The 72,089-nt window shown below is 37.3% G+C and overlaps 1 long non-coding RNA gene across 1 annotated transcript; it reads right to left on the bottom strand.

Annotated features, from left to right (window-relative positions):
- Positions 1-42,932: 42,932 nt before the first annotated feature.
- On the bottom strand, positions 42,933-49,902 carry LOC150061544 (uncharacterized). The gene is made up of 3 exons (XR_016535829.1): positions 49,756-49,902; positions 44,536-44,953; positions 42,933-43,456 (listed from the first exon to the last, which is right to left on the bottom strand). It is a non-coding gene; the product is annotated as an uncharacterized LOC150061544 (long non-coding RNA).
- Between the last annotated feature and the right edge of the window lie 22,187 nt (positions 49,903-72,089).

Raw genomic sequence — 72,089 nt, 5'->3', positions numbered from 1 at the left:
GCTATTCTTGTGGATACACATAATGGACTCCTAAATATTTACATACATACACACACACACACACACACACACACACACACCTGTCAGCTTCTCCCATGTACTGGTATATATTCTATCAAAAACAGTCCTTCTTACATTCACCATATTGTTGTAGTGGCTGTTTCCTCATCACCCAGATACAGTCATGGTTAACATCTCAGATCCCCCACAGCTTTGCTCCAAAGTCCACTGATTATCAATTGAAGCTGACACAGAATATCCTCTTTGAAATTTCACCCAATAACAGCCTCTGTTGTCTATTGCATTACAGTTCTACATGTGTTTATAGTAATTAATACAATGAAATCTTCCATCTAACCTTACTTTTTCATCTATTATTTATTGTCTGCCTTCCCTAAGATTGCCAGCTTTATGAAGTCATTGATATATCTGCAGTAGCTGAAATGTAATGACACCCAACTATTTCTGGCATGAACATAGAAAATCCTCAAACATAAAGTGTAGCTTGCAGGACTTTCCAAGGTCACCTTTTTTGGGGGGGTGGTGCTAAAATACAATGTGTGACCAATGGAACAGACTAGAAGACCCAGAAATGAACCCATGAACTCATAGCTGTCTAATCTTTGATAAGGGAGCCAAAAGCACAAGATGAAAGAAAAACAACCTCTTCAACAAATGATGTTGGCAACATTGGCTATACACATGCAGAAAACTGAAGCTAGATCCTCATATAACCCTCTGTAACAGAATCTATTCGAAATGGATCAGAAAACTCAATACTAGGAAAATATACTTGATACTATGAAAATATTACAAGAAGGGGTAGGCAAACCCCTGGAACTCCTAAGAACAGGTCAAAACTTTTTTTTCTTTTTTTTTTATTGTAATTAGTAAAAGGGTTACATGATATTTGCCAGATAGAAGGTGCATTAATTTACATACATTGATACCCTTTCACATGTCTTGGTACCTGTTTCCCTCCCCCCCACACTCCCCACCCGTCTTGGTTTTCCCCCCTTCCCTATCAAATTTCAAATATCCAAATACAAATAAGTTCAATATATCAGATAACAAAGTGAGATACTATAGAACAGGTCAAAACTTTTTAAGTAAAGATCCAGAACCACAACAAATAAAAGAAAGACTGGATATACAATTGCATCACACCAAAGAGTTTCAGCATTGCAAAGGACATACCTAGCCTGATAAATAGAAACCCTATAGAATGGGAAAAGATCTTTAATAGCTTTGCATCAGACAAGGGCCTCATATTGAAAATATACACTGAGCTTGAAAAAAATCAATACTTCCAATAATAAACCCTCAAAGAAATAACAACCCGATTACTAACTGGGATAAAAATTTAAAGAGATGCTTCTCAGAAGAAGTAAAAACAGTAGACACAGGAAAAAAGGTTCAACCAGGAATTTGGCCTAGTGGTAGAGTGTTTGCCTAGCTTGCACAAAGACCCACATTCAATTCCTTGGTACCACATACATAGAAAAAAGCCAGAAATGGTGCTGTGGCTCAAGTGGTAGGGCTCTGGCCTTGAGAAAGCCCAAAGACAGTGCTCAGACTGTGAATTCAAGCCCCAGGACTGGCAAAATAAAATGCTCAACATCTCAGGCCAATGCTTTTCTCAGGAAATGGAATTCCAAACAACCTCACCTTTGTTAGAATGACCATTATCAAGAAAACTAGTAAGAGATTCTGGTGGGGATGTGACCAAGAGGCAATATTATTGTTGATGGGAATGTAAACTTGTTCAACAACTCTGGAAAGCACTATAGAGTTTCCTCAAAAAACTAACCATAGAATTTCTGTATGTCCCAGCAATTCCACTCCTAAACATTTATCCAATTAACCACAAATCAGGCCACACCAAAACTACCAATACAACCATATTCACTGAAGCACTGTTTACCATAGCCAAGTTATGGAAACAACCCAGACATCCCTCAGTGGATGAATGGATGAATGAAGAATGAATGGGGAAAATGTAATATATATATATATATATATATATATATATATATATATATATATATATATACCTAATGGAATTCTACACATCCATCATAAAAGATGGTACTGTACCATTTGTAAGGGAATGGAAAGACTTGAAAAAATTGTATTAAATGAAGTAATCAGATCCAAAGAAGCATAGGTTGCATGTTTTCCCCCATTTGTGGTAACTAGAATGTTTCTACAAGTATACACACTAGATGTTAAAAGACAAAAACATACATTTGGGCATGATAAATTATATGACACTCTAGACATTCACATCATGAGACCAAAGAAGGTTTTCTTAGGAAAGGATCACAAAGATTCAATTGCTATGGGCATATGATCATATAAAATGATGTTTATCAAAGTGAACTCCAAGAAAAGGAAATAAAAGGTCTTATGTTATTTTGCTTTGGGGGTATTTTTTTCTCTTTGTCACTGGTTTTTACTTCTGTACCGTTTGTCTTGCACATAAGTTTATCTGTTTGGGAGATAGCAGAAATGGTGGGACAAAAGGTAAACAAATGAAGCAGTGAAAACAGCCTATACAATTTATGGGGGATGGTAGATCAGGGGAAAACTGGGAGAAAACTAGAGAAGTGACACTGTTCAAAAGGAAATGCACTCATTACATGACTTATGCAGCTGTAAGCCCTCTGTATATCACCTTTACAATAAAAATAAAATAAAGTGGGTCACATCTGTCATACTAGCTACTCAAGAGGCTGAGATCTGAGGGTCACAGGTTAAAGCCAGCCCAGGTACTAACATCCGTGAGACTCTTATCTCTAATTAACCACCAGAAAACTGAAGTGGTGCTGTGGCTCAAGGGGGAGGGCGGTAGCCTTGAGCTGAAGAGCTCAGGGACAACACCCAGGCCCAGAGTTCCAGCCCCACAACCGACCAAAAAATAAAAATAAAATAAAATAACAGCTAGTGTGTGAAGGCAGTTTACAGAAAAATGTCATCTGTCATAATATCCAAAATATTTATTCTTTCCACAAAAAAGCCACCATTGTTATCAGTGGTATAACATTTTATGCGAATATAGTGTTGTTTTGTTGGAAATTTTTAAAACAATGAATAGAATCATAATACTAAAAATTGAACCCTTTGTGATATATAGAGTTCTGTCTGTGTCTAAGATTATTGCTTAGGAGTACGGATTAGGGGACTCTGAAAAGAAATGGCAAATAACACACTTTCCAGTGACCATGTGCCTTAACTCCAGAATGATCCTTGATCATTTCCTTTCTGAGAATGGAGTGCCCTATGAAAATATAAATAATGCAATTTTTGAGGCAAAGATTGGAAAGATAAATTCACTTTTCTAGGAAACAGTCTATTTGGTTTGCCATTTTCTGTGTGTTATGAGAGATTCTGTAGGGATTTGTATTCAATTTCTGAAAAAATGCTGAGAGTACTAGACTCAAAAACATCAAAAACAAGATATTTTCTCATTCTACTAGATGTCTAATTCTTATGTTTATTTCTAATTTCTGCCTTCAGAGTGACTCAAATCATCGTTTATCACTACATATTTCTGAAACATTTGACTATCATCAGATTAACTTCTGAATATTCCCTATTTATGTACGTATAATAACCATGTAATGCTAATTTCCAACATTTTCTAGTGCAAAAAGCACTAGTTGATTTTTGAAATGCCTTTCCCTATAGGTTTCCTCTTATTTACCTCAAAGCAGATTAGGCTACTTTCTCTTTTAAAGCTCTTGTTTTAGCATTTCTTTATGCATCATTGCCAATTCTTTACATTATTTTTATACTATATGGATATTTTTAAATTAATTATGCTTTCTAAAGTTAAAATAAGTCTATAATAAGCCCATTGTAGTTTAACCTAATAAATCTAGCAGGCAAAATTATTTTAAAAACTGAATCAAGAAAGCTATGCTGAGATATTATTGCCAGTTTAGCTATCAAATGTAATCCATTATGATTTGGTTTATTATCAAGTACATTTGGCACATTAATTATTAATCCATACTACATTGCTTTTACCAAAAGCTTGTCCTTGATTGCTATGTTTTCCAATGTTTAATCAGTTAGCTTCCACAGTTTTGTAATGTAAGATTAGTATCAGATGCCTTGATCAAATTCCCAAAGTTCTGGTAATGTCTCTTTTTATTGTCAGTAAATCCAGCTGGATTTAGATGAAAGTAGATTTTAGTGTGATTATTAAGTGTGAGTTTATTAATGTTATCTATTAAGCCCATAATACACATTGCCCATATAAAAGCTTTTAGAATCATACTTGATAAATATACTATACAAGTCCAAGAGGTTTAAGAACAGAAAAAGACTTCACTATATAAACTGAAATATTTTGTTGGTGCTTGGAAATCACCTTGGGTGTGGAGTTCTAACTCCTTAATTCCGTAGTAAATCAGAGCCTCTCATTAATATAGGCAGATAAATTGACTTTAACAAAAATTGAAAGAAAAGCAGCAAAAGGAAGCAGTTAGAAAAAATAATAGTTATTTCCTCACATGGGAATGGGAGACAGAGATGGATTGGGCTTCTGTGTCATGAGGAAAATGTAAGCAAACTACAGAGATCATCTGCTTTTAAAGCATTTTTCTACATGAGCAGTGTCTTGGTTTGCTTTCTTTTTTTTTTTTCTTGGTTTGCTTTCTATGACTATAGTGAAAATTGTGTAACCTATAAAGAAAAAGGATTTTTATTCACAGTTCTAGATATTGGGGAGTGTAAGATTGTGTACCTACATGTAGCCTCATTTTAACTCTTATCATGGCAGAAATCAAGAAGAGAAAGAAAGCATGTGAACTCGAGACAGCAGTCCAAGTCCTAAAATAACTTAGCTATTACATAAGAAAAAGCAAAAATATTCTCTTCCATGGCTCAAATGCCTAAGCCTCATCTTAAGTTCCTATATACATCTTTTGAGGCACATGTTCCAAAGCTATAGCAAAAAGACTACATAGTTGTCCCCAAAACACATTTCTGGGAAGTGGCACTGTGGCTCAAAGCGGTAGAGCGCTAGCCTTGAGCTGGAGCTCAGTGAGAGTACCCAGGTACAGAATTCAAGCCCTATGACAGACAAAAAAAAGTTCTGAAAGACAGACATTCCTTTCCAACTGATGCCCCTTATATTAAGGACTTCAACTGGTTTACATTCCTACAACTTAACCCATATGCTTCTAAAAACTGGTTATGTTTAAGTGGAGTCTCTTATTTTTTTAATTGTTCAGTGGCCCAAAACTTCTAATGTGATTACACTGAATATTTTTACATTAGTAGTGAAATTCATTTAAAACACTAAGAATAGTGACCACTGTTATTACAGAGGTCCTGGGATAAAGGCCTCCAGTAAGCACTGACTGAAATCATAGCTGAGTCTCGGTCTCATAGGCAGTAAATAGGAAATAGGCTTCCCCATTCTTTCCCCTATAAGCCCCATAAAAACTGCAAGCTTAATGAAAAAAATGGACCCCATTTCCTCCCTACCAGTATGAGAAGAGGGTCAGGGACACTTAGGGATCTGGCTACGTTCTGTCCTTAGACACAAGGGCTAGTGGAGATATATAATGCCTTATCTTCTCATTGAGGTCCAAAATCAAAGTCACATATGTAGGAAATACAGTTAAGAGTAGCTTGAAAAAAAAAGAGTAGCTTGAAATCTAGAAATCTAGTTAACAGAAAAAAGCTCTCTATTATTAAAGAATCTGTTACAAACAGTGAGCACAAGCCAGATGAATTTTAAAGCCTGATATTTGGACTTGATGCATGTGAGAAGAAGGTATACAGGCAATCTGATGGGGGTTGGAGAGTTTCATGCTGTGTGGATGTACAGCTGGGGCAATACCTATTATGATGATATTATCACAATCCCACCCATAGGAAGAAAAAAAATGTTACAGCATTGGATTATGCTATACCCTTACTCACACCCAAGGACTTTCTACAATAATAATAAAAGATTTGTGGCAAGAGTTCAAAGATTAAGCTGAAAATTTACTCTGACTCTTCTAGGTCCCTATTACAAACACATGACAGTGTATCAAGGACATTCACAATGCAGCTTCTCCTTCCTCTTCAGAAACTTGTTGCAAATTTTAGCCAGTGCTACAGCAACAGAGAACTCAACCAGAAATGTGGAATCTAAATCAAATCTCTATAAGTCAATAAGGTGCCCTCTACAGAACATGGAAAATTGTCTGGTGATGAAGGTAAGTTAGTCCCCTCGAATATCTCCCTACTTTGAATATAACTAATAGGTGAAAGCAAGACACGAAGACTTTTGTATTTTGTTGGTGTGTCTTTTTTGTTGTTGTTTATTGTCAGGGTAATAGGGGGTTGCAGTCACATTGGCCCTTTCCCCACCCCCTTCCAATCATCTTGTTTTTCCACTTCCCTTCCCTATTTCCAATAAACAAATAAATGTATATACAATATACCAGGTAACACGATCAGATACAATAATCATATGAAATTAGCCATTAGAGATAAAAAGAGAAATAAAATAACATAGTACATTAAGAACAACAATCACAAAGATAAAGCTCTTGTTTCCATATCATTTCATTTAGTCTCATCCTATATGACCTTAGGTGCAATGTTTTTGAGCTATTGTGATCCTCCTCTAGGAGAGTCCTAGATGTGCACTAATTATGACAAATGAAGGAAACCATTGAGCCTATGTTCCTTTGGGTCTGACTTATTTCACCTAATATGATTTTCTCCAAGTCTTTCCATTTCCTTACAAATGGGGCAACGTCATTCTTTCTGATGGCAGCATAGAATTCCATTGTGTATAAATACCACATCCTGTTGATCCAATCATCAAAGACTAAACATGGAGCTTCCCTATGACACAATAATACCACCCCTGGGTATTTACCCAAATGTCCAGAAACAAGGCCATAATAAAGCTCCCACCACAACCATGTTCATTACAGTATTATATATGATAGCTAAGATATGGAACAAATCCAGATGCCCCTCAGGAGATGAATGGATCAATAAAATGTGGCCACATTTAGACACAATAGAATTCTAGGTTGCCATCAAACAAAATGAAATTGCCTCATTCATAAGAGACTGGAAAGACTTGGAAAAACATCATATTAAGTATTAAAGTAAGCCAGACCCAAAGGAATACAGGCTCCATGGTTTCCCTTATTTGTAATAATTAGTATATGTCTACGATTTTCCTAGAAGAGGATCACAATAACTCACAAGCTATGTACATATGGTCATACAGGATGAGGCTTAGCAAAATGAAGTCCAGGATATGAGAACAAGAAGTTTATCTTTGTGGTTGTTGTTTTTAATGTACTATGTGAAGTTATTTCTTTTCACTTTTTTCCCCTTATGGTTTATCTTCTGTGGTTATGGCATCTGACTTTGGCATCTGGTGTATTGTATATGCATTTATTTGTTTATTTAGAATAGGAAAGAGAAGAGGAAAAATAAGATGATGAGACAAAGGACAAAGGGTGAACCAATGTAACAGTGATATTCACAAGACAATATATTAGAAATTAAGTTTACAACTTGGGAAGGGGTGGGGGAGGGAAAGTGGGATAAAAACATAGGAAGGGCTATCAATGTTCAAGAAGTAATGTACTCACTGTAATGTACCCAACAAATGGAACTGTAACCCCTCTATACAACATCCTTAGAGTCATGGACAAGTCTTGGAAGCAGATTATGTAACTTCAGCCTAGAAAGCTCTAAAACTACAATACTCTTTATTAGAATAACCCTTTACTCTTTATAAGTTCATTATCTAGCCATTTTATTTAGTGATAGAAGGTAACACACTACACTTAACTTGCATTCTGTCTGCATTATTCACTCCCCAATTTTTTAATCATGGAGCCCCAGCAACTGTAGGTGACCTCTCTGGCCATCACAAGAGTAAAAAGAGGCTTTCTCTTTTTGTTTTAAAGGGACTCAAGACATGACAGTTGAACCAATGCCTCACCATAAAGTGCAATGGAAGTGACAGAAAGAGTGGCAGACAAATTAAAGAGTAAGTTCTGTTTAGCAATTTGGGGTGACAGCACTTAAAATTTTTAGCTCTAAGATTGTTTAGGAATGACAGTTTGCAGCTGAGAAAGGCAGCTTACCCATTATGAAAGGGAATTTGTGTGTGAACTTAGAAAAAGCAGTCCTCAAAAGTGGAAAAAATGCTTTACATGTGTTATTTAAATAATAACCCATTAACTTTCTATAGATTTTTATTTGTGTGGTGCTACATTTCATCACTGGCTCAGTATTCGAATCAAGTCTTTCAGGCAGATTTTGTTTCATTTATCCTATAGAAATGCCATAGGAATTTGGATTTAGAATACACTTGTAATTGTTATTGCTGTCATTTTTCTAACCAATGTTAGAATTTAATTTTCTATTCAATAGAGACAAGCTTAATGAAAGGAGTAAAAATTAGTAAAATAGCTAATTAAATACTATTCACAATCACCTTGCTGCCATAAGCATCAATTTCTGCCTACAAAAATGCTTCAGTTTTTAGTCTCTCTTTTAGCAAGCAATTCTTCCATGTAATATCAATTGATTCCAAAATCCATCATGAAAAATAATCACTTGCCCAGAACTTATTATATACAGAAAGTTTATATAGAAATTTATTATATAGAGAAAGTATATCTACCTCCAATATACAATGGACATTGAGAGAATGTGTGTTGGCTAAATAGGAGGAAAGAAGTCAGATACTGGAAGCTCACTCTTGTAATACCAGTTACTCCGAAGCCTGTGATCTGAGGACTGCAGTTCAAAGGCAGCCTGGGAAAGGAAGTTCATGAGACTCGTATCTCCAGTAATCTACTTACAGTGCCCTGAAGTGGCACTGTGCCTCAAGTGATAGAGAGTTATCCTTGAGCCAAAGACCCAAAGGGGCAGCGCCTAGGCCCAGAGTTCAAGCCCTTGGACTGGTAAAAAGAGGGGGGGAGGGAAGAAGTTAAGGAAAGGCTCTTTTAGTAAGCACTTACTTTCTTCTACGCCTAAAAACTTGAAAAACAGTAGCTGATTATGTGGAAAAGTTTCTTTTCTCATTCAGATTTACTGAAGCAGGTTCCAAACCAGCATATATATATATATATATATATATATATATATATATATATACTTAACCTGCTCATTTTTGCATTTAGAGCCTTCAATCATGAATAATTCTGCTGCCAACGATTTAGACTAATAGCTCAGAAGTAGTTCCTTTTTAAAAGAAATGGAGTTTTTCTCACCTTAAAGAAACTCAGTTATAAATCCAGTTGTCACAGTCATCTTGTTTCTCCTTTGCTTTCTTTTATTACAAAGATTTGAAAGCCAGAGCAGTCCCTAAGGTTTAAACAACAAGAGATTACTTCCAGACAATGTAATCAAAAGATGTGTGCTAAGGTCTGGGCCAAGACCAGGTTGTCATGTAAAGAGACAGATCAGCCCCAATGCCTGTCCAAACATTCATTACAAACAAGCTTCAGAACGTTTTATATGGATTTGAGCCAAGTTTTTACCTTGCCTACATTCCCAAACATTGATCTATCTCAGTGCCATAAACTTTCAACTCACCTTAGAAATGATTTGATCATAAGAAGGATAGAGAAAAGAAAATGACCAGCCTTCCAATGATTCCGAGCCTGGGCAAATGAGAATAGGTGATCCTACTGGGGAATCTATACAATATTACAAATGTAATTTCAACAAGCTGCTTAGGATAATTTCATGATGTAAGTTGAAATGGGAATTACACTGTATTCAGGGTCAAAGCGCTGTCAGTACTTTACTTGTGTTGTTTCAGGCTTTTGTTGTTGTTTATTTTAGATCATGAAACAGATATTCTTTGTAAACGACAAAATGAAATGTATACCCCACTTTTCCTATTGTTTTGGAGGGATCTAAAGGTAAATGTGATTGTGTGAATGGTAATATTAACTCTTATTGGCCATGTTATTATTATTGCAAACTTTATGCTAGTCTTTCACATTCACATATTTTGCACTTGCAAAGCCATAAAAGCAAACAGCCAGATCAATGCTTTTTTTGTTTGTTTCCTCTGCTCCAAGCCCCATCTAGTTCCAAATGTGCTCCTACCTACTCCAAACTCACAGCTTAAATTTGCAATTGTGGCTCCATTTCTATTAGGAGGTTGTTTTACAATTGTTTTAACAGATTCAGAAAATCTAATGAACCCACAAATTTTAATTTAAAATTTCTCTGAAACTATAACTAGAAGTCTCAACAATCATCATATTTAATTATAAAAGTTATCAAATAATTTCCATTTCATATACAAATGAAACAATATATTTCTACTATCACTGTTTCTAGTCAATATTATAGTATCAACAATCATCATATTTAATTATAAAAGTTATCAAATAATTTCCATTTCATATACAAATGAAACAATATATTTCTACTATCACTGTTTCTAGTCAATATTATAGTATAGGCCTTACACTACTAAGATAAAAAAGTATCATTAAAATATGTAAAATTAGAAATTTAACAAAAAGGAGCACACAAAATACCAGCTCCTTTGGGACACGGCAAAGGCAGAACTCAGAGGAAAATTTATAGCTCTGTGTGCCTACAATAACAAATTGAAAAGATCGCAAACCAACAAGTTAATGTATCACCTTAAGCTCCTGGAAAAAGAGCAACAAACCAACCCTAATCCCAGTAGAAGGAAGCAAATTATTAAAATCAAAGCAGGATTAAATGATTTGGAATCCAAAAAAAATATAGAAAGAATCAACAAAACAAGGAGTTGGTTCTTTGAAAGAATTAACAAAATTGACAAACCTTTAGCAAATCTTACCAAAAACAGAAGGGAGCATACCAAAATAAACAAAATCACAGACGAAAATGGTAATATCACGACAGAAATTACCAAGATCCAGAGCATCATGAGGGAATACTTCTCAAACCTTTACACCAACAAATTGGAGAATCTAGAAGAAATGGATGAATTCCTAGCCAACATTAACATACCCACACTGAACCAAGAAGAACTAACCCAACTAAACAGGCCTATTTCAAGCACTGAATAGAAATGGCAATAAGAGACATTTCACCTAAGAAAAGCCCAAGGCCAGATGGATTCACAGCTGAATTCTATAAGGTCTTCAAAGCAGAGCTCACACCAATACTCAAGCTCTTCAACGAAATTGAAAATGAAGGCTCTTTACCAAACTCATTCTATGAAGCCAGTATAACCTTCATCCCCAAACCAGACAGATTCATCAAAGAAAGAGAGCTATAGACCTATTTCTTTGAAGAACATCGATGCAAAACTTCTCAACAAAATACTGGCCAACTGTCTACAACAACTAATCAAAAAAATTATACACTATGATCAAACTGGATTCATCACAGGGAGGCAAAGCTGGTTCAACATACGCAAATCAATTAATATAATTCAACACATCAACAGGAGCAAGGACAAAAATCATATGATTGTCTCAATAGATGCAGAAAAGGCATTTGACAAGATCCAACACCCCATGATGTTAAAAGCTCTGGAGAAACTAGGAATCCATGGAACATTCCTCAGTATAATAAAGGCTGTGTATGACAAACCCACAGCTAGTATCATACTTAATGGCGAAAAGCTAAAACCATTCCCTCTAAAATCAGGAACAAGTCAAGGATGCCCACTCTCTCCACTCCTCTTCAACATAGTATTAGAATTCCTAGCCAATGCAATACGGCAAGAAGCCAGCATAAAAGGGATCCAAATAGGGAAAGAGGAAGTAAAATTTTCCCTCTTTGCAGATGATATGATTCTGTATTTAAAGAATCCTATAGACTCCACTCCCAAGCTCCTTGAGCTGATTCAAAACATTGGAAGGGTAGCAGGGTATAAAATTAACCCTCAAAAATCAACTGCCTTCCTCTACGCCAACAGTGAGAGGAATGAGGCAACAATCAGGAAAGCAACTCCTTTTGCAATAGCCTCAAAGAAAATAAAGTACCTAGGAATTATCTTAGCTAAGAATGTTAAGGACCTTTTTGATGAAAACTTTAAAACCCTGAAAAAGGAAATTAAAGCAATATCATTCACACCACTGAAAACTTAGATTTAAAAAAAAATTAAAGTAGATACTATTTACAATCATATGTTTAGTAACAAATGTAAAATAACAAAATTAAATGTCCTGATAAATAATAAAAAACGATTCCTAAAAATGTTTAGGATATAGTCAATTCTCATTTATTTGTGGTAATTATGTTAAAGTTTTCACAGTGAAGTAGCAAATACTAAAATGTGGTTCCTATGGGTAAGACATGGATAGGTTCTTATGAGCCTCTGATCACAATTTTTCATGAATCAATACATAATCTTGTTTTATGCCTGCCTCTCTTTAAAGATGCATTCTTAATGCATGTTCTTAATTCATTAACATTGACCTTACGGCCAACAGTACATACCTCATGTCTGAATGAAGTTTAACTAGCTCATCTAGTACTCCTACAAGGCATATTTATGCCTTTTTGCTCTTCAAAACACGGCACAGTACTTCCATGCTAGTCTTAGAAGCTATTAAAGCACAAAAATATAGCATGAGAGCTGAAAACAGAAGGAATAAGGTGTCAGGCACTGGTGGCTCACATTTGTAACTTTAGTTTCTCGGGAAGCTGAGACCTGGAAGATGAAAGTTCAAAGCCAGCTTAAGGAGGAAAGTTTAAAAGATTCTAATTCACCAGCAAAATGCTATACTAGAAACATGGCTAAAATGGTTGAATGCCAATGCACTCAACCTGAGATCAAGGCCATGAGTTCAAGTTATACACATACAAAAGTTTCTAAGCAATAAGGCATATCACCTTTCTTCAACTTTCCTTTGCTCAGTTCACTCCTGGCAGATGCTCAACTGTGATTATGACTACAAATGAGCATGAACGCAATGAGTATTAATGTTGGGCTTCAAAATATAGTCCAGAAAGTTAGCGAATTGAAGTATAGAACCTCTGGATAATAAAGACCAATTGGATTGATGGAGAAAAGTACAAAATTGTAGAATGCTGTGAAAAAAAAATAATCAATGTACATAAGGACACAAATCTAAAGACAAGGATTCTATCACATATAATCTCATCAAAACTCTGTAGAGTATCAATGTTGATCCTAAAATGTACAGGGAAATATCATTAGTCAATTTTGAAAAATTAGGTATAGAAACTTTTTCTAAAGAAATTAAAAATTATAATAAAGCAATTTGGTAAAAGCTACATAAGTCTAAGGATAGCCCTTGCGGAAACTTTTTACACATACACAAGACATGTAAATAATGTACATTACAGAAAGAGACTTTTAGCAGCAAAATTTTTGAAATCATTCATAAACAGATGTAATTGATTATGGTTATAAAAATGGATAGATCCAAATAATAACACTAGAATGAAAAATATGGAAGAATTCTGATAGTGGGGATGGGGGCCAGGAGGAGGGAAAGTGAGAGAAAAACAGGGAGAGGATAACAGCTTTTGACAAGAAATGAACTCACTATTGTACATTTGTAACTGTTACTCCCCTGTACTTTACCCTGACAATAAAATTGAATTTTAAAAAAATGATGCCATGAAAAAGAAGTCTGATGAATTGTCTTTCTAAAATGTTTGCTTCAAATTTTCTTACCATTTTTAGCTTAAAAATGTAAAAATTTGTCTGATTAAAAATAGGAATTCTGGCTGGGAGTTTGGCCTAGTGATAAAATGCTTGCCTAGCATGCATGAAGACCCAGGTTCAATTCCTCAGTACCACGCACATAGAAAAAGCTGGAAGTGGCACTGAGGCTCAAGTGGTAGAGCTCTAGCCTTGAGAAAAGTCCAAGGACAGTGCTCAGGACCTGAGCTCAAGCCCAGGACTGGGCAAAAATAAAAATTAAAAAAAAATAGGAATTCTGTTTCATAGAAAGTTTGACACAAAGCAGTATTATGTTACTTATAAATATGTTCATACTTCAAAGTATAAGTATTTTTTATTTTATTCATTTATGATTGTCCTTAAGTAGTTGTACTAAAGGGATCCAATTCAACAAATCAGTTTATAATCTCTTTTTTATTTTAAGTAGTTATAAAAAGTTATAACAAGTCAGATTATGAGTACAATGCATTTTGATCAGCCCTTATATCATTCTCCTCCATCTTTCCCAATTCCACTCATATTCTCAAGCCACATGGTTCTGTTTTCACATATGTATTTTGAATATAATGACTATCCTGGTCCACCCTTCCTTTCTCCATTCATCTTTCTCTTCTACCCTTGACGACACTTCCAACAGATCATGTTTCGGCTTCCTGGTATTCATTTTGTTAAACTGTTAGTTGTTCAAAAGAGTATAAAATATTAATGAGAAAGCCAGGTGCAGTGACTCACGCCTGTAATCCTACCTACTCAGTAGGCTGAGATCTGAGGATCAAGGTTCAAAGCCAGTCCAGGCACAAAAGGACCTGAGACTCTTATCTCCAATTAACCTCTAGAAAATGTGAAGTGGGGCTTGGCTCAAGGGTAGTGTGGTAGCCTTGAACTGAAGAGCTCAGGGACAACACCCAGGCCAAGTTCAAGCCCCATGAGCCACCAAAAAAAAAAAAATTAAGTGATAAGGAATGAATTTAGGGTATTATTTTTCTGAAAGAGGCAATATTACAGAGATAGTCCTTTTTATATATAATATTTTCATTTTTATTTAATAGAAAATTTGATAAAATATGAGTTAAAACAGAAAACCTGGGTAGTTTGAAACTAAAGATGCTAGTCTTTCAAATAGCTTTGTAGTGAATAATTATAATATTTCATTTAAATAAGAAATGTTAAAATGAATTGGAATCAAAAGGAATGTTGGTTTAAATCCTAAATTCAGCACTTGCTGTTAAAATGTAGAGTCTGCCATCAAGTTTTATAAATAAGATAATAGAATGTAGGAATTATACTTAATCCTCTAATTACTCTCAGCTTTAATCAAGCCTTTATTAGCATAATGTGTCTAGCTTGGGGTCTTAAAACCTGAGAGGGGATTTAGGGAAGAGTAATCAAACAATAAAAAATAAGGCAATGTTATAAGGAAAGGCAATGGGACCAGGGATGATACAGATTAATGGAAGAAAACAAAGCTTCCAATCTATTAAGAAGGATGCAGCTTGCTCTTTCTATACTGATGTCAACGACTCCACTAAGGCCTTACTGAAGCGTTTTTTTGGCTATCTGTTGCTGGGTAAGAAATTATACCAACATATAGTAGGTTAAGGCAATTTGGAATCTGGGTAGGCCTTCATTTAGACAGCTTTTCATAATTCTAGGTGGCGTTACTTGCATCCCTTCATATGGACTAGATTGGGATTTTCTTGCAAACCTCAAGAAGTGGTGGATTTGAGTTAAAATCAGTCTAGAATGAAGCTTAACTGAAAACTCAAACTTCTTTTTGTTCCTGTACAAAGGTTTTGATATTAAAGTCAAAAAAGAAAACACAGAAAAGAAATGTGGCACTGCTGACTCTTCAGTGAACCAACGTATTGAGTCTATAGCTGAGAATTATCAATAGGAGAAAAGGAAAGAGGAAGTCTTTGTTACCACAACTATTTTTAAGTTGCTGTGTAAGTTAGTCAATAACCATATATGAGAGCCTTTAAAATAGGTTTGAAAGCCGGGCTAGGAGACTCACACCTGTAATCCTAGCTATTGAGGAGGCTGAAATCTGAGGATCAATGTTCAAAGCCAGCCCAGGCACTAAAGATTGTGAGACTCTTATCTCCAATTAATCACTAGAAAACCGGAAGTGGTGCTATGGCTTTAGGGGCAGGGAAGTAGCCTTGAGCTGAAGAGTTCAGAGACAGTACCCAGGCCGAGTCCAAGTCCAATGACTGATAAAAAACAAACAAAGAAAAACAGAATAAGTTTGAAGCCTTTTTAATAGGCCAAATTTAAGTGGAATAGTTAGAGACTTTTGTCTCCTAAACTGTGAATGGGGAAACAAATCTTGTTTTTCCCCCCAAAAGTTAAAAGTAATGAACATTTCCTTAAGTGATACTTTAAAAAAGTACTTAATATATAATTATAATTCAAAAAAGTACTTAATATATAATTATAATTCATAAAATACGTAGCCACAGAATGTATTAATAAAATGATTGGCAACTATGATTAGTATAAAAAAATAATAAGGCTGTGTCAGTTTAGAAATAATTTCCAATTCAATTGATAAAAGAAATACCATATGCTAAGGAAAATAAAAGGAAAGAGAAGGCTTTTTCTATGTATGTAATACAGAGATATCAAACCCAGGACTTCAGGCATACTAGACGAGCACTCTGCCACTAGGCTACACTCCGGGTCCCATCTATGGATTTCTTAGAGACAGATTTCCACTCTTGCCTTCTTGATCTCCCTCCAACTCTAATAACTTCTACATATTCCCTTGGGAGTTTACTTACTCAATAAATGATTTTCAAATTTCAACTCTAATCCTTTCAGTATGGTGGGTTTTAGAAACAGAAATAAACAAAAAATGCAGGGTCTCCTTATGGGATTTATATTCTAGTTAAAGGAAGTGTTGATTAAAATTTAACAGCTCCTGGGTGCTGGTGGCTCACACCTGCAATGCTGAGGATTCTGAGATCTGAGGATCAAGGTTCAAAGACAGCCTGGGCAGGGAAGTCCATAAGACTCTTATCTCCAATTAACCAGAGAATCAGAAGTGGTACTGAGACTCAAAGAGCACTATTTTTTAGCAGAAAGAGTTCAGGGACAACACCCAGCCCCACAATCACCACCCACAACAATAAAAAGTTAAACAGAAATAATTGCCAATGAAAGGAAATAGACAAATTGAAGAAAATGAATAAGAGAGTTTCTGGGAGGTGGGGAGAATGCAGCATTTGATATAGACCACCAACATTATTACCTCCTCAAGCAGTTACCATTTCTTTACAGTGAAAACTTTCAAAGTACTCTCTGGCTGTATAGTATAATTTTGTAATTTTGTAAGCGTCACCTTTGTGTACAGTGGTACACCAGAGCTTTTTGTTTCTAAGTAACCCCATCTCCCCACACCTCCCCAAACACCTACTTTCTTAGTCTCCACAACCTTTCTACTCTCAACTTGTAGATCAACTTTTTTAGATTCAATAGGTGAATGAGATTGTATACTGCTTCTCTTTCTGTCATAGTTTACTTCTCTTAATACAATTATTTCTAGTCCCAACCATAACAGGGCTTCATTTTCAGGCTGAATAGTACTCTATTCAACACATTTCCTTTACCTATTCATCAGTTGGTAGACATTTAGATTCTGTTTTAGTCCTTGAATAGTCAAAATAATTATGTAATGAATGTCTCTTTAATATACTGATCTCATTTCCTTTGAATATATAGAGAGACAGAGTAAAGATGGAGAGATAAAGATAGAGGACAGATATAGTATTACAATTGCTATATCATAGTAGTTCTACTTTTACTTCCTTGAAGAAATTCAATGTGGTTTCCCACTGCTAAGCTGTTTCATAATGCTATATCAGTGAGCCACAGTCCCAAGCCAGCTAGGCAATCACCAGAAAAAACAGTCAGTAATCTAGCATACTATGAAGTTAAGCTATGATGTTCAGTCCGGTAAATGTATTAAATTTAGATTTTACCCAGATTTTAAGCATACAATTGGTTTATTGGTACCTAACTTCATTGTAAACAGCATCTTATGTATGGTTATTTATTTCTCTTTGTCTAATTCTTTTTTCATACATTTTCTTAGAATTAATAGAAGGGTTACATTATATTCACCAGATAGAAGGTGCATTACTTCTCAAACATTGATACCCTTTCTCATGTCTTGGTCCCCATTTCCTTCCCCCAACCCCCACCCCTCATCTTGTTTTCCCCCCTTCCCTATCCTATTTCAAATAACCAAATATGCATATATACAATATATCAGATAATAAGGTGAAATACTATAACAATATGAGATAGCCAAAGGACAGCAAAAGAGATGAGAGATAACATAGTACATTAAGGAACTCTTTGTCTAATTCTTCTGTGTTCTCTTCAGTGAATAAACATTATCACTTTAACTTGACATTCTTGTCATGAGATTTTAATCCATTCAGTCTAATTTTTGTCCTTTTGTGATTCAAGATAGCTTCATAAGCTTCTAGCACAACGCCATACTGCAGCCTTTTCCATGGCCTCTTCATTCAGCTCCACTATTTCTTTTGTGGTTTATTTTTCTCTTTTGTAGACTTTACTCCTGTGGGTTTATTTTCCAAAATAAACCACAAAGAAAGAAATCTAAACAAGAATGGGTGCAAGTAAATGGTCTAAGTCTTACATGTTTGAAAATATTTGCTTTATTTCATACTTCAATCAAGCGTTACAGGTGTTTGGGGTTTTTTTTTAATGGCAATATTGAAATAAAACTTGACTTTGCACTTGGTAGACAGATGCTGTATCACTTGAGCCACATGTCCAGTCTTTTTTGCCTTGGTTATTTTTGAGGTTGTGCCTCACTTTTGTGTCTGGGTGAGCCTGGACTGTGCTCCTTGTGTCCTTGTGTCCTTGTGTCTCTGGGGTGACAAGTACATTCTCCTGCTCCCAGACATTCTGCTTCCTCTGTAGCTGGGACAAGTGACCAAACTTCCAGTCATCAAGTGAGAGGAGTCTTATAAACTTCTGTGCCAAAAACTCTGGAAGATTTCTTTTCAAAATCTGGGATTGTTCAATGTCTGCCTAATTCTTGTTTGCAACCTGTGTTTTCTTTCCTGGAGATTTCTCAAACAACCTGACCACTCTCGAAAATCTAAAAATTTCTGGTACCATATCTAAAATGTAGAGTGTTTTGCACTTAGTCATCTTAACACTTGATTGTATTTTTCCATCACAAAACCTGAATCTTTCTACTCATTTCTTCTATTGATTGATAGTTTCCTTCCCTGGGTTATCTTTCTGCTGCACCTAGTGATTAAGGTTAAATATGATGGATTCATTGAATCTGCCAACTCTGAGTTGAAGTTCCTCTAGAGATATTCCTGGCAGATCACTTTTTTTCCATTATTATATTCCATGTCCCAGTGTCCTGGGCTCACACAGTCTCAGCTAATAATAAGAAAAATGTTCATCAGTATGTTCAAATTCTTCTTTTGTTTTCCAGAAATTTGTTAAAAAATCCCCCATCAGCAGATGGCACCCTGACTATCTCTTGGATTATTCCTTTTTGCACAGTCTGTATTTCTTTTCAAACTCTGTGTGCTGTCTACCATTTTGCTAGGACACTCTAAGTTCACCTTGGGTGACACAGATGAAATCAAACTGTGGCACCAATTTCTCAACATTGGTATTTTTCAATATAATCATATGTTGCACAACTTTAGAAACAGCAAAACATTATTTTATCATTGTAAATATAGGGTGGTGAGAGCAAAACACATGCAGGGTTTTTTTTTCCTTGAAAAAAATAGTACTAGCTATTCTTTTGTTGTTATTTTTCATTTTCATGTAGAATGTAGTTCTTGAACTTGGATAGCTCTAAAAACATTCTTTTTCATTGAAGTGATATCTTAAAAGCTTCTCTGTACAAAAACCTGAATGATTTTCAGTAGAGATTTTTCCCTGTGTCCTTGGATCAATTTCTGATTCTTTTAAGACAAGTTACCCACTGTGATATTAACGTATTATTATAAGAATTGTAACAGCAGGAAACTGCTTTTCTCGTCCTCAGGAGAAGGAAAAAGGATATGTATCTACACTTAATATGAGAATTTCCTTGACATCCAACTTATACCCTTGGCAGTATAAGTGCTATAGTAACATCTCTTCATACAAGTAGACTTCTAATGATCTCAGGATATGGAAGCAAAATAGAAATTTATGTCTTTATAACTCTTGTAGATGGTTGTATATAGTTGTTTCCAATGACTGAAATGTACTTATTCAATAAGTCTTTGTGCTGAGCACTATATTTAACTTAGTATATACAGCAAATAATACATCATGTCCCCCAAGAAACTATTAGATATAATAAAGGTACACAAATGAATAAACAGCAAATTTACAGCAAACCTGATCTATTCTATTATAGAGTATGCATACGGGCCATAAAACCATATAAAGGGGGGTGGATTCCCCTAGAAGGAGTTAAAGACAGGAGGGCCAGCTACCTAAGGTAACTCCTAAACTGAGGCACATACTTAAATAAGGACAAAAAAACACAAATTAACCAAGGCGAGGAAGTTGAGGAGACAAGATAAAAGAAATGATCCAAGCATCCAATCGTAGTTTAAAGGCTAAAGTTAGAGGCAGTGGTGAGCCACAAGGTAGTAAAAAATGATACTGAAAAGGGAAGCAAGGGTTCAATTCAAAAGCATTCAGTGCATAGCAAGGGATAATTCTCTCACAAAGCATAAATAACTAGACTCAAATAGGGATTTCTTCACAGTGTTTTCAAGCAAGTTGTGTTTGAGGTAATAAGATAACTAATTCGTATTAATTGTGTGCAAAACTATACGTTGCAAGTGGGAAACAAAGACCACTGTCCAGAATCAGTATGAAAACAATATTCAGATACTATTTTCTAAAATGAAGGTAATGTATTGAGCAAGGTAAGTGGGGTGTAAAAGAGAAAATTGAGAAGTGATGCTAATGCCTAATGTCACAATAAACATTTGGACTTTATGTACTAAATATACTACCCCAAATTTGGGCTCTGGCTCTGAGTTCTTTTTGCTCAAGGCATGGAAGCAATAAAGTCATTATTTATTTCTATTTACCTTTCCACCTTCTTCTCTTAAAGGCATGAAGTTTACTCAGTTACAGAGGAAGCTGGTCTTGAAATAAGAATGTAAATGACACATGGAAATTTGTAACTTTCTTCCTTGGACTAGAAGAGCTGCTTTTAATAAAGGACTAAGCCTTATTAGTATCATGGCAAATAAATTCTCATAAACATCAAACATAATAAACACACAATGCATTTAGAGCTATATAAAAACTTAATTTATACTGGCCATTTTGGAATTTAAAATATACTAGAAATCTTGGGATTCTTTAAATGCCCTTGCTTTCTGTTCTAATCTCCTACATATGCCAAAAACTTGACTTGTCACAGTTCTCATCTGAATAGTTAATCAATGAGAAAATTCTTATAGCTGGCCTATCCTTCCTATCTTCCTTCCTGCTTTTTCATTATTTTACTGATCCTAGCTTCCAGCCCCCAACATTTTAGCAGTGAATGCTTGCTTCATATCTGCCCTTTCCACCAGTTCCACTCAGAGAACTAGGCCATTTTCAAATGCTGGCATCCATGAAGTTAGAATAATAAGGTCGACTAAATGTGTTCTATTAGGTAAGAAAAAAAAAAAAAACAGGGAAAAAAAAAAAAAGAATAAGGCTGATTAGGCAGTGTCCTTAAAAGTCTGCTCCTAAAGGCAATGTTGGCTGCTTACTTTGGTGGAAAGAGTCAAGTTGTACGACTGCAAAGCAAATGAAAGACTGAAGACCTCTGAGTACAAGCAAGTGGCACCTCATTATACAAATAGAAGCAACTCAACTATGCGTGCCCTCAAACTGAGTTCAGTGTTCTGCTGCATTTCAAAAATATCCATCTGTTCCAAGAGAAGAAACAGGAAGTTTTGTTAATTATCTCTCACAACCCACTAGTTAGTTTCCAGAATAATCACTAAAGCCATCTTCCCTGAATAAATTTAAAAAGTAAGTTACAAGATGCAGCACAGTAGATAAACCTTACATTACTCCTCTTAAATGAAGCGAATCTATCCGTTGATCAATTGCACACTCACTGCTTTTAAGCTCATTCCAGTTTCCTCAGTACTCAACAGACAACCTCACTTTCTATAAACAGCTTTTTATATGACAATATGAATTTTAAAAAAGCAATGTCACACTAGATGTATGCAAAACACTGTATTCCATAACTACTTGATAGGTGCTTTCTGAATTACTTGTTTGCAGCTTGGTTTCCAGATTCCATTAAACACATTTTCATTGTTTGACACAACTGATTCATGGGAATTTTTTGTTGGTGGTTATTAGATAATTTAAATAAATATTTCTTTTTAAAAACACACACAGACACAACTTCTTCTTCAGCATAATTACTTTATCTTTACTAAGATTCCAAGCACTATCATGGTATTAAGGCTACACATGCCCGCTTGGACTCTTGCCATTATTCTATAAATCATTGCCAATTATGCCAATAAAGCATCCTCGTCAGTGATTGATTTCTTAGTTATGCAGTCAGCTGTTCTTTGACATTTTGTTTTCCTTCAAATGTCTCAATCATGGCCTAGTTTTCTAACACCATGATGGTTTATGTTCCCCCCCAAAGAGACTTTTGTACACATCTGTTGGTGAGAAAGAGTTTAGAAATTCAGTGAAACCTTGTTAATTCAATTTAACTGTTGAAGAAAGTAATCCAAATTTGTGAAAATTTGAGATTGTGAAATATTTTAAAGCAGTTTTATTTTCTTACTGTTATATATCCATAATTCAAATCATTCTACAAAAAGTCAGAACACAAAATATGAGATAAAATATATGGTATTATAAAAACTACAACACATACTTGGCATAATCATAACCCTTGACTGTTGTTTCTATTTATCTTTGTGGTCAGTCATAGGGCTTGAACTCTGGGCCTGGGGGCTGTCCCTGAGCATTTCAGCTGAAGGCTATCACTCTATCACTTGAGCCACAGTGCCATTTCCAGTTTTCTGGTGCTTAATTGAAGATAAGCATCTCATGGAGGACTTTGATGCTGGCTTTGTAATGCAATCCTCAGATCTCAGCCTCCCAAGTAGCTACAGGCATGAGCCACAAACACCTGGCTTGCTGTTTCATTTGAATAACCTTGGTCCCCTCTGAATCTTACTTGGGTGTTTTAATCACCATGGTAAAGTTTTGAAAGGGAAGAATCTTAATCTAACTGTGTGAGTTAGAGACAGGGCTTTTCAAAAGATGATTAGAATTTGGTAAGTTAATCAGAGTGTAATTGAATACTAGTGGCTTCATAGCACCTTTTCACTTGCTTTTTCTGAGTGGCACCCATGTTCATATCTCAGGTGAAATAAACAAGTTATCATTAGTGCTTTGATTTGAAAAATAACTCCACAGTTCCTGCCACATTTACAATATTCAGCAAAGTAAATGTTACTATTGCCATCACTGTCATAAGTTTTTACTTCATAAAGTAAATTTTCATCTCAAGTGTTTATATCATAGACAAGTTTTTATTCAAAATTATGAATAATTTCCAAATAATTCTGACAGAGATGTTTTATCTAAAATGTCAAAGCTGAGCTTTGCTTTATCACCTCTGACATTTGTGTTAGTTTTACATACTCATAAACACATATTTTGATCAAAATATTTTAATAAGAATCACCACTAAACTTGTATTCTCAAGCACTAAAACCTGAGAATACAAAAAAGATTGATATTGAAAAAAATGGCAAGTAACACTCTGGGCCATTTATAAATATGCATGTTCCCTGCATTATAAATACAAAAATAGTTAAGTATATAAAAATTTCAGAATTGTAATACTACTGTAATACTATTGTAATTTAAATTAAGTGTTCATAGTACACTTTCTAAAGTAGCAGTCTAAACCTGCTAATTGTCTTAAGCATAATCAAATTCATAAACATTCCTCTTAACATTTAACTTTAAACCACCCCTGGGTGATAATCGACTCAATCATATTACTTTATAATCATTGCCCTAATATTTACTAAGGCCTAAGCTACTTAACTCCTACAAATAATGAAAATATCTTCAACCAAGAAAACCACTTTTCAAATATCATTCAGATCAAATAGGTAAAACCTTGGGGCTATGGGAAAGTAAAAACAAATATTTTCTAATTCAGTAAGAAGGGTATTACTAATTAAAAGAATCCATCTTCTTTATCTTAAATTCCTGTCTGTCCAAAAATGAACTAGAAACTTTCCAACATCAACTCATTCTATGCAATCTATAAGAACCACAAGCACAGAAAATAAATACATAGATAAATAAATAAATCATATCACTTCTACTTAAAAATCAAAAGAAGAAATCAAACTTGATCAAAATAAATAAAGTAGTATTGGATTATAAAGGAAAAAAGAAAGTAAAAAAGATAACTGGATAGGGGAGCAGTCTGACAAACACAACACTAGCCAGCTATCAAAACTGATATCAGTGATTAGATATGTTGATAGTAAACATCCCTGGAGAGGATACATGAGGGAGGGTGTAGTGAAAAATAGTACTTCTGGGAAGCTTAAAACTACTAGATCCAGTCTAATCATGAAGTAACTATGAAACAGAATGGAAGGATGTTCTACAAAATACTGTAAAGATCACAGCAAGAAGAGCCCAAGATAGGTTAAAGATTGGATTATGAAGGGCAAAAGGCATTGGACTGTTGTACCCGAATTCCTAGAACCCCAAAAAGACCACCAGAGGCCACAGTCAAAGCTAAAAAGCAAGGGTCGTTTATTACGAGTCTAGACTTGGGCCTCCGCGTACCCATAGCCAGCAATGCTGAGAGGCCCTGAACAAGGATTTTACACAGCTTTTATAGGGGAATTCCATAGTTACAATCACCTGATTGGCTATTTGGTAACTCAAACCACTGGTCAAATCAGAGCTCAGGTGCCTAACCACTGAGCATCAAGCTGTTGCCACCTGGGGTTCAAGTACATGGGCCCTGAGCAAGGGGGAAGGGGGTCATTCCCAGAACATGGGACAATCTTGGCACAACAGGACAAAATTCAAGAAAAGTTGAATGATGTATGAACTTCAGTTTTGAAAAAAATCAATAAGCTAATTCTATTGACTCACACCTGGAATTCTAGTTATGTGAGAGTCTGAGATCAGGCTGATCCAAGTTCTAGGACATTCTAAGAAAATGTTCAAAAGTGTCTTTCTCAATAAAAATCTCTGGGTGGGCGGCCGGGAGTTTGGCCTGGTGGTAGAGTGCTTGCCTGACATGCACAGAGACCCGGGTTTGATTCCCCAGTACCACATACATAGGAAAAAGCCAGAAGTGATGCTGAGGCTCAAGTCGTAGAGCTCTAGCCTTGAGAAAATCCAAGGACAATCCTCAAGCCCTGAGTTCAAGCCCAGAACTGGCAAAAAAAAAAAAAAAATCTGTGTGTAAAGGATTACAATAGCTCAATAACTATGTACCTATGACCATATAAGTTGATGCTAAGCACAATGAACTTCAGAATATGAAAACAAGAGGCTTACCTTTATAGTTGTTGTTTTTAATATACTATGTGAAGTTACTTGTCTTTTTCTTTGGTATTTTCTCTACATGGTTTGTCCCCTGTTATCACTATATCTGTTTTTGATACCTGGTCTATTGTCTATGTTTATTTGAACTAGGGAAAGGAAGGGGAAGGACAAAAGGACAAAAGGTGAACCAATGCAACATCCATACTCACAAGACAATATGTTAGTAATAAACTCTATAACTGCAGGGGGCGAGGACTGAGGTGAGGGAAAGTTGGAGAAAAACATGGGGGGGGGGTAACAATGTTTGACAAGAAATGTACTGATTATCTTACATATATAACTGTAACCCTTCTAAACTTCATCCTGACAAGAAAAGTAATTTTTTAAAATCTGTGTGTGTCCACCAATATTCTTGATCCTTTAGACTGATTCCATATCTTGGCTATGGCAAATAGTACTGCAATAAACATGGTTGTACTGGTGGCTTTACTGGTTTGTAATCTTTTCAGTAAATGCCCAGGAATGGAATTATTGTATTAGAAGTATCATAGGATACTTCTATATTTAAATTGTTTGAGGAACCTCCATATTCCTTTTCTGGTTAAAAAAGTCTACATTATTTTAGTGTTCACATTTGTCAGCATCTTCACCAGCATGTGTTATCATTTGTTTTCTTCATAATGGCTGTTCTAACTGGGTTCTCAATTTTGTTTTGATTTGTACTAGAAAGAATGATATTTGTAAAGAAACAGAAAGACCTGAAAACAAGTAAAATAAAGTTATTTCTTTTCTCTTGTGGTTACTGTATCTGACTTTACTATCTGGTATATTGTATATACATTTATTTATTTATTTGAAACAGGAAAGGGAAGGGGAAAAAAACAAGATGATTGGGAGGGGGTAGAAGGAGGGAAGGGGAGACAAAAACATGAGAAGGGGTACCAATGTTAGAGAATTAATGTACCCACTACCTTATGAACCCCTCTGTAATCCCTCTATACATTACCCCAACAATAAAATACAATTTAAAAAAAATATGTCAGGGCCAGAAGTTTGGCCTAGTGGTAGAGTGCTTGCCTAGCGTGCACGAAGACCCAGGTTCGATTCCTCAGTACCACATACATAGAAAAAAATAATGCTGGAAGTGGTGCTGAGGCTCAAGTGGTAGAGCTCTAGCCTTGAGAAAGTCCAAGGACAGTGCTCAGGCCCTGAGCCCAAGCCCAGGACTGGCAAAAATAAATAAATAAATAAAAAATGTCATCACTAACTAAGAGGTAGCATTTAAGGAAAGCAGTGAAGTTTGTATCCTCAAAAGATATGTTAAAAGCTTACCAATTATCTGGGCACCTATGGCTCACACTTATAATCCTAGCTACTCAGTGGGTAAGATCTGAGCATCACCGTTACAAGTCAGCCTGGAAAGGGAAGCCCCTCAGACTCTTCCCTCCAATTAACCACCAAAGGCCAGAAGTGGAGCTGCAACTGAAGTCATTGAGTGCTAACTTTGAGCAAAAAAATTCAAGGACAATGTCCAGGCCCAGAGTTCTAGTACCAGGGCTGGCACAAAACAAAAGTTAATCAATTAATCAATTAATAATAAAGTTTATTTCAAAGAATACAAACGTAATCTACTATAGGATCAGAGAAGAAAAGAGGAAATGCTCAGTAATATTAACTACTCTCTAATAATTTCTCCTTGGTCAGTGTAAATATTAATAGGGAAATAATAATATTAAATTTTGGAAGGCTTATTTGTTGTGTATGATGTTTCTTTAAGTAGAATCTTACTAGGTAAGAATCCTTTAGCTTGTCCTGAAGGATTCTCCTGCCTGTTTTCTGTATGCTAGGATCGCAGGTATGGTTTGAAAGACTTCTATTTAGCTTACTATGTATCCAGAACAAATCAGAAGATAGATAGATAGATAGATAGATAGATAGATAGATAGATAGATAGATAGATCTGTGTGTGTGTGTGTGTTCATTTAAACATTACCATCTTCATAATCCTTTTTACTAAGAAGGTAACTGAATCACTAGAAGATTGTGTAAACAGACTAGTGACAGTAACAGACTAAATAAAGAGCCAATTTCTAATCCCAGAGTCTAGCTCCAAGCACACACATGGGCTCTGCATATTGTAACTTATTTGTCTCCTGAGTCCACCCTTCTGACAGGCAGTCTGTCTGTCTCATTTGTGACCCTTTGTCAGTTACCATCACTGACTTTGGGGGAAAAAAAAAAAAACTTAGGAAAAACAACAAGGTTTCTTGGAAAGTAAATCCGTTTCTTTTCCATAGAAGTTAAGTTCTCTGGGAGGAGGATTCAGACAGTGAGACTGGAGAGTGTAGTTTACAGGATATTTACCACTGAGTGTCTGAAGTTCTAACAGGGATGGAAGAAAAATGTGGAAGCCAGAGTGGACAGGAAGAAAAGTCAGAGCATGATGCAGGCCCAAAAAACAACCTCAGCTGACGCCATCGGGAGCTTTTGGAATTATCTCAGGTAGAACAAGATGACCACCTTTCGAAGGTAGAATGGTGGGCTTCCTCACCAGCCAACCTGCCACCAACCACAATCAACAAAGAACCAACTCTCTAGGTTCCTCCCCACCATACTTATTCAAAGGCATGAAGTATGCGTTGCCCCTGGGTAGATGAGCTGCTACAGGGCTCATTTGAAATGAGGTTTGTACCCTAGTACAAAGCAGCAAAGACTTTTTATTTTGAACCATTTTTGTCATCAAAACACTTTCCTTACTAAATTGCAAACCCCTCCAAAGAGGCAATTCAAACCATCTCCAGCTAGTCCTAGAGGACCTTAACTGATTATAGCTGAAAGGAAAGAAGAGAACACTTTGAAAGAGAAATGGAGCACTAAAAGAAGAAGTAAGAGGGTGTCAAAAATAAATACCGCCTCCATTCACAGCTCCCTGAAAGTCAGCTTTTCTCTCAGTTCTCACGAAGAGACTGCTGTCTTCCCTGTTCCTATTTATCATGTTACTGCCCTCAGGCTCCTAGAAAACAACATGAAGACATTTCATGGAATGTCAGATGATTCATTATTGCATCGCAGTATAATAAGATAAGAGTCTAATTATTTTTCTGAAACTGATGTCTTCCCAATTGGACTCTACTTATTCCCACTTGGGTCTTGATTTTTGCTACAGAATTCCAGAAGAAATATGCCTAGGGATATCTTGGAGACAAATTTTAATCCAAGTTGATCATGGGCTCCCACAAACAACTGAAGATTTAACTTGTGTCCTTATATTTACAGATGTCAAGGCAAGTTGAAGAAGATGTGAAAATTACTGGAAACCAATCTACAACAGCTGGAGCAAATTAGGGCTCATTGCAAGCTACAAAAAAAAAAGAAAGAAACACTGAAACAATCAGCTCTAGGCAAACCATATGTGCCAGCCCAAATCTTTATTAATGGCAGTACAGCTACATGTTAACAGGAATTTACTTCCTACAACAAATTGCAATAAAGATATGCACAGACTGTAACCCTTTAATCCTAAAACAAGTTATCAAAGAATTGTGTACAACTTCAGAGACAGTTTCCACAGTGGCCTTCTACCTAAATGTTTGAAATACCTCCACATTACTCATTACACTCCTTAAAATGTCCACACATTTTAAAATTGGGGAAATATTACATTTTTGTAACCAACAATAGAAAACTTAATTATAAAGAATATTCAAAGTACTCAGCATGTGTGTGTTGAAAGGAGATGAGATTTGCAGAAGTTATCAAAAAATGTGGTTCTTTTTCCTCCCTTTTGTCTGTTTTGTTTTGTTTTGTTTAACTTCTGTACCTTTTGTATGTAAGTTTATCTAATTTGAAGAGGGGAAGGGAAGGACAGAAATGACGGGACGAACTGTGAACTAATTCATCAATGATACACTCTGAACACTTTGTTGAAAATGAACTACATAACCTGGAGGAGAGGGGAATCAGAAGGGGAAACAACTGGGAGAAATAAGAGAGGAGGTGACATTGTTTAAAAAGAAATGTACTCGACATCGCCCCATTTGTTAGGAAATGGAAAGACTCAGAAAAAATCCTCTTAAGTGAAGTAAGCCAGACTCAAAGGAACTTAGGCTCAATGGTTTCTCTCATTTGTCATAATCAGTAGAAACCTTGGGCTCTACTAGCAGAGATCTGCAATACAGCAAAACCTTGATACATAAGGCCATATAGTATGAAGCTAATTGAAAGGACCTCCAGGATACTGAAACAAAAGCCATATAATGAATGACTGTTGTCCTTAATGTACTATGTTATCTCTCAACTCCTTTGCTGTCCCTTGGGTATCTCATATTGTTACAGTATCTCACTTTGTTATCTGATATATTGAATTTATTTATATTTGATTATTTGAAAATTGATAGGGAAGGGGGGAAAACCAAGATGGGGGGGTGGGGGGGAGGGTAAAGGGTACCAAGACATGTGAAAGGGTATCAATGTATGTGAACTAATGCACCTTCTATATGGCAAATATCATGTAACCCTTTTATTAATTACAATAAAAAAAGAAATGTACTCAATACCTGACTTATGTAACTGTAACCCTTCCATATATTAGCTTCACAATAAATTTTTAATGCAAAAAAAATATGCCTGAAGCATGAAACATGGCTAATAGCTCAAAAAGTTGCCTTTTCTCTGTGTGTGTGCTGGTCCCGAGGCTTAAAGTCACAGCTTAGACACAGTCCCTAAGCTTCTTTGCTCAAGGCAGTACTCTGCCAGTGTAGTAGCCATTGTTTCATTGGCTTTTTGGGAGTTGATTGAAGATCCTCAGATCTTGCCCAGGCTGGCTTTGAACCATAATCCTCAGACTGCAGCCTCCTGTGTAGTTAGGATTACAGGGGTCAGCCACCAGCACCCAACAAAACTATCTTTTTAAACGTACATCAACTCACAATTTCTATATGTACAAAATAGAAAACATGGCATCTCTGAGCAAAAGTCAAGACCCAAAGGAATGCTCTTGCTCTTATGGTACCCATAAAATGACCCTTAAAATGAAGAAATCATGTGCCAGATCTACCTATGTAAGACAGAAATTTAACAGGTTTGTGCATTGTCCTGCCTGTTGTAAAAGTCAGTGTGGCCTCACTGTGTTTGAGCAATAGAAGCACTGTGACTTACAGGCTTTGCTACTCGGATCTCAGAAGGTGCCCACTCCTTCCTGACAGGCTCCATCTCAAATACGTTTTGCAGAGGTGTTTAGTTCAAAAGAAATGAAGATCACATTGTGGATAAGAGTTCAATCAAGACTTACTTCATCCTAGTCCATCAATGTCATTTCCTTCTAATTCTCAACACCAATACATGCTTCGTGTCTTCTAACTAAACTTCTTAACTCTCTAGCTGAATTTTCCAAGTGTCTCCTAAAAATACTCAGTCACTAACTTATTTGCAATTCAAGCATTTTATTATGAACTAGAGTTCAGCATCATTATAAAGTAAAATAGCATTAAAATTGTAAAAATACAAAGATTAATGGTTAGATACATTGCTTCTAAATTACCATTAAGAATAAAGGTTATAGTACAATTTTTTAAGCCAGGCATAGGAGGCTCATGCTATTCAGGAGACTGAGATATAAAAATTGCAGTTCTAATCCAGGCAGGGAAGAAAATCCCCATGAGAGTCTTATCTCTAATTAGCCACCAAAAAGCTGGACATGAAACTCTGGCTCTCATAGTAGTAGCTTTGAAGAAAGAAACTAAGGTACAGCAACCAAACTCTGAGTTCAAGGCCTAGTACCAACACACACACACAGAATTATATCACCTTAATGTTATGAGTAATATTATTTTCATCAACCTACAGCTGAAGTAAAGTTGTCACTACTACCTATCATTACCTATGAGCTAGGGAGAAATGATTAGATTTAAGATGCAAAGACTTGCTTTCTAAATAGGAATCAATTCCTTTACTTCTCCAAATACTGGTTCTAAAGGAGGTTCTTAAATGTTAGAAAATACTGGCAAAAAGAAAGTCCACCAATCACTAATCATCCATATACATGTCTCTCTAGAACACACTATTACCAAGGCCGTAAAAATGCTTTTGAGTACAGCATCAGTATTTATATACTGTAGATAGTTTTACCGTTGAACATGTCATTATATTTATGCTTAGCAGTTATATAGTGATAGACCTGGTTCAGTGATGACATACTGTAAGACAATAATCTTATGGTAAAATAGCTAGAAATAATTTATACATTATCATCATTATGAGATGAACAGCTTAACACTAAAAATCCTATTAGCAGCAGCATTAAATAATACTTTGTACACTCTTACTCCAGTATTAAGATACTCTGGGGTCAGCCAATTAAAAAATTGGTCTGCTACTCATTTTTTTATTTAACATATTGAATTACTATGGGTAGTTTTAATTATTTTTATAATTAAAGGCCCAATATGTAAAGAATCTAAATTGTTATCACCACAGAAGTTTTCAGTCCTGAGTTACTACAACCTCATAATTGGCAATCACATAAATTCCTATAGTAGGTCCCTTGCAAAGTTCTCTCGATTTCTTCATTTCTTTCAATGTGTGTGGCACACACATGGTGTACACCTATCAGAAGTTTCACTGCTCTGTTTTATTAAAAGCATTGAGGGTGTGATTTCCAATCCTTTATAATTTCCGGATTTACTAATTAAATTGCTTCAATCGTGTCAAAGGCACTTTTTATCACTTCGAATATTAAAATCAGCCCTTTTTGGAGAACAAAGTCAATCAGAAAAACTCTAAAAGCATGAAAAAGTGTTTCCTGTGTTCAGACAACTTAAAAGGAGCTCAAAGGAAATTCACCAAATTTAAATAAAAATTCATTATCCTAAAGAAAATAAGCCTGCAAATTAAAGCCAAAGCAGCCAGGAACCTGAAACAAGCTTATGGTTGCAGACAGCCCTACCTCTGAGGGACGCACTCTTCTACTGTTTTTATTCTCATGTTCCATGCCCTAAGTCTATATATTTATGCATTGTAAATGCTTTATCTGATGGAATCAACAAAGAAGATGATTTAATTGATTTGTTGGGCCAGATAGACAAGAACTAAGCATTTAAACATTGTCCTATTACATATTATTTATTGTTCACAGTATTCTACAAAGTAAATATTGTTAGACCCATTTTTAGATGCCAACACTGAGTAGATTGTATTACAAAACTTTTCTGAAATTACTGATTTAGCAAATGAGCTACTATTTAGTTCAAGTTAATATCAAAGTTTCTATGCATTGCCATGAATACACATATATATGAATTACTACTCTCATAAAAATAGAACATAGTATAAATAAATTTGGATTAGCTGTGTACTAGTGGCTTATGCCTGTAATCCTAGCCACTCTGGCAGCTGATATCTAAGGGTCACAATTCCTAGCCAGCCTGGACCCAAAAATCTATGGGACTCTGTTCCCCAATTAACACCCCCAAAAATGCCAGCAGTGAAGTTGTGACTCATGTGGTAGAGTACCAACTTTGAGCAAAAAGGCTCAGGGACAGTGCCCAGACCCCAAGTTTAAGCACCAGGACTGGTACACGCACATGCGCACACACACATACACACCCACACACGTACACAATAAATTTAGATCATGAGAAATAAATTTTATACTCTTTGGAGTATTAGAGACTTTTGTTACGTTTCAATGTGGCCATTAGACAGAATATCATTTTGTCATCAATATGTCAGAAATATCTGTTGACAGAGATTTATGATAAATGTCCTTTCTATGGAGTTCTGACAAATTATAAATGTCTAAGACAACTAAGTCACCATTTCATGACTACACTGCTGTATATTGACTGTGATTGTACATGGCTGTCTGTACGTTATCTCACATGCAGCCTTTAAAACTTACTTGATACACAGAGCATGACATGCTCATCATCACACTTGCCTTTTGATTTTACAACACCCTGGGTCCTATTGTCGCTGCCATTTTTAGCCCCTAATTAGGAAGTAACCTGAAGTAATCATAGCATACTCAAACCAAGAGAATGTCTTCATTTGTTTTTCAGATTCCCAAACTGGAGGACATCCTAACCAAAGTCACTTTCATCTCATTTGGACTCACCCCAGGATCAAAATAACACTCAGCTTCTTTTTAAAAAGAAGCTTCTACACCACTGAAAGTTTCCCTGATCCAAAATATAGACTCTTTGAGTCTCCTTTCTCTCCCAGGCTGTGAGTTGGGTAGAGATTTGGAAGACAACCAAAACCTCTTAGCAATTCACAGCTACTTAATTCACCAGGCTGAGGTTGATTTACTCTGTCTTAAACTTGAATTTCAGTGGACATCAGATCCTGTAGCAAGTATGAACTTTCAATCATGCTTTTTTCAGGATCCTTGTATTTCTGTATTACTATGAAGTGTTAGAATAGGCAAGCAGATTAAAAAAAAATAACGTGTGATCTATGCATATTCACATTTTAAATGAATCTAGATCAATTGGTGTTTTCTCTGCAAGTGCCACTTGGAGATACAAAATATGCCATTGATAAAATATCTTCTTCAAAGACTTAGCGAAGAATATATTTAAAAAAAACTTTCTAATTTATAGAAAATTCTTGTAATATCTATTTAATTTGTGGCAATTGACAGGAAATGTGCACCTGGTAAAAAAATAATCACAAAAGGAAGTAGCCTGTGTTAAAAAAAAAAAGTCAGATTCCTTAGTAGTTTAAGAGAGGTGCAGAAAAAGCAAACGCCTTGCATGTAACATGAAGTTTAGAGCTTATTTCCAAATTTCACGGGCTGGTAGTCTTTAAAATAGAGTAGTCATTTGAAAATAAGACATACGAGTTTGTTAAGGTGGCCAGAACAAAATGTCCCAAGCTTCCTTCTTTTCTCAACAACAAAAGCTTACTTTCTCACAATTCCAGAGCCCAACTAATATTCCAGGATCAGAGGATCAGCGGAGTTTGTTTGTTTCTTTGCAGCCACTCCCTTTGGCTTGTCCATAGCCATCCTCAATCTTTTACCAGTAGTCTTCCCAGTATAACTGCCTGTGTCCAAAACCATACTGAACTAAGACTCACCTTAATGATATTCAAAGAACATATCTACAAATTTAGTCAAATTATAAGAGAGAAATTATTATGTTATTATATCTAATTATCATGTCCTATAATAGAAGGACATGGAAAATATTTCAATCCAAGACTTCCTATCTCCTTTGATAATTTGTTGTAGAACAATGTAGAATACACTGACCCATTTTGGAAGAGGATATTAGCACCTAAGATATAGATACCAAGGATATTGCTAGGCAAAGATAATATTGAAAGCAACCTTAATAGATAGGGTAATAGTTGTATCATGAAAACTTTAAGTAGTCATTCTAAGATTTGCTATTAATTTACAGGGAAAAATCTTTTTATGAAAAAGAAAGCACATATAAGTTATATTTATTCCAAATTTGATCGTTTACTTCAAATTCACATTGAAGATATTTAGGCCATTTTATTCTCTGTTGGTTATTGAGCTTCTTAAACATCCTAGGCTCCAATCAAGCCCACATAATATCTCATGCTTAGTTTTGTGGGGAAGGGGTGTTGTTTTGTTTTGTTGGTTTGTTTTCCTGGTTGAATGATAGCTATCCAAGAATCATCCCTTGCCTAGCACCCGTGGCTCACACTTATAATTCCAACTACTCAGAAAGGTAAAATCTGAAGACTTTTCTTTCCAATGAACTAGCAAAAGGCCAATGGTGGATGTATGGCTCAAGTTGTAGAGCATCATAATTAAGAGAAAAAAAAAAAGCTGTATGAGAGCTCAAGGTCCTGAGTTTAAGTAACAGCACTGGTACAAAAGAACCATCCCTTGTCGTGCCCAGTGCTCAAACCTGCAATCCTAACTACTTGAAATGGAGAAATTGCATTTTGAGGCTAGACTCCATTTCACTCAAGGGCTAGGCATGGTAGTACTTGCTGGGTGAAGTGACAATTACCTATCATCCCCAGATAGCCTAGAAACGTAATCACATCACAGCTCAGGCTGTTCTGGGCCATAAACATGAGACCCCATCTCAAAAATAACCAAGTCAAAAAGGGACTGTGCTCAAGTATGCTTGTTATCTGATATATTGTATATATGTTTCTTTATTTGAAATAGGATAGGGAAGGAGGGAACAAACTAGCCTGGGCACTAAAGAATGTGAGACTCTTTATCTCCAGTTAATCACTAGAAAAGGGGAAGTGGGACTGTGGCTCAGGGGTAGGGCAATAGCCTTCCTTGAGCTGAAGAGCTCAGGGACAGCACCCAAGCCCCATGAAAGGAGGAGGAGGAGGAGGAGGAGGAGGAGGAGGAGGAGGAGGAGGAGGAGGAGGAGGAGGAGGAGGAGGAGGAGGAGGAGGAGGAGGAGAAGGAGAAGAAGAAGGAGAAGAAGGAGAAGAAGAAGGAGAAGAAGAAGGAGAAGGAGAAGGAGAAGGAGAAGGAGAAGAAGAAGAAGAGGAGGAGAGGAGGATGAGGAGGAAGAGGGAGGAGATGGAGGAGGAGGAGAAGAGGAGGAGGAGGAGGAGGAAAAGGAGGAAGAGAAGAGGAGGAGGGAGGGGGAGGAGGAGGGAGGAGGAGAAGGAGGAAGAGGAAGAGGGAGGAGGAGAAGGAGGAGGAGGAAGAGGGGGGGGAGGAGGAGGAGGAAGAGGGAGGAGGAGGAGAAAGAGGAAGAGGAGAAGGAGGAGGCGGAGCAAGATGGAGGAGATGGAGGAGGAAGAGAGGAGGAGGAGGAGGAGGAAGAGGAGAAGGAGAGGAGGAAGTGGGAAGAGTCATCCCTTTGTTGAGTCAGTATTAAACTAATTTGCCCTTTAGATTTAGACATTATTTCAAGTTTTCATCAAGATTAGGTAACATAACCTTTAGTAAATGTTTTCATAGATAGGAAATAATAGTAAATACTTAGGTATTTTTCTATTCGTAGTTCCGATCTGAAGCTATAATTTCACATGCTTCCTTGAGTCTAGAATGTTATTAATGGTTTCCTTTTGTGAAGACAATATTTGGGCTGGCAATTGTCACTATTAGGATCTGAGACCCTCAATGATTATTTGAAATTTGCACACAGATTGTGTCATTTAACAACTCAGAGGACTCCCATCTGACTTTTCCTTTACCTGTGCATATGAACAGCATTTGCAAGGAAAATAACCAAAACAGGCATCCTACAGAAGCCTATCCTTCCCCTAAAAGGAATGGTAAACAGGACTAAGTGAGGTCATTCCGGGCTACCAAATGGTGACTGGCAATTCTATCCTAACTTTTTCAGGTAGTTAAAGCCAATTTTAAAAATGTCATCTTCAAGCAGTAAAGCTTGGTAGAGAAATTGCAAAACCCACAAAGAGAGAAATCACTATAATACAGGCTGTCTTGGTTCCATCTTAATGGACTCCTGTTACTCAAATATAGACCATGTGACTTGGAAAGTCTTTGTCTGCATGAAATTGCGGAGTGGTTTGAATATAGCACAGATGTCGTGAGAGCAAAGATGGACATTTTTTTTTTCAAATTGAAAACATGTAATAGTTGCCTGGAACAGAGATAAAAATTTGGCTGATGAAGGATCCTAAATTGACTTATAAAACCAGAAAACAAACAACTTTTCATTGCACATCTCATTTCTCATCTCCAAGCTCTGACAGTGAGCCTTTTTTTCTTGGGAGAGCTGGTCAAATGAAAAAAGCTATTATTGCTCCATTTCATGAAACCCATTGTTTGTGTCTCTGAGTTCAGTAAAAAGTCAAAATTAGCAAAAGAACAAGAAGAGTTAACATGCAAGACATTTCCAAAGATCTTCCAGAGATAATTAATCAGTCAGAAGAGGGCATTTGCCTGTTTTTCATGGAATCTTTTTTCTTATAAGTCTGGCAAAGCCAGCAAATGTCAATGCCATGCAGAGAGTAGATAAATTTAGAGTGAATGATTTCCCAGTTAAATAGAGACCAACAGAGAGTTTACAATAAAACAATTTGCACACAGTTTGGAATATGACAATGGTAATTGTTCTCATGTTGAAAACAAATCTTTCCTGAGGTGGAACGAACAGGGCATGTCCTATTATAGCCTTTTCTCCATCTACCCAGTACAAGGAAGACAATTCTTGTGTTTGTAACACTGGCCCTGCTCCCTCTAAGCGTACATTTACAGCACATCTGAAGGCATAAAACCAGACATTTCAAAACAGAAAAAGAGTGGAATATCCTTTCATCTTCAGCTGATGGTTGATGTTCCTGTTATTTGGAACTTCTGAAACTATTTTAATCATGGTAGAGCACTGACTGCACAGTGGAAGTGCCTGGGGAGCTTTAATAAACGATATGTGGGACCCAGCCCCAGAGACCTGACTTAAGTGATCTAGGGTGTGGCCAGACATAGAGATTTGTTAAAAAGCTTCACAGGTGATTCTGAAGAGCAGACAAGGTTCAGAAAGATTGTTTTTCAAAGAAAAAAAAAGAAACTATCCAATGGCATTTTGTCATTTATAGCTACAAAAGGTAAATGTACTTGCCTCAACTGGCCTTAGGACAGACACCCAGATCATCAGAGCAAATGGGGAACAATTGAGTATTTGAACCAGAAGAGAACCAAGAGATTTCTGAATCCTTGGATTCTTAAATCCAGTGGTCAGTGGCTTCCTGTGAGAGCATCGGTTGATACACGAACCTTCTGAAATTTTAGGTACATACATTTTTTTCAAAAGTGACAGCCATAGATTCCATCAGTTCATAAAAGGAGACTGGTTTCACAAAAGTTAAAAATTATTTACAAATCAAAGTCCTTGCATTTGTAGACAAAGAAGCTAAAGACTAAATCAGAAATGAAAAAAAATATATAATCTTCACTATACCCTCCAGGACCTCACAAACCCAAGTCTATGGGTGGCTCATATGTTTTTATATAAAACTCATTAAAATATCAAACAAAACAAATGAACCCCAAAAGATTTTATTAAATCAAGACTCCCACCGAGGAAATGAAATTTCCTTTCCCACAGAAGGGCTAATGTTTTTGATGACTTCCCTAGATTTCACAGAGAAGAGTTCACAGGACAGTCAGCCTGACTAAGAACTTTTCCCTCAAAGATACATCAGATTAAATATAAAATCAGGAAATGAATACTTATTAGACTCAAGTAGAAATCATCTAGTGCTCTGAATGCAATACTACTCATTTCTCACATTTGATTTCCCTAAAGTTTGTGTCATGTTTAATTTACATTGTACATTAACCCCTGTAAAGTATGAATCCCATGTATATTCAATGATGATGACCTCATTAGGAGTCTGTATCCAATCATAATAAAAAAAGATTTGCTAATGTGTTTCTATATCACATACAAAGCACATTGCAATTTGGGGTGATAAAAAGCAGAGTGAGAAAACTTCGCTAACAAAGGCCCACCTATAAGCAGAATCGGCCCTTGTAAGTCATCCCAGTGAGAAGTGATGTTTTTGATCTTTAGTTGTTGGTTAACAATATTAATTACTCTAATAATTCTGCCCTTAGCTTCCCTGGTAAGGTATAAATAATATTAATTACCTAACATCAAAAGTTATTCATTATTCAGTATCAATACACAAAGAAACCCAACCACATAAACAGATATTAGTAAGTTTGAGAGTTAGAATCAGTTGATTCCAGTAGGAATTGTGATATAGTCATGACTATAATAGAATAACATGAGCATAGTTGTGGAGGTCAAATTAAGGTTGAAATTTCTTTCCTGCTATTCATCAGCCGGGTAACCAGAAGCAAAGTACTTAAACTCAATTAGCCTGGATTTCATTTTGAAGACACAGGATTAATTACACTCCATAGGGTTATGTGCTGATATGAAATACCTAGTATACTAATTTGAATATTATAGATACTCAAATGTCACTCAGTTTCTCCCGCTGTCTTCTAAAACTTAATTTGTTCTTTTCTTTTTGGTTTCTCTAACCATTCACGCTAGGAACCAACTCTATAGCCTTTTGCAGCTAGGCAAGCATTCTGCTATAAAATTTTCATCCCAAATACTCAAGGTTTTCTTTGTAGACCAAGCAATTTTCAGACTCTTCCATGTTCTTCCTCCTCACCTCAGCGCCATTAAGCAAAAAACAGTATTTTTTTTCTTCCTAAATCATGGAAGGCTTACTTAATGGTCTTTGATTTCTTGATTGTTTTTTGAGGTAAACTTTACATTTGTTCACTGATGCTTTTAGAATCCAGAGTACAAAGTTTGCATTAATGCATACAAGATGTTGACTACTTTTCTTCCTATGTGCATTGAATTCATACTCCAATTGTAATACTCAGTCAAAAATTACTATCATGGATTGAAAAGGAGAAAGATGCAAAATGGGAATGGGGAATCTCTTGGCACAAGATCATAGTTCTAGACTGTTTATAAAGCGATATTGTATTTACTCATTTCTTTGTTAAATTGATCTTTAAACACCAAATCATTAGAAAGACCTAAATATGTTAAGCTCACTGTGAGGTGGAGCATTGATAGACATCTCACAGGACAAGATTCAGGAGTTTATTACATCATGTACCATAAAACTTCTGTAAAAATATAGACATATGGATTTCTTGTTATTGTTGTTGTTTTTGTGGGGCTTGGACTCTGGGCCTGGGCGCTGTCCTGAGCTCATCAGCTCACGGCTACCACCCTATCCCAGGTGCCACAGTTCCACTTCCCATTTTCTGGTGGTTATTTAGATATTAAGAGTCTCATGGACTTCTATGGTCAGGCTGATTTTGAACTGAGATCCTCAGATCTCGGCCTCCAGAGTAGCTAAGATTACAGGCGTGAGCCACCATGTCTGGCTTGGGTTGTTTTGTTTTAGGATGTTTGTGTTTGGGGGTATAAACTTGGGGTTTCACTCTTGCTTAGCTTTTACAGTCAAGGATAGCATTCTATCACCTGAGTCCCACCTCCACTTCTGACTTTTTGGTAGTTAACTGCAGAGTTGACAGCCCAACCTCCTTCCAACCGGAATCTTCACACTCAGCCTCCTGAGTAGCTATGTTTATAAGTATTAGACAGCAACACCTGGCAAGACATATGGATTTTATTTAACAAGTGGAATAGTCACTAAAAGTTTCACCAAGAAGGAGAAGCCAAGTATGACAGCAGCATACAGTCCCAGCAGTCAAGAGGCTGAAGAGGAAGATCAGGAATTCTGAGCTGAAAGCAGCTATACAGAGAAACCATAGCTATACAGAGAAACTATGGCTATACAGTTTCTCGGCTGTACAGAGAAACTGCCTCAAAAGAAAAGAAAAACAGAAAGAGAAAAAGAGGGGAAGCAAAAGAGAGAAAAAGAAGAAAAGAAGGGAGGAAGGGAGGGGAGGAGGGAGAAGAATTGGATAACCATGGGAAGTAGACCTTGAACTTTAGATCAAATGACTGGAAAATGCTATCCGAGAGAATATAGGGTTTAGAGTCACTAGAGAAAACAAATGCTGGGGACATACTTGAAGATATCAATTTCTGAAATAAAAATTAGGAAAAGTTATAAGCCAGAAGCACTAACCCTTGTTCAAGGATGGTTGTAGAAACAAATATCTACCACATGGTGTTCTGGAGTCCTAGAAGATATAGTGAAAGGACTTAAATGCCATGACCATGTCATGGTGTCCTTGGACAATATCTCCAACATACAAAAAGAAGAAATAACTAGTAATAGATACAAACTTATTTAAAAGGACCCTCCAAAGCTACAGGAAATTTAATACAATGTTTTCCTTCACTTTTTTACATATCATTTGAATTTCCCAAATTAGCAAGTCTCTAGGCTATAGCCACAACTCAATCCGGCTTCCGAATACTGTCTGAACCTAAAATACTGCAAAGAGCTCATTTAAACATCAGTGACAAGGAAATACGAAGGATTCTTGTGTATGCAGGGGAAAGGGAACTAAACATTTTCTTCCTGGCCTCCAGCTCAGTGTTGCCTGCCAAGAGAAACTGGTCCTACTCAGTTTCCCTGGAACTCCATGTAAACATATTGAAGCCAAGTGAAATCAGCCAATCTTAGCTAGTAAGTCCCAGGGTTACATCCTTGCTCTGGGAATATTAGCCTGCTATGGCTATGATATTTTCATAAATAGGGCTACATCCAATAGTATGATGAATGTCTGCTTCATCCTTGTAGGTGAGAAAAGGCCAAGGAAGCAGATATAAAAATACAAATAAATGTGAATCAAGAACGAATAAGCAACAATAGTTAAATATGAAGGGAAAGAACCTAAAAGAGAGTAAACAAGATGAAAGCTACATACTAAAAGATTATTTTTTTAATGGCCGAAGTTGGGCTCCAGTAGCTCAAACCTGTAATCCCAGCTACTCAGGAAGCTGAGATCTGAGGATATTAGTTCGAAGCCAGTCCAGGCAGGAAAGTCAGTGTGACTCCAATTAACCACCCCCCCAAATAGCCAGAAGTGGAGCTGTGGTTCAAGAGATAGAGTGCTAGCGTTGAACAAAATAGTTTAGGGACAGCATGCTCAGTCCCTGAGTTCAAGCCCCAAGTCTGTCACCAAAAATAAATAAATAAATAAAATAGCTGAGACAAAAACAACCACATTTGTAGTTGTTGAGCTCGGTTTCTTTTTTATTTTTTTTTCCTTCTACTTAAAGAACCATTGATGCCTCTGCAAAAGTTGCTATCTCTTCCAAAGTTGAGTGCAATTTATCTTAAAGGCATCTTACTGGTTAATACATCTTTACAATAAACACTCTGAAAAGTGTAAAGAACTGAAGAAATAAATTGAAGTGGCTTTTAGTACTGGCTGGGGGTACCAGATTGACAGCTTTGGAAATGGATGGCTTCTTTCTCTCCCAAGAATAGATACAGCCTGATAAACAGAGGTGGAAGATTCCCTCAGCTACTTCTTCATTATGTCTTCAACCCTGACAAAGCAATGGCTGTAAAGGAGAAAGAACAAGTCACCTTTTCCAGCCAGTTCTTGGCAGACACTGCTCAAGAACTGCTATTTAACACCAAGGTGATAGGAAATTTTCCTGACTACCAGCAAAACAGAGGCAACTCGCTTATTTCACTTGGAACAGTGAACAGTCAAATCAGATAGTAATAATTTTTGACTACCCCCAGCTCCACTGGATTCAAAGCACTGAACTTAAAGTGAAAGCTAACTTGAGTTTCTCATTACAACTTCCCACAGCCATCTAGTCCTCAACAGACCTCAGCACTAAATCAGGTAATGCAGTATCATGTAGCTATTTTATCTGGTTCTCCCAAAGTTATTTGAAATGAGTACTCTGCCATCCATGAAATCAAATGAATCTCAGGGACATTTCTATTTATGCAGTGTGAGGAGATCTTTCAAAAGAGAAAGAAAAAGCGTAAAAAAAAAATAGGGGGATGGAATGTTTCCAAGAGAACAAGTATTGTGCAAGAAATGCAGCCAGTGTGTATGAAAAATTGAGGGACATAAGTTAAAGTAGAGTCTTAGCATCATTTATTTATGTGCCGAACTTAAAAAAAAAAACCACTGAAGTCATCTTCATCATGTAACCCAAAAATGAGTAAAGATCAATATAACAGGACTATCAGATTACAGTCAGTAGATGTTAGAAAACATATTCTTTGTTTATCTTATACTTTCCTAAACAATCATGCACAGCTTTCTTTTGTTCCAGGAGTCATTCAAGCATATAATAAGAGTTCCAGCAAGCTGAAACCTCTTGTATCTGGTTATTTTCAGGGAGTTATAAACCTGCTGCTGCCAAGTCAGTAGTTTTCTTATGTTGCCAGTGAGGATTAAAAAAAATTTAAAGCCATCATTCCAATTCTCGTTAGGAAAGAGCTATTCCATCTTCATTCTCTTCCATTAACCCTCATTAACAGTTTGCATTTACTTTTAAAGCCATCTTAAACACTCAGGATGCTTACAAGGTAGAAAATACTCACATGGCAGTCTGCAGTTCTCACTGACTGTTCCCTGAGCTATTATAACTTCTTTTCCTGGCTTTCTTCTTTCTTTACATCCCAAGCAAATCTCCAAACTAAGCAACCTTCTGGTTTTTTCACATTTTAAATACTGTTTCATCTTCAGTTCATTCATTCATCTGTTCATCCATTTACCGAGACTTCCATTAGCTTCTCCACAAGACTTGCATGCCCTATATACAGGCTCTATCAAATCCAAAACAAAAGACTCCTACACTGGAAAAGAAAGTAGAAAGGAATTCCTGTTCATGCGTCAATTGTGACTTTGAACAAGCCCCTGAGTTTTCCTAATTATAGTTCTAGAACTAGCAACTGAGCTATGTCATATGTAATATTCTTCGTATCTTTGAATTTCCACAACTTCATTGTCACCCTGGGGATTTGGTGCAAAAGAAAAGAATCCATGCATCCATTCACCTGCTTTTCTGCTTCCATCTGTGGTCACCCCTGTGGTCAGTTTTCTGATTCCTCCTTCAATGCTACCATTTTGGACTTTCTGATTAACACTAATTTTTGGTCCTCATCTCTATATGACCTCACCTACTCAGTCATCATATTCAACCATAGGTTTAAGTTGTATATGTGGGCCAAAAACTACTACATATATCTTGTTTTTCTCAAAGTCTGGACTTGACTAATGGTCTTCAAAAATAAATAAATAAGAAAGATCCCTGTGTCCCTGATGCTCTCACACCAACATAATCCCACCAGTTCAATTGATGGAAGTGCTATCTTTTCAAATATGATGGAAATATATATATATATATCTTATATATCATATATATCTTATGTATATATGAGACATTCCTGATACCTTTATTTCTCTTACACCCTACTTCTAATCAGTTAAAATACTAGATTAAAAATATATCAGAATCCTGTCACTTCTCACACCTAACTTCATTCTCCTGTTATAAACTATTTCCATCTGTCCCCTAAAGAACAACTTTCTAATAGGTCTCTCTACTTCTATCCTTGCTTTCTTAGACTTTGTTAGCAACACAGAAGTCAGAGGGGTCTTTTCGGGGCACTAAATCAAGCCCTCCCAATGGATTGCCGAAGTTCACACAAATAACTCATGAGGCCTTACATGGCCTGACATTCCATCGCTCCTCAAATTTTATATTCTAATTTTCATTTTGTTCACTCCTGTCTAGTTACACAGGCCTCCTTGCTTTAATACAAGAGGTAGAACCTCAGTGCTAGCTTTTCTTTTTCTTCCTGAAGATATTTTCACGACTAATTTCTCCTTCAAGTGGCTGCTCAGTTCTCATTTTGTTCTCAATGTATCTTACCTTTAATACTGCAAACTGAGCCCTCAAGCTCTACTGGTCATCTAAGGTCATCTAAATCCTGTTCTACATTTTTAGATTTCCTTGTTTTATTTGCCTGTTTTCTATCTCCTCATGACAGAATGTAGCATTCATACAACAGCAATCTTCTGTTTGTTCACTGGTGCTTTCCAAGTACTTGGAACTGTCCTGGGAAATCTTCAGATACCTTTGTTAAAGAAATAAATGAAGGCATCTAAGGAAACATAGTCTGTAGCACTCAGATTAAAACCAACAGCATAAGAAGTTACACATTAGGCAGATTACTACAGCTTCATTTCTGATAATCCAATCAATGACAAGGCTTGCCTCCTTTTCTTGATCATTGTATGTTTCTGACAGTTCACTTCACTCCATTGTAGAAATCCTTGACTTTCCCCTGCTAGAACCCACAAGAAACAAATCAAAAACTTGGCCTGGAGAAAGATAAAGCACAATAAATACAGGCTTGGTTATTTAGAATAAAGCCTATTAAACAACTACCTCATTTTTCTGTTGCAGAATAAAAGAGAATTAATCTATACCAAACAATTAGTGACCTCTAACTATGTGTCTGGCATTATTCTAAAGTTTCATAAATATAAATTCATTCTTTTGCTTGCAGCTACCCCTATCTCCTGACCTCATTCCCCTCTCCCCATTACCGAAGAAGTTCCATATGGACAACGCTCAGAAAGTAACAAAAATTGCTGATGGGTAAGAAGGGAAGATATGAAACTAAGGAAATAGACCATAACCCTTAACATTTCTAAAGAAAATGTTATCTCTGGCAAACACAGCTGCCATATCTCCATGAAGCCATGTTGGGAAAATATTTATGTTGACATATTGAAGGTCAAATATTCAAGGGTAATTAGATTTTTCCAAGGTGAATCATGGAGATGGCCTAGTTAGAAGTAGATATAGAATTTTTGCTGTCTGGCCATAAATGGGTACTGGCTTGTCAAGTACACTTTAGGACATTTTGTAAGTAGTTTTGCTCAGTTTAATCAATTATTTTACATATTTTCTGTTCCTACTTATACGAAATTGATTAGAATGACAAAAAATTACTAGCTTTACCACACTATATTAATATCATTTCAAATAGCTTTTTATTACCCTACTGCCCCATCTTCATAAACCCAAATGGGAAAAAATGTCATTTCAACTAGCATCCTTGACATCATCCTCTAGCTAGTTGCAATCATGTTTCTAAAAGTCAAAAACTTGCACGTTTCTCTGACATTTCATAAATTCATTGAGCATACACTCACAAAAAGGAGGAGCAGTCAAGACCTGGAAAGAATATGGAATATTGAGCAAGGACAGAAGTGTCCATTTCGATTTTGAATGTTTATTAACTTCAAATAGAACATAGGGTAGAAATGTCTCCCTGGCTACATATTTTGTAGGCTAGAGAAAGGTATGGAAGATACCAGACATAGTAATAATAATTGTTCAGAAATAAAGATGATTAATGAGTATTATCTGAGGCTAAGATTGAAGATTTTTTTTTCTTTTTCTCTTTGTACTAGTACTAAGCCTTGAACTTGAGACCTGGATACTCTCCTTTAGCTTTTTCCCTCCAGTCTAGTACTCTAGCACACAGCTCTACTTCCACCTTGGTGGTTAATAGGAGATAAGAATCTCGTGGACTTTGCTTCCTGAGCTAGCTTGGAGTCACAATTCTCAGATATCAGCTTCCTGAGTAGCTAGGATGACAGCATGAACCACCAGCAACCAGCAAGACTTAAATTTTCTGATTTCCTGAGTTACGCATCTTTCCATAATACAAGACCACTGATTTTATTGTTACCATTCTCCTATTTCCTGAGGCCAAGAGTTTTAGGGGAAGGAAGGAAGGAAGGAAGAAAGGAAGGAAGGAAGGAAGGAAGGAAGGAAGGAAGGAAGGAAGGAAGGAAGGAAGAAACTTCATTTCAGTCCTAGGAAATTTTCTAAATCTGAATTTAAAATCTGTCCCTTGTTGGCATGCTTGGCTCTGCCAAATTCCTTTTCACTTCATGCTATTGGTTACTGTGAGGCCTGACATATTTCATTATTTTGTGTGTCCTCTATATGGCCTTAACTCAACCAAAACTGGATCTTTTGGCAAACTGGCTTCTCAATTGTTGAGTCTGCTGCTCTCTGAAATTTAGAATACTAAATTTGATTTTTTTTCCAGAAAGTTAAAATAAGAGTGTTACAGGTTTAATGTCTTTAATAAGTATCTGACCTTTTTATTTTTGCGGAAAATACAAGTGTACACAACTTTGGTCCCATAGATGTTACTTATAGAGCACTTGAAGATACATATTCTGATCATTATAAAAAATAAATTCAACTTTAAAACAAAAATCAATAACAACCCCAATCAACAACCCTTCTAAACTTACATTATGTAAGTATATGCATTATTTACGAAGTTCCCATAACTCTATATTCACATGCTACCCAAACATGACGTCTCTTCCCAGATAAGACTGATGGGTTTTTGCCATGATGGAGCATGATCTAAACTCAAATTTGGACAACTGGATTATTTTTCTCAATGAGATATTGGCAACTATTGCCAATATATGAGGAACTTGTCTTTTCTTACAGATAAATTATCCAAGAAAAGTTTCTCTTTCTGTATATATTTCCAAATTCCCTTGGCCAGAGGAATGAGGTGTGTTGCCTCTCAACACCACTCACTTTAAACAGCTAAGGAGCATGAGACTATTTAAATGGCAGGAGCAATTGACATGTGCCATCCAGTGTAGCAGGCTTGGATGACAATGCCACAGACTCGCATTGATAATATGCTGGGTTTGCTCCAGCAACCCCCATAAGCTACCAATCCTTCAGAGCAACTTCAAGGAGCTCAAGAATTCTCACCATCAGCTCTGTCACCTGCCACCAATGCCAGTATAGTACTCCCAGGCTCCCTGGCTAAGTATGGCTACATCCAGACCATCCTGGGCCAGCAGTTGGTGGGCCAATTGGACAGCTCCAGCTTGACACTGCCCTCCAACACCAAGTGGAAGCTGGTAGGCAGCAGCAGCCAGGCAGCCAGACAACCACATCAGATCCAAAAGCAGATGCAGTAGACCCTGGCTCAGAAGGGTAGGAGCTTAGTGGTCACCGTGACTGGCTTGGAACAGTGATCTTCAGATCTCACAACAACAACGCTCACCTTTTAATGCTCTTCCATCCACATTGACAAAATCTCCAAGAGTTTAGGTTCATTTGCTGACCTAGAAGTCACTGATATCCTACCAGCCTAGGGGCTGCTACAAGTGTGCAGCAGGACTAATCTCTCAAGAGAGGAAGCAGCCCCCATTTCTGGGTGGAATTAGGATCCCAGGTGAGTCCCCAGCATTTGGAAGCACACTCCCCTCTAGTGTTTTGAAATGAGGAACTCAAGAAATTGACAGTTAGCCAGGCACTGGTAGCTAGCTCACGCCTGGTGTAATCCTAGCCAACAAGGGCAGGAAAATCCGTGAGACTTTTATCTCCAATAAACTACTTGGAAAAAGCCAGAAGTTGAACTGGGGCTCCAGTAGAGTGATAGTCTTGAACACAAAGAGGCTCAGGGACAGCACACAGGTCAAGTTCAAGCAAAGGCTTGGGGGGAATGAAAGAAAGGAAAAAAGAAAGAAAGAAAGAAAGAAAGAAAGAGAGAGAGAGAGAGAGAGAGAGAGAGAGAGAGAGAGAGAGAGAGAGAGAGAGAGAGAGAGAGAGAGAGAGAGAGAGAGAAGGAAGGTCTGATGTCAAAGAAACAGTCACACAAGAAATACAGGAAACCTTAAGGCAACTTACTTCTGCACAGAAGAGTACTCACCACTCTCCCCAATGTTAAGCAGGCACACCAGGTGGGGTGGTTCACTTTTTTTTACCCTAAAACAAGTAGTGGTACTATCCCTCCTCCCTAGTAGTAGTGAGGCTCACATGCTGTGACTGGCTATTGGAGAAAGGACTTAAGGAAGCTAGAAAGTGTTCTGTCAGTGGAAAAAGTTCTGAGGGTGATGGGCTTCAAGTTTGGCCTAGTGGTAGAGTGCTTTTCTAGCATGCACAAGGGCCTGGGTTCGATCCTTGGTACCACATACACAGAAAAAAAGGCTGGATGTGGTACTGAGGCTCAAGTGGTAGAGCTCTAGCCTTCAGAAAGTCCAAGGACTGTGCTCAGGTCCTGAGCTCAAGCCCAGGACTGGCAAAGAAAAAAGAAAAAGAAAAAGTTCTGAGGGTGGAGGGGAAAGGGGCAGTCTGTTATTTTAATCCCATTGTAAGGACTCATACCATTGACAAGGCTAGATTGTTACAAACATCACAGCTGACAGTTATGGTTTGAAGTCAAGGAGCAAATAATTCCAGGAAATAGAAGTACAAAATGGTGACTGGTTACAAGATGGAGACATTTTGGTTTGACAGAAGACTGCTCTTTCTCACAATCACAACAGGAACAAATGCTCTCCACCTCAAGGGATATGTAACTTCATTTGACAAAGCTTAGGATCATTTATTTCTATCAATCAAAACACTCATTAACAGAAAAAGAAGACCAGAATTAAGTGAGATAATATTGTAAAGTACTTGCAGGTTGTTTATTGCATTTTCTAATTTATACTCACACCTGAACTTAAAACATGCATTTTAGTATCAATTTCTTGTGCTTAATTATTCTTTCATTAGGAGTAGGGAAAATGAATGATAGCCACTAGTGACTCACGTGTGGTTACTAAGCACTTAAAATGTGGTTTGTACATAGTTTTACTGGGAAGAAAGATCTTGAAGAGAACTGAGATGGGCAGGCTGCTGTTGGGTTGGGAGAGAGGAGCACAAACATAGTAACTGTGTACTAGAAGCCCCCTGGCAACTTCTCCAGTTGGATTCAATACTGGAGTGGAATACCAATTTAAAACAAAAAAACCAACAAACTCTTTGGACCTAACAAACTCTCTTTTGGGAAGTGGATACAGTCCTGAATACAAATGGGTGGAGGACAGATACACTACCAGAATCAGGAACATTCCATTAAAGAGAGGGAGAGCTGTGAAACTGGGAGAGTCTGAAGGATTGGACAGTGAGTCCATTAGAGGCAAATTCCATGACATGAAAATAGTGAGCCAAGCGGCAAAATGATGAAAGGGACCACAAAGTGATGCAATAACCTTAACTGGTCACTCATTCTCCACTTGAGCTCTGGGTTCTGATTTCCCCCACCTGGTTCTGAGGGTCCACAGCACAAGAGGGTCTAAGGAAACCTCTCAGGATCCCTTGGAGACTACAATTGTGTGATGGAGGTCATGGTCTTGAACAGTCTCCAGGACAGCTCTGAAGGCACTCAGATAAAGCTGGTCTTGCCCTGCCTTCCTGTGGGAAGGACAGTTGGGAATGGGACAGCACCAGCAGTTCTCACCATGACTCCACAGATTATATCTGGATCACAAGGCTTTTGCCATGCCCCTTGTGTGCATGTCTTTTTTTTCTGACCAATGAGATGCAAGAATAGAAGCCACACCCACATTCTGTGCTACCCAGTAACCCTTCTATTGGCTGGCACCACTACCCGCACTTGAGGAAGGCAAAAGTGTTGAATGGTGACTGACTCAAGATGATTTGGGAGGTATTGTGGAAAAGAAAAACAGGTGGTGGTGACAGGGAGAATAGAAGTGATCTCAGGAAGCCGGGAGATGGAACCACACCACTTTTCCTGTCCCAGCCCTGGGACATCTGAGAAAACAAGACCAAAAAACTTTGCTGCAGGAGAGCTTCTGGATGGCAAGGGACATAATTAGCAAGATAAATAGAAAGCCCACAGAGTGGGAGAAGATCTTCACTAACCATATAATGGACAAAGGCCTCATACCTAAAATATACCTACAGCTCAGAAAGATGAATCCTCAAAGAAACATCCCATTAAAACACAAGCTAAAGACTTAAAGAGCCATTTCTCTGAAGAGGAAGTAGGAATGTCCAATAGACACATGAAGAAATGCTCAACATCTCTGGCCATAAAAGAAATGTAACAGCAACTTTGAGATTCTAGCTCACTCCAGTGGGAATGGCCATTATCAATTGTTCTTAATGTACTGTGTGAAGATATTTTTTCCCTTAAGGTTTATCTCATGTTGTTACTGTATCTGAGTTTGGTTCTGGTGTATTGTACATTTATTTGTGTATTTGAAAATGAGAAGCTAAGGTAAAAACAAGATGAGTGGGAGGGGGTGAGAAGGGAAAGTAGGAGGAAAACATGGGAATGGGTAAAAATGTTCAAGAAGTAATATACCCACTACCCATACTGATGGATGTAACTGTAACCCCTCAGTACATCACCCCAACAATAAAATAAAACTTTAAAAAAAAATCTAATAATAGATGCTGGTGGGGATGTGGCCAGAAGGGAACCTTACTACACTGTTGGTCAGAGTGTAAATTTGTTCAACCACTCTGGAAAACTGTGTGGTGATTCCTCAAAAGACTAAACATAGAGTTCCCCTATGACTTAGTAATCCCACTGCTAGGAATCTACCCAAATATCCAGACACAAGGCCATACTAAACCTACTAGCACAACCATGTGCAGCATTATTTCTCATTGCAAAGGTATGGAACCAATCCAGATGCCCTTCAGTAGATGAATGGATAAAGAAGATGTGGTATATAAATACAATGGAATTCTATGCTGCCATCAGAAAGAATGGCATTGCCTCAGTCATAAGAAAATGGAAAGACTTGGAAAATATCATATTAAGTGAAGTAAGCCAGACCCAAAAGAAACATAGGCTCTATGCTTGCCCTTATTTGTAATAATTAGTATACATCTAGCAGAGGAGCCCAATAGTCAAAAGCTATGTACATTTAGCTATAAAGGATGAGGCTAAGCAAAATAAACTCCAGGATAGGAAAACAAGAGATTTATCCTTGTGATTATTGTTTTTAATGTACTATGGGAACTTAATTCTTTCTTTTTTTGTTTTTTTTTCTTTCTTCTTTTTTTGTGGTTTATCCTCTGTTGATACTGCATCTGACTGTGGTAACTGTTTTATTGTATACACATTCATTTGTTTATTTGAATCAGAGAAGGGAAGGGCAAAAACAAGCTGATGAGACAAAGGATGAGCCGGCATAACAGCAGTGTTCACAAGACATTGTCTTGTTGAAAATGAACTTTATAACTTGGGAGGGGATGGGGGAAGGGAAAGTGGGGAAGAAAAGATGGGAAGGGGTAACAATGTTCAAGAAGTAATGTACTCACTATCTTACAAGTAACTCTAACCCCTCTATACATCCCCTTGATAATAAAATTTAAATGTAAAAAATTCAAACAGAAGATAAACTTCAATAAATCATACAAAAATAAAAATTAGCTGCAAGAAAGAAACTACAAGAATTCCTGCAGACGGATCTGTCCTGGTGGACCCACGAACAAAAAAGAGGAAAATTAAATAGGGAGGTAACCCCAAGACAAACACTACTGGGAACTGCAATCAATCAAAGGTATGACTGGCGACTATACTGACCCTGGGCCGCTCTGCTGTGTCCTTCCCTGCCAGCGTCCTTTCTCACTGACACTGGAATCTGTAACAATCCATCAGCAGTCCTGGTTCTTCCATTTTCTAGTGAATCTCCATCCAGAGAGAGTAACCAACAGTTACTGGAGGAGCTGCCTCAGCTGGAGAGAGAACTAGACAACATGAAGGAGTTGGTGACAAAATTAAGGTTGGAGAGAGACGACATTGCTGAAGACTTGAAAGTGAAGAGTTCCTCATGGAAGGACAAGGGGAAAGAATGGGGTGGGAAGCAAGTTTTTCCACTAGAAACCAACCTGGTGGAAAAGAAAGGGCAATTGGTAGAACTGCCACCCCACAGCTGCTTGCATCACCCTCTCATGCTGAGCTTCAGATGCAGGCTGAGGCCTACTAGTTGCAAAATGAATTACAGAACATGGAGGAGGACCAACTTTACAACCAAATACAAGCAAATTAGAGCCTCATTTTCCAGAACCTAAAACAACAGGAGTAGCTATGGTTACTGGAGTAGCAGGCCAAGCTGTGAAACCAACATGCATGTGATCTGCATACGATGCTCTCGACAATAGAAAGAGAACAGGAGACGATGAGATGCACTTGCACAAGTGAGAGCTAAAAGCTCAGCTCGCTCAGTTGCAGGATGCCTTCCACAGACTGAATGGTGAGGATTAGGAGCTCACCAGCACCCTGCACTCAGAGCAACAAGTGAAGAAAAAAAAAAAACTGCAGGACAAAGTGGTCCAGCTAGGGAAGTTCAGAACACTGAAACAGGGGGCTGAGTTACCCAGCCAAGTGGTCCGGAAGCTGAAGGAGCTGCATAACTAGTACCTGGCCCAGCCACAGGAGCTCAGGGCCACCTGCAAAAGATCACATGGCCTCCAATCAGCAACTGACCTCAGAGAAGGAGGCCCAGCCACAGCACCATCAGGGAGGGAGACCCAGCTGCTGAAACAGCTGGAGCAGGAGCAGATGCAGAGCAGGAGCAGGTGCAGAGCAATTTAGAGGCCCAGATGGCCAATCAAAAGTTTTTAGAGCCTCCTAAAACTCTTAACTGACCACCTAAAACACCACCCCCACCCAGACATTAGAACAAGTGCCTGTGGGCTCAGCTGAGCTTCCTGGCTTTCCCTAGGGAAGGTGAAAGAATGGACAAAGAAGAGAAAAAAGGTGAGAGGTGATTCTACCTGATGTGACTGTCCCAGAGTCCATAGACAATCCACAACTACTGCTGAATCAAAGAAAGGTGAGACTCAGCCCACAAGTGCAGGAGCAGCCCGGCCACGGCGGTGCCTGACTCACCTGACAGCCCAGTGCCAGATAAAGCTGGAGTGGCAGGCTCTCTTTCCTAAGAGCTGGAACCATAGGGTGTCTGGGCAGAAGAAGCTGAAAATCTGCTTAATCCATGACCTGTTCAACAAAGTGGAGTACTGTACCAGAAGCAAGTGGATCACCTCCAACATCAATCCAGTCAGCTGTCAGAACACATGACCACCAATGAAGAGTCCATGGCTTCCTATAAAGGACACCTGGTAGTCCTAGAAGAGCTGTATCAGGAGAAAGAGGAGTGTGCTAGCAGGCTGGCTCAGGAGAGAGTTGCTGCAGGAGCTGCTGTTGCACCTTGCAGGTGAGAGCACAGAGTACCAGGACCAGATCTGGGCATCCACCCAGACACCTGCTGCTGAGGCCACCTCACACCTCCCAGGCCACACAAAGATGGAAGTTTTGGAAGAGCAGCAAGCTTTCTGAAGAGCTGGAGCTTGAAGAGCACGTGGAGTCTGCCCAAGGAGCAGCGGACCTGTCTTATACCCTTGAAGGACCCTGCTGCAGAGCAAATCCTGCTTACCACAGCCCCATATCCAACGCCTCCAAGAGCTTGCAGGTTTGAACAACAACCTCTGCTTCCCATTCTTCTACAGGGCTGATGCAAATAACAAGTTTGGGGTAATTATTGTCTAAAAATCTGGCAGCTTCTACCTGGAGATGTGGGCGCCTGTCCTCTGAAATGACAGCTGGGTGATATTCTCTCAGGCTTAATTACAATGGGAGAAAGGGGTAGAGGTCAGAAGCAGCAAGAGGCTACTGGCAGGTTGCCCACACGCGGGACATCTAATAGTCCATCAGATGCTAGGAAGGGTCCCTTACCACAAAAAGTAAGTTCTTTACAGAGGAAGGTGGGGAGCAATGACATAGTTTTATGTTACTCTTTTATAGAAGTGCTAGTTACTTTATGGCATAATTTAATAATCTATTATATTTTCTTGATTTTATATAATGTTTTTATATTATTGTATTGTATAAGTTATGGTACTCATTTTGCATAATATGTTGGTTTAGTCACTCGCATTTTTGAAAATGTATTAAACTCTGTACCAGCAATAGGGAATTTGCATGTTTGTAAAAATACCACCATGAAGATAGTGAGATGAGAAAATAATAAACTGTGGAAAACAAGGAAATATTATTGATGATGAAAAGTCAGAAAAGGGGCAAAATTTGGATAGAACAACTGGAGGTATGCTGCAATTGAAAACCACACTCCAAATGGAGTACAGAATTGTAATCTAAAAATAGAATATAGAATTATCACATATCTATGAACTACCACATTTCTAAATAATTTTAGCAAAACATATTACAATGGAGTATCTTGGACATTGTGTGTTAAATAAAATAAAATATTAAAATTCAAAATGTGAAGAATTCTCACCATTGCCCATCCATCTTGTTTACCTTTTTCCTGAAATATAATGAGGAGGAGGAGGTACCAATCTAGCAAAGTTACTGAATGATATTTGTTAAAGGCCAAAATTTATCACATGGTTTGGGGTTTCACTGGGTTGACATCATATCCTTTCATGGAAAAATTATGTACAATCCATTAACATTGCTTCACTTCTAATTGAAAGGACCTCCAGGATATTGAAACAAAAGCCATATAACGAATGATTGTTGTCCTTAATGCACTATGTTATCTCTCATCTCCTTTGCTGTCCCTTGGGTATCTCATATTGTTACAGTACCTCACTTTTGTTATCTGATATATTGAATTTATTTATATTTGGTTATTTGAAATTTGATAGGGAAGGGGGGAAAACCAAGATGGGGGGTGGGTCGTGGGGGGGGGAGGGTAATGGGTACCAAGACATGTGAAAGGGTATCAATGTGGGTGAATTAATGCACCTTCTATCTGGCAAATATCATGTAACCCTTTTATTAATTACAATAAAAATATAAAAAAAACATTGCTTCACTTAATTCTAGTAATTGGCATTTGGGCCTCCATAAGTATGCAAGGGAATCAGAATACAGGCTAAGAAGCAGGATGTTTTATGTTTTATGCTGATACTGGGACTTGAACTCAAGGCTTAGGCACTATCCTTTAGTAGTTTGGTTTGGTTTGGTTTTTTGCATTTAAGATTACACTCTATCACTTGAGCTACACTTTCACTATTAGATTTTTGGTAGTGGTTGGAGATAAGTGTGTCAGGGACTTTCCTGCCCAGACTGCATTTGAACTTTGGTCCCCAGATCTTGGCCTCCTGAGTAGCTATGATTACAAGTAGGAGCCACCAGCCCTTTGGCCATGAATTCTTGTAATACAGGGTGCCCCAAGTTCACGAGAGAGCCAGGAGGTGGGAAATTGTCCTTCTGTGTCTACTCTAAACACAGATACCCATGTTGGGATTACTGGGATTATTGATCGAGTATTTTCTTTAGTTTTAAAACTTCCCAACAATTACATGTAGGATATAAATTAAAATAGGAAAAGACACAATGTCTTCCTTTCATTTTCTAATTTTGAAAAACCCCACTTTTTAAAAAAAAGGTTGTTTTTTTCAGAGAAGTAGTGACCAATCGAGTACACCTGGTAATACTTTGAAGCTAACATTCTAGAGTTCATTTATCCCCAAAGATAAGCTAAGCAATAGCAGAGAGATCTTTGGAACTTCCATTTGTCATCACAGTTTTCATTTTATTTTTTGATTAACTTTTTTCATGCATAGCTGAAAAACACTAAACAAAATGAAAGGCAAGTGACTGTAATTAGACTAGATTGCCCGAGGCGAGAGAAGCAGGAAAGCAAATCCTGTAATTCAGCTCCTAAGCAACATCCTCCACATGATAGAGTTACTTCATACATTTTTAAATCAGACTTTTTAAGTTTTGAATGTACACATTGGAATGAGTAAGTGTCTCTGTTGGAAAAATATATGGGTTTGCATCAAGGTTTTCATTACTATTAAACACATATTTCCTCACATTTTATTTTATTCTATGCCTCATATTTTAAGATATAGTACATTGAAGTAAAGGAAAAGGAAAAATACAATAAGATGGAAATAATTGATAAAAGTTACATAAGTGATCAAGCTTTTCAAAACACAATCTATGTTAATACATAGATTGAAGTATAATATGGATCAAACCATATCCTCTGAATTAGCCAATAAAAGAAACTCGGTGTTATATGCTTACTATGTAAAATATGACATAACCCATATGGGAAAGCACCTTATTTAAAACAAAATATGGTCTCTAGTTTTGCAGAGGTTTTGGTGTTGTCTTTGTGGTCAAGATGTAGAGAACATGGACTAAAGGACAAAATAGTTGAACAGATGTACCCAAAACAGTGTTGATAAGAAGACCAATACCATCCTGGAAGCAGTGGTTTGTGGGTGATGGACTCTCTGCCTTCGGACCACGGGTATTTCTCCCTCAATAAATTACAAAAACAAAAACCAAAAAATAAGTTTAGCACATTAGTACCACGCACACAACAACTGACAGATTGATGAGATGGTAAATAATTACATTGAGATTCCAGAAAAATCATGTATAATTTATCAAATCTAAGCTTACGAGAGGAACACAAAGGCTCAAGGTTTTATGTTATTTTACTTTGTGTTTGGTTTTGTGTGGGTGTGGGTATGGATATGTGGGTGTTTCTTTTTTTCTTTGTTGCCAGTCCTGGGGCTTGAACTCTAGCATTCTACCACTTGAGCCACATCACCATTTCCGGATTTTTCTATATACATGATACTAAAGAATCGAATCTAGGACTGCATTTATGCTAGGCAAGCACTCTGCCACTAGGCCACGCTCCAGGCCCTGGTTTTGCAGGATGGGGGCTGGTACCCCACTTCGGTCAGTGTTTTTGAATTCTATGCCTTTCTTCTTGTAGGTAAGTTTATCTGTTTGGAGAAGTGGCAGGGGGAATACAGAAACGGTGGGACAAAGGATGAACAAATACAACAGTGATAGTCACTCAACACTATGTCAAAAATATTCACTAGCAGGGCCGGCAGTTTGGCCTAGTGGTAGAGTATTTGCCTAGCATGCACGAAGACCCAGGTTCAACTCCTGGGTACCACATACATAGAAAAAACCGGAAGTGGTGCTGAGACTCAAGTGGTAGAGCTCTAGCCTTGAGAAAGTCCAAGGACAGTGCTCAGGCCCTGAGCTCAAGCCCAGGAATGTCAAAAATACATATATATATATATATATATACATATACATATATATATATATATGTTCACTAGACTCTATGTCAAAATGAGAGGGAAGGGAGTCAGGAGGGAAAAACTGGAAGAAAACAAGAGCAGAGATGACACTTTAAAAATGTACTCATCCCACTCTCTCCACTACTCTTTAACATAGTACTAGAATTCCTAGCCAGTGCAATAAGGCAAGAAGCAAGCATAAAGGGGATCCAAGTAGGGAAAGAGGAAATAAAACTATCCCTCTTTGCAGATGACATGATTCTGTATTTAAAGAATCCTATAGACTCTACTCCCAAGCTCCTTGACCTGATTCAAAGGTTTGGAAGTGTAGCAGGCTATAAAATCAACCCTCAAAAATCAACTGCCTTCCTTTATGCCAACAGTGAGAGGAACGAGGCAATAATCAGGAAAGCAACTCCTTTCACAATAGCCTCAAAGAAAATAAAGTACCTAGGAATTAGCTTAACTAAGAATGTAAAGGACCTTTTTGACGAAAACTTTAAAACCCTAAAAAAGGAAATTAAAGCTGAACTAAGGAAATGGAAAAAACCTCCCACGCTCCTGGATTGGAAGAATCAACATTGTGAAAATGACAATCTTGCCAAGAGCTATCTACAAATTCAATGCAATACCCATCAACATCCCAATGTCATTCTTTAAAGAAATAGAAGAGGCAATCCAAAATTTCATATGGAATAATAAAAGACCCCGTATAGCAAAAACACTTCTTAGCAGAAAGAACAGCGCTGGAGGAATTTCAATTCCAAACTTTAGACTCTATTACAGAGCTATAATTCTCAAAACAGCTTGGTACTGGCACAAGAACAGGCCTGAAGACCAATGGAATAGAACTGAGGACCCAGATATTAAACCACAGACCTATGGCCACCTAATCTTTGACAAGGGAGCCAAAAAAATAGAATGGAAGAAAGACAGCCTCTTCAACAAGTGGTGCTAGCAGAACTGGTTAAGCACCTGCAGAAAACTAAAGCTGGATCCTTCTTTGTCACCTTGCACTAGAATTAACTCCAAATGGATCAAAGACCTGGAGGTAAAAGCTGACACACTGAAAACTCTACAGGAAGGAATAGGAGATACACTAGGCCTCCTTGGCACAGGTCGAAACTTTCTTAATAAGGACCAAGAAGCACAACAAATCAGCGAAAGGCTGGATAAGTGGGACTGCATTAAACTGCAGAGCTTTTGTATGGCAAAGGACATAGCTAGTAAACTAATCAGGAAGCCTACAGAGTGGGAGAAGATCTTCACCAACCAAACAACGGACAAAGGCCTCATATCTAAAATATATCAACAACTCAAAAAATTGAATCACTCCAAAACTAACCTCCAAAGTAACAACCATCCCATTAAAAAATGGGCCAAAGACTTAAAGAGAGTCTTCTCTGAAGAAGAAACAAAAATGGCCTATAGACACATGAAGAAATGCTCAACATCTCTGGTCATAAAAGAAATGCAAATCAAAACAACTCTAAGATTCCACCTCACTCCAGCTAGAATGGCCAGGATCAAAAAAACGAATGACAACAGATGCTGGAGGGGATGTGGCCAGGAGGGATCACTACTACACTGTTGGTGGGAGTGCAAACTCATTCAACCACTATGGAAAGCAGTGTGGCAGTGCCTCAAAAGGCTAAACATAGAACTCCCCTATGACCCAGCAGTTCCACTACTTGGCATTTACCCAACTACCTAGAAACAAGGACATACTAAACCCACTAGCACAACAATGTTCATTGCAGCACTATTCACCATAGCAAAGATATGGAACCAACCTAGATGTCCCTCAGTTGATGAGTGGATCAACAAGTTGTGGTATTTGTACACAATGGAATTCTATGCTGCTGTCAGAAAGAATGACATCGCCCCATTTGTTAGGAAATGGAAAGACTTAGAAAAAATCATATTAAGTGAAGTAAGCCAGACTCAAAGGAACTTAGGCTCAATGGTTTCCCTCATTCGTCATAATCAGTAGAAACCTTGGGCTCTACTAGCAGAGATTTGCAATAGAGCAAAATCTTGATACATAAGGCCATATAATGTGAAGCTAATTGAAAGGACCTCCAGGATAGTGAAACAAAAGCCATATAATGAATGATTGTTGTCCTTAATGTACTATGTTGTCTCTCATCTCCTTTGCTGTCCCTTGGTTATCTCATATTGGTATAGTATCTCACTTTGTTATCTGATATATTGAATTTATTTGTATTTGGATATTTGAAATTTGATAGGGAAGGGGGGAAAACCAAGACGGGTGGGGGGTGTGGGGGGGGAGAGGGTATCAATGTATGTGAATTAATGCACCTTCTATCTGGCAAATATCATGTAACCCTTTTACTAATTACAATAAAAAATAGTATCATTAAAAAATAAAAATAAAAAAATAAAACCAAACTAAATCCCCCCCAAAAAATTAAAAAAATAAAAATGTGCTCATTACCTCATTTAGGTAACTGTAAACCCTCTGTACATCAACTTATATTATTATTTTAGAAGAACTCACAATAGGCTAGAAATATAGGGAAAAACTAACAAAATATAATTTAAGAAGACAAAGTTATAGTTCTATAAAAGCATAAAAACATGATAGAAAAATAGAAATGATATATTACTGGGAACTAGGGTCTATATTAGAAAAGGGTTCGAACTCCATGCTTTCCCTCATTTGTAATAATTTGTACGCATCTAGAATTCTCTGAGCAGAGGATCACAATAGCAGAGACGGAAACACAGAGAGAGCTGGGGGGTGGGGGAGAAAGCAAGCAAGCAAGGAGGGAAGGAAGGAAGGAAGGAAGGAAGGAAGGAAGGAAGGAAGGAAGGAAGGAAGGAAGGAAGGAAGGACTGAGGAGGCCACTTAAGTTTCCTCAGTTTACAGTGAGGGATCCACAAAATGTATGTTGGATATTGCTATTTAGAAATACAGAACTCATTTTACAAAATATGGTAGAAGTCTTTTACTCTAAGAGGCAGCTATTTAGTATCTGATAAAATGTATAAAAAGAAACTTCACAAGGAGCACCATTGATAAGGAAAAGAATCAAACAAAACCTAGATATGTCTACAGATGTCACTAGGCAATGACTCCCCTTTTGCTTCTTAAATGAACTGAACCAAATCAAGGTTTTTTCCACACTGGAATGATAAATATCCCCACATCTTCATTGTCACTGCACTCAACCCCAAATAACCAGACAACTTGTGTTAAACCAACCCAAGGAAAAACACTAACTGTATTGCTGGAAGTCAGCCATGGCACATACCATGATGATGCCATGACTGTATAATATTTGGTAAACATTGTTCTATAAGAACAAAGATATTTACTGTCGCAACATTAATGAAGATGGTTCTAGTTTATCTGGAACTGGGAAACCTAACATTTGGCCTCCTTTGTCTATCTCTGTGGACTGTCAAAATTCACAAATCATAGTGTCAGTTTTATAAGATATTTATCTTTATAACTAGAATAAACTGTTTTAAGACTTTAAAGGAAGATTTGGATAGTAAATCTAAGTTATGCCTTTGGGAAATCTCTATATGTGTCTTCCATTCATTTATATTTCTTCATTTAAAGGTAAAACAAAATTGGCTTAGGACTTGAAATTTCTCTTTTTAAAAAAAGAAAAAGCTGGTCTTTTTCTTTTCACACATCTTAATTGAGATCTAGGGCTTGTGACTGGATGACAGCCTTCAAGATTCTCTGTCCTGTTTCCTGCTCGTTTGTGTCTATTACGTTGTCAGGAACCCTTACTACCTAATTTGCTTATTTATGGTTCCTAATGTCTCTATCCATTGCCAGTTTGCCTTCAAGACAACTGTCTAGAATCAAAGTAAAAACAATCTTCAGGGTTCTATCTAGAGTTTTATAAAAAGAAAAACAAAGACGATGCAAAATGGAAGTAAACCTGTGAAAAAATAAATTTCCAAACTTAATAGAGAAAGCCTTAATACAGCATACCCTGGGAGTCCGTTTATATCTTTCAGAAGAACCAGGATCTAACTTCTCACTGAGAAATTTCCATCCCAGGCCACTTCACACTGCAGCATTTCACATCTCTTTAAGGAATCATTTGAAATAATCTTTACTTCCGCTTTAACACACATGGTAAAGCATATCTCTGCAGCATGGAAGTACACTCCCAAACAGCCAGTGTCAACTGACCAGGTTAAGAGCAGCCTGGCCAACAGAAGTTGCATTCATTCTGCAACTTCCTCCTAGTAATTTGAATGTAGACCAAAGGAAACCAGAGAATCACTTCTCAACATTTACATCAGGTAAAGCGGAATTGCAAGGAAGTAAGTCCAGGTTCCAGCACAAAGGGAGTGCCGATAGACTGCCACCCTGCCAGCTCCTCATCAAGGTCTCATGCAACCATGCTCTCTAAGTCTCACAGTGATTGCTTGCCAGAACCCAGATCAGCAAGCCATCAATGGCTTCAATCCACCTCCCCAGCATTCAGTTGTTTAAGTAAACATGATGAAGAATAAATGAGGTGGTACTTAAAGCTGCTAAAGTCCTCACTACCTTTGCAGAGGATTTCTGGCCAGTCAACTTTGCCTGCCGGCCACCTCCATGTGTCACAAGTTGTATTGAAGTCAGGCTCAGAACTGCTTGGGTATAATCCACAATCCATTTTTCATTTAACTTCTAAACATTAAAATAAATAGAATCCTCATCAGTAAACATTGTGACAGTTATCTTTTAAACTGTCATTTATGTAAACTTAGGCACATCCCTTTTCTAAATCACATTCAAATATATCAGTTGTTCAAATATAAACATATTTAGCAGAATTCTGTCATTTCCTCAGATGTATATTCATTTGTGAATGACTCACTTCATGCATCTTCATAAACCTGAGAAACTATCTCTTGAGTTATTCACAGAATCAGGCAATGAGGATGACAGTCAAAGATGACAAATTTATGCAGGGCAAGCCCTAAGGGTAGAGGATGAGTGAGGGGGAGTAGCTAAAAGTCACAGGTCTGAGATGGCTTCAAACTGTAGGGTATTAAAAAACATGTCACAGAGGTTCACCTGACATAAAATTAGTCCTTGCTTTTACCTTGTTTGTACTACCTAATCCCTAACTTTTTAGTTAAAAAATTATCATTCCCATCTGCTCAAGGGACTGTTTGACACTGTAGACCAACTCCAGGCTGGATGATTTTTATGGACAACCTGATCTCAGTTTTATGCACATCCTTAGGATTGTCTCAAGGACAAAGAGGATGAACAATCTATTAACTATAATAAGCAACTACACATCTCTGGGTAGCCACCACATATAATCGATTTCAAAAGAAAAGACTGAATTAAAAGATGTCTGTCCAGAAATATCTAACCTCTCACACACAGAGAAACAGTATTTTCTGTTCTACATGCTCTACTGAGCGATACTACTCAAAATCACATCTCAGGCCCACTCAATCAGACTATGCAGCCCTTAAATCTTATTTAAGATCTGACACAAAAGTAAGAAAAAGTTCCTTTAGAAACTCCTCTGCTTGGTTATTTGTGGCCAAGGCTCCCAGATTACACACACACACACACACACACACACACACACACACACACACACACACACAGAGATACTTTAGAATTAATGTTATCATTGCTTAAATTTATAGAAAATTAATTATGAAAATTTAGTCAAACATCTGCATTTATCTGAGAAAACCAATTTATATTGTGAGTTGGTGCTAACTACAGATATTAGGACAATATTACTATTTATTTTAATATTTAATTCTCTGTCAAGTAATCCACTAGGATTTCTTTATGAAATATTGAGCTAGCATACATTTGTAACACAAAGATTTTCCATTGTTATATCTCTATACATGTACACTGTGCACTTTGAACAAATTCATTTCCTTTACCTTATTCCTTTCTTTCTCTCTTCTCCCCACTTTGTCATTGTTTCTTGAGTTTTCTTTTGCTGCACTCATTTATAGTGTGCATTCTTTGATCCTCTAAATGAGAACATCATTATGAAATCTTTGATTATTTGATTTGCTTAAGGATTTGTTATACAGACTCACGTCGCTTTGCACCCTTGCTTTATTGATTAGCTCAGATCATTTTCTTGTCTGACCTTTCAAACAAAGGTACTTCCTTTTTCTGTTACCATAAAGCTATATGGCCCTGTAATAATAACAATTAGGATGGCATCTGATCACACAGTCTACATTAATGATGAGACATATCTGACCACATCTCTTGCTGGCTTACTGATCTCATTGATGAGAGCTGTCAGGCTGCCTCTTTGCAACTTGGAATTCACAGTAATTAAAAACCAGCTTTTTTAGCCGTTTGAACTTTATTTTCAGTGAATTGGAAATATCACATGCTGTAGAAAGAGAGAATGCATCAGTCACCTGCTTGGTTTTATGCAAAGAAAGGTGTGAAAAACAAGTACAGGAGTTAATCATGTACCCAGAGTGAAGGTTTTCAAGCTCTTGAATATTTGTCCTTACTCATTACTTTCCCTAGGAAAGAATGCTAAAATGTAGACCGGAGTGTCATCTCTTAATTGCAGTTCAGGCCCTTGTTTAACGGGTCAAAGTCAAGGGAAAACCAAAGTGAAAAACCAGACTCAGACTACCCACAATATGCAACCAAATAGAAATTTCTATAGGCAAAAGAGGAGGAGGGCTGAGGCAAACAGAACTACTTTCCACTGGGTTCTTTTTGGTTCCATTTAAATAATAAAGACACCTATATTACTTGATAACAGTATTTATTCACCTGATAGGTTTGTTGTGTGTATATATATATGTCTGTTTTATATACTAAATATGTGTAATATGTAAACATATGTAAATATAAACTATTAAGTAGATATATATGTGATATGATCATTTATCTGATATCTTTATATGTGTGTGTTTTATATGTATATGTGTAATATATAACTATTTACTATATAAACTATATATTGAATCGATGTTTATATATTTGTATTATATATGATGTATATTTACTTACCTGATACCTATATTACTTGGAAAACAGCAGCAAACTTAGAAATGATCCATGTTTGCCCACTCCAAGCACTATGACATCTCAGACTGATCCCAAGATCAGCACCAGTGAATAATAGTCCCAGCCTGCCACTTCTGTCCCTGCTTGTCTCCCAGAATTCCTCTTATTTCTTCCTCTTGAACTTAGTCAGTGGTCCTCCAGCTTCCACATTGTCCAAACAAGTTCTAAGACTTCCTGATTTACCCAGGATAACTGAAGGACAACAGTTTCGCTTTCGCAAACACGCATCAAAAAACAATGTCAGACTGGAACGATCCTCTCGAAGCTTCAGTGTGAGAACACTGAAAACAGATTTCCTTGGATTAAACAATTGGTTGCAGAGCATGCCTGGATGTGTTCTGTGTTATGGGAAAGAGAACTCTCTAACCAGGAAAGGGCATGAGGGCTGAGATGGCAGACAGAAGGCACATGGTGTGTCAGCAAGACCGGAGCCAGCCCACTGCTGGCACTATGCTGATAGAATGCTAGCAGCCTGCTAGTACTGGAGACTGCTTGAATGCAGAGCGCGATCGTATGCATAAAACGCTAACACCGGACATCTTCAGGGAAGTGGTCGAGCATTTTCATCAGCCAGGACATTGGACTGGTGAAAATGTCTTTTGGAAGTTCCTTCTCAACATAAACTGATTTCACTATGTTCTACCTTCTCAGTGCCTCCATACTATTTTGGACACACATTTTCTCCTCTTTACACAAACACATGTTACAACAGTAAGACAAAAGATTGCCTCATTGAGAATTAAACTTTTCACCTTCAGGTTGTTAGTAAGGCCAAACTCATTAATCTCCCTCCTGTTTGCTGTTTTTCTGCAGTGTAGTTACATGGCATCAGCCAGTCAAGTTGTTGGTTCAAGGCTTGTATGGTGATTCTGTGGCTGCTGCACATGTCTACATATTCTGCAGAGAAGATGGCATGAGAATACTGGGTCCTGTTCCTGAGTTATTCTACTAAACATCTACATTAAGACATCTGCCTCTGTATCCCACTGGGTGATTATTACTTTATGGATATGCACCACATCACTTCGCAACAATGAGAATAAATTTAACATGGCTGAACTATGCACTTAGACATCATTAAGATTATAAATTTCCTTTGTATTTTACAACATTGTAAAAATATCAGGCTGGAAGCACAGCCTAGTGGTAGAGTGCTTCGCCTAGCATTCATGAAGCCCTGGGTTTGATTACTCTGTACCACATACACAGAAAAAGCCAGAAGTGACACTATGGCTCAAATGGCAGAGAACTAGCCTTGAGCCAAAAGTGTCCAAGGACAGTGCCCAGGCCCTGAGTTCAAGCCCCTAGAGTGGCAAAAAAATTATATATATATATACATATATCAAGCATCAAATATTATTTTCCTGAGATAGAAACACCTTTATTGATGTTTCCAGTTTGAAAGTAATAAATAGCTTCTCTATAAAATCCTAACATGAGCTTAGTACAAAATTGCAATTGAAATACTTATTTATAATCTAACTCTAATGAGAACATCACTCTTACTGGTTTGGTATGTATTTTAGCAAGAATGGCTTTGTGTACACTATGAAAACATACTGTGCATATTGTGCAAGGTTTCAGAACAGCTAGTAAAGAGGATATCAAATGTTCCCCATAGAAATATTAAATGTTTGAGGTTCTAGAAATGCCAGTTAACTCTTATTCAGTCCTCATACATTACATTCATATATTGCAATATCAACCTGTACCCCAGACATATGTGCAATTATTCCACTTTAGTTGAAAATACCTTTTAAAGAGAATTTCTGCAACTGATAAAATTTAATTCAAGCAGGGGCCAGGAGTGTGGCCTAGTGGTAGAGTGTTTTCCTAGCATACATGAGGACCAGGGTTCGATTCTTGGGTACCACATACATAGACAAAGCTCAAAGTAGTTCTGTGGCTCAAGTGGTAGAGCTCTAGCTTTGAGAAAGCCAAAGGACAGTGCTGGGGCCCTGAGTTCAAGCCCCAGAACTGGCAAAAAAAAACTTAAACATCTAAGCATAAAAGATGTGAGCAAAAGTGTACTTTAAATATCTAATCATATTTTACATAGGTATAGTGTATCCAGGATTAAATCAAATCACCAGGACTTGGTTTCTATAGAATAGAATTATTATTCAGACTCCACAGGCACTTTCCAGCAGTTTCAGTCTTGCATCTTAGGTTCAGGATCAGCAACCAAAGGCAAAAAGTCTTTTCCTTTTAATTCTTATACAGCTCAGATGATTTATGTGGACCAACCATGGTTCAAATTGTGACACCCTCCTAAACCAACAAATATAACCAGGAAAATGAAATTTTCTGACTGACCAGGCTAAAATCTCGAGTGCACTTGAGATGCCAGCTTTTAGTTTTTTGTTTTGTTTTGATTTTTTGCCAGTCCTGGGCCTTGAACTCAGGGCCTAGGCACTGTCCTTGGGCTTTCTCAAGGCTAGAGCTCTACCACTTGAGCCACAGCACCATTTCTGGCTTTTTTCTATGTATGTGGTACCGAGGAATAGAACCTGGGTCTTCACGCCTGCTAGGCAAACACTCTACCACTAGGCTAAACTCCTGGCCTAAGATGCCAGCTTTTAACTCAACTGTTTTCTAAAGGGTGAACTGAGGAGGTGATTGCTAAGGAATAAGGCAGAGAATGATAGAGAGAGGTAGAGAAAGTGGGAAAGAGAGGGAGGGAAGGAGAGAGGGAGGGAGGGAAGGAAAGGAGAGGGAAAGGGATAGGAAAAGGGAGAGAGAAAAGAGATCAGTCAAGTCAAATAGTATTAACAGAACTGAAATACAAAGCTCTTTCTCTTCTTTCTAGTCTTCCCTTGAGTTCATCATGGTTTGTTTTAGGCTATATAATTTCATTGTAGTTAAAGAATAAATTAAAATTGAATTATTAGCATGAGTTTTACCATATATCTTTACTGTTATTTATTATCGGCGTGACTGCAAATATACAGATTTTAATCATATGTGGAATTCAAAATTTTACCTTTTATTTTGTAGCCAAAAAGTAGAAACAAACCTAGCTCTTAATGCCCCTTATTGGCACATGCATCTTCCACATTATCTACCTCTGTCAGTGAGTAAGGAAAGACTTAACAGAAAAGGTATAATGTCCCTCCATGCTTTCACATTACTTTTGGTTGTCATGTCCAACAGAAATGGTTGGCAAACTCACAAAAGTAAAACAAGTTGGCATGCTATAATAGAGTTCCTAAGTCATCAGTATTTCTTAGAAAGCATTGTCTTCTTTCTGTATTCAAAAAACAATTCTGGTTTAAGAGAGATCGTGGGTTCTTGGGACTGCCAGAGACCTATGCGCTCAGTCACTAATGGAACTCCCTTACCTTCTACTCTGAGTTCCTTTGAATGCCCACACATCAAGGGTCCACGGAACTTATATGTTATGAACCAGTGGGGTGGCTCTCCATTCTTGCTCCTTTATTCCAACACTTATAAAACATAAGTTCAAAGACAAAATTCTCAATAACTTCAAGACAGTTACGAGTTGAACAAAAATCCACGCATGGGCCCTTCTGAGCTCTGGGCTTTTGGACCACATAGATGACAAATCCAGTGAAGCTGACCCTCAAACACAATAGGCAAAATAAAACCATTTCAATCACCAAAAGTAATTAAAAGTTATGCCAAAGGGCTGAGATGGAGTAACAGAAACTGCCTGAAAAAGGAAAGTTCCACACAAAATGGTAGGAATAGTTGTTGGGTAAACATTTGAACCCATTGACAATATCTGTCCTAAAACTTAAGACTGCTCACAAAAATTCATGTGTAGAAGTTATTCATTTGAATGCAAATCAAAACAACTCTAAGATTCCACCTCACTCCAGTGAGAATAGCCATGATCAAAAATCTAATAACAACAGATGCTGGAAGGGATGTGGCCAGGAGGGATCACTACTACACTATTGGTGGGAGTGCAAACTCATTCAACCACTATGGAAAGCAGTATGGCAGTTCCTCAAAAGACTAAACATAGAGCTCCCCTATGACCCACCAATTCCACTACTTGGCATTTACCCAATCGTCCAGAAACAAGGACACACTATATCCACTAGCAGAACGATGTTCATTGCAGCACTATTTTCCATAGCAAAGATATGGTACCAACCCAGATACCCCTCAGTTGATGAGTGGATCAACAAAATGTGGTATTTATACACAATGGAATTCTATGCTGCTGTCAGAAAGAATGAAATCACCCCATTTGTAAGGAAATGGAAAGACTTAGAAAAAAATCCTATTAAGTGAAGTAAGCCAGACTCAAAGAAACATGGGCTCAAAGGTTTCCCTCATTTGTCATAATCAGTAGAAACCTTGGGCTCTCCTAGCAGAGATCTACATTAGAACAAAACCTAGATACATAAGGCCATATAGTATGACGCTAAATGAAAGGACCTCCTAGATATAGAAACACAAGCCATATAATGAGTCATTGTTGTCCTTAATGTACTATGTTATCTCTCATCTCTTTTGCTGTCCTTTGGTTATCTCATATTGTTACAGTATTTCACCTTGTTATCTGATATATTATATGTGTGTGTGTGTGTGTGTGTGTGTGTGTGTGTGTGTGTGTATTTTGTTATTTGAAGTAGGATAGGGAAGTGGGGAAAACAAGATGAAGGGTGGGTTTGGTGGAAGGAAAATGGGGGCCAAGACATGAGAAAAGGAATCAATGTTTGTGAAGTAATGCACCTTCTATCTGGTGAATATAATGTAACTCGTCTATTAATTACAATAAAAAAGTATATGGGAAAAAAGAAGCTATTCATTTGTATGATGGCACAATAATTTCTTGGAATAGTCTCATATTTACATTTCCATGCTCTGCAATTTTTCTAAACCATTGGTATGATTACTCTTGATGCGTATCTGATTATTTACTTAAAATGAATTTCTGTGATTATAATAGCTGCGTTAAACAATACACATCTCAAATTTTTACATACATTGCCAGAAAGTCTTCTCACAAGGCATTCCAGTTTATACTAATAGTAATATATAATGATATACACACCCACCTACACCCACCATTACCATTTTTCCTATCTTTAAACATCTGAACAAAATAAAAAAATAGTATCAGTACAGTTCACACAATATGTCTATAAGCCTCCTCATGGTAATTACTAAATTTTATTTCAAATTATTTCTTGAAATAATAATTTAAATATTTTTCTTTTTATTTGTTTCATTTGTTTTTGTTTTGCTCCTGCTAGATTCTGAACTCAAGGCCCCACACTTGCTAGAAAGATGCTGTACCATTTGAGCTACACTTCCAATCCTGAACATTCAAACTTTATGCAGAGATAGTGCCCACACACTGTGAGACATGGATGACAAGGAATAAATTGGTACAATACGTTATTTCCCACTGAAATAAGCATTCACATCAACCATTTATTTAGTTCTTTCTATGTATCAAGTACTTCCTATACATTCTTTTCAAATCTTCTCAGTGTCTCTGAAGCCTAAAATTCATAAAGACCATCGCTATGTCTACTTTTTTTTACAGAGGAAAAACAGATTTAGAAGTGTTAATTAAGTGGCAGAACAAGAATCCAGTTAATTCTGGTTCTGTCTGAAGCCAATATCCATATCCTTATATTCTCTGTATTGCATTCTGAAACTCAATCTGATGTCTTAATTTTTATTTCATATAACCAACTGTCATGCACCTGGTTAGATCAGAACATCTAATAATCCTTAGGCAAAGAATGAGATTGTCTCAGACCTTGCAAATCCTGTGGTTGTTAACCAAAAAGGAAGAATGTTACCTAAACTCTATCTGTCTGGCCAGGAGCTGAAAGGCAACTAGGAAAGCTGAGTGTGCATCACTCATCTTGAAGCCTCATAAAAGAAGGGAAATTGTATTTGCAAGTCCAATTTCTGAATGTTTGAGAAAGCCTTGCAGGAACACTGCAAGGAGGAGTTAAAATGAAGGCCCTGAGAGAGGATGTGGATAATATAGTGTGTGGGGCTCTCCACTGCAGGGTATGTAAATACTTTATACACTAATTCAATTACAGTTTCAGATTATGCAGGAAGACTGATTTAAGCAACAGCCAGCACTGCTGTCCCATCACCCATGCATACATGCAGGAGAACAGAGTTAAGAGAGCTAGGTCGACCTTAACTCTAGATTTCTTGACTTTTATGGGCACAAGTTGGAACTTTAATGTTTTATTAATGTTGGGGTTTTGGAGTTGGTATTCAAAATGCTTCAAGGAGAGATATGATGAGTCTCAAATACCTGAAATCTGTTCACATTGGCAGGTAGTAAAGAAAAAAATCAATATTTTAGACAAATTTCCAGCCACTCAAAGAAGTTGGTGGATTCTTTTGCATAAATTATTCCACCAAATGTTATTCACCCTGCAAAAGTGAAAGTTTTTAGTAAAATTTAATAAATTTGGACGGGAAATACATATAATTATGAAATGTCCATGCACAACTAAATGCATATATATATATTTTTTTTTTAAATCAGCTTCGGAGTGTGAGAGCCCCAGTGGTTCAACTCTAGGTACTCAGAGTGGGAGCAGAGGGTCTTGGGTCTAAACTAGCCCAGTCAAATAGTTCACAAGACCCCATCTCAATCAGTAACTGAGTGTGGTGATGTGCATCTGTTATCTCAAATAGGGTGCAAAGTACAAATAAGAGGAACAAATTCTGGACTGGTCTAGGCAAAAGGAGAGACTCTAATTCAAAAATATTTAGTGCAATCAAGCACCATAGCTTACACCTGTAATCGTAGTTAATCAGGAGGCTGAGATCTGAGGATCATTATCAAGCCAGTCTGGAAAGGATAGTCCATGAGACGCTTATCGTTAACCGCCAAAATGCCTCAAGTGAAACAGTGCCTCTCAGGTGGTAGAGTGCTGGGCCCTGACTTCAAGCCCCAGGATTAGTACAAAAAGTTAAATAAATAAAGAAGAGACAATAAAAGGGCTGGACATACAACTCAAGCAGTAGAGGACCTGGCTAGCAAGCACAAATCTTGAGCCAAATCTTAATAGCGCCCAAAACTTGTCTCTAGAGAAAGGGCAATTGGTACTAGATACAAAGATATTTGCTCAAAACACAAAGGAAATGAATTGGTCTTTACGAATGGTTCAAAAATCAAGAGATTCTTTTTTATTAAAAGATTTTATTAGCACTGATTTTTACATCATATTTCAAATGTCATGTTTACCAAATGAGTATTCAAGAAAGTAATCACTATATGCAATCACTGGCGCATAAATTTTAGAACATAATTAAAATTAAGCTGAGAGTTTGTATGTCATAGATACATAAAGATCTATATAAGATAACATTATGTCTATAGAGTATATATCCCATCATAGATTTTTTCATATATTTTAATTATAATTAATAGAAGGGTTACATTTTATTCGCCAGATAGAAGGTGCATAACTTCACAAACTTCACCCTTTCTCATGAC

Source organism: Megascapheus bottae, chromosome 6 (assembly GCF_031878675.1).
Source record: "Megascapheus bottae isolate mThoBot1 chromosome 6, mThoBot2.hap1, whole genome shotgun sequence".
Lineage (NCBI taxonomy): Eukaryota > Metazoa > Chordata > Mammalia > Rodentia > Geomyidae > Megascapheus > Megascapheus bottae.
The sequence above is the reverse complement of the archived record's forward strand: the minus strand, read 5'-3'. Positions and strand labels throughout refer to the sequence as shown.